The 72,089-nt window shown below is 39.7% G+C and overlaps 1 protein-coding gene across 1 annotated transcript; it reads left to right on the top strand.

Moving 5' to 3' along the window:
• Positions 1–27,346: 27,346 nt before the first annotated feature.
• LOC136882106 (uncharacterized) lies at positions 27,347–51,391 on the top strand. The gene is made up of 5 exons (XM_067154631.2): positions 27,347–27,428; positions 34,874–34,946; positions 36,019–36,210; positions 48,479–48,617; positions 51,303–51,391. Exons 1-4 carry the CDS (start codon positions 27,387–27,389, stop codon positions 48,496–48,498), a joined length of 327 nt encoding a protein of 108 aa, XP_067010732.2. The 5' UTR covers positions 27,347–27,386; the 3' UTR covers positions 48,499–48,617; positions 51,303–51,391.
• Positions 51,392–72,089: the final 20,698 nt, after the last annotated feature.

The raw sequence follows: 72,089 nt of genomic DNA, 5'->3' as shown, positions 1-72,089 counted from the left end.
CATGCATCCCCAAAATTTCATTTGTTTATGTCCAGTAGTTTTGGCTCGGCGATGATGAGTCAGTCAGTCAGTCAGTCAGTCATTCAGGACATGTTATTTTATATACAGAGTGTTTCCGTAAGTGTGTGCCAAAATTCAACAGGACATAGAGCATGCTCCACTGAACTATTTGAGGTAAGGAACCTGGTTTCGGTGAAGCCGGTTTAAGGAGGTATGGAAGTAAACTTGTTTACCGCTTTGTCTCTCATCGCTGTTTTCCAGCTTATTTACAGCTAACATGCGTACAAGTTTACACGTACTGTACTATTTATTTGCATGTACATTCCTTATTTCCTGCAAGGAAACAAGGAGGACGAGCCTGATTACTAGGAAGTCATGATGCAGGTTTTGGTTATTTTACCTGTCTATAAGGTGGCTTTGTTGTATCGTATTTTCATTGTCCCATGACAGAACGTGCTATGAATAACCGACAGACCCGTGCATTACTCAATGCTATTCAGAGAAGTAGAGTACAATACGATGGAGCGGTACCGGTACAGTTTCGCAGCACTCGCTGACACGCACCTTGTGTATGAGGAAGTACGTTGTAATGCTCTCGCTGCTGAAAGGCTATACAGGGAACGATTTCCTAACAGGCATCATCCGTCACGACGGCTGTTTATTTCTCTCGATCGACGAATGCAGGAGACTGGTTCATTGGAAAGAAGAAACGAGGGATCTGGCAACTTGAGGACCACTAGCTGGAGGTGCTGGAACGTGCTGCAGCGGACCCCACTACAAGTACTGCACGAACAACAATTACACCCATATCATCCACAACGCGTCCACGCAATGCTTGTGACTGAATTTGCACCAATCGTCGCATTGTGTCAGTGGTTGCTCCAACAATGGATTGAGCCACCAGATTTCCTCCAAATTGTGCTGTTTATTGACGAGGCCTCATTTGATCGTGATGGTATTTCGAACAGCAGCAATAGCCATGTGTGGGCTGCGTAAAATCCTCACGCTGTGGTAGAGTCTCACCATCAAGTACGTTTTGCTGTGAATATCTGGGCCGGCATTGTAGGCGACAATCTCATTGGGCCATATCTTCTACCTGGCCGTCAGAATGGCCACCTGTACTTGAAGTTCTTGAAGAGTTGTACCTGAGTTGTCTGTTGGCTGTTCGTGCGAGGATGGGGATACAACATGACGGCGCACTGCCTCACTTCGGTGCGGACGTCCACAACCATCTCTATGCTGTATTTCTTTGTCACCGGATTGAAAGAGGAGCTCCTATTCCATGGCCTGCGAGGTCACCTGACCTGAATCCCCTTGATTATTTCCTATAGAGATGTCTAAATTCACTTGTGTATGAGACCCCAGTGGATACGGAGACGGAATTACTTGACAGAATTGTAGCTGCTTGTGATGTGATTCGAAATACACCAGGGATATTTGCCAGGGTGCGTCAGAATCTTGTTCGCCGATTCATGCTTGCATTGAAGTTCATAGTCGTCAGTTTGGGCACATTTTGGAAGATACAGTGCAAATGGTACGTTCATTGTGTCAATTATGGTATTTGCAGTTAACTGTAACTAATGTAAACTAAAAAAGTACACAGTAATGTGATTGTATTCCTATTATCTCCTTCTCCATCCCCAGGTTTCCTATCTCAAACTCTTCAGTGGAGCATCATCTAAGTCCTGTTAAACTTTTGCACGCTCTTCGTGTGATTAGATGCCATCCCCGAAGGCTCGGGTTCGATTCCCGGCTCTGCCACGACATTTGAACAGTAGTACGAAGACTGGAACGCGATCCACTCAGTCTCGGGAGGCCAACTGAGTCGAGGGGCTTCGATTCCCATCAGCCAAACTCGAAGTTGTTTTGTGGTTTCCTCCACTTCTTCCCCAGGCAAACGCTGGGACGGTACCTAAATTAAGACCACGGCCTCTTCCTTGCCTATCACTTCCAATCTTCCCATCTCCCATAAGGCCCCAACCCCCTGTGCGGCGGAGGGGGGGGGGGGGTAGAAGGACACCCCTGTCTGTCGTAAGAGGCAACTTAAAGGCCCCCAGACAATCTTAACTTGAGAGCTTGGGTTGGTGACCACGGGGCCCTCAGCTGAGTCGTGGCATTGCGTCCACCTTATTGTGTCATCTATCATCCATCCTATCCGACCTCCCTCGGTCAACTCTTGTTCTTTTCTGACCCCGACGGTATTAGAGAATTCGAGGCCTGGGCAGTCTTTCATTTTCACGCTCTTCGTGACCCTTGTCTTTCTTTGGCCGATGCCTTCATTTTTCGAGGTTTTGGGTCCCTTCCATACTTTTTCTCTGATTATTGTTATATAGAGGATGGTTACCTAGTTGTGCTTCATCTTAAAACAATAATCACCACCACCATCCACCTTAATGCCCCTGTTCAGCCTAGCAGGTGAGGCCGCTTGTGCACGGTACTGGTCCTCCTGCCAAGTTGAATCCCAGACCAAATAACTCACGCTGCAGGACACTGCCCTTGAGGCGGCAGAGGTGGGATCCCTCTCTGAATCCGGGAGGAAATTAACTCTGCAGGATAAACGGATATACAAGATCTGCAAGCAGAGTTACTAGAACAAGACAAATGGATGGAAAAAAAACTTTCTCACAATCAAATTAGCGAAGACAGTTCAACTAACCTTTAGAAAGCAGGGAAAAACTGGGTGAGGGATATTCTCGCTCTGAATGGTGAGCCCTAATCCAGAATTGTACGCTGAACACAACTATCCTGGTCGCACTGTTCCCAATTAAAATGCGGGCTCGGCAAATAATGTCGAACAATTCCACGTTATTTTTCGCTAGCAAAAAGACTGAATGTCCTTTACGGCTGATAGGGATGAAGGACGCCCCTAAGTTTCCTGGCTCAAGTTTCGGTCTTTCCGCATTCATACAGTGAAGAATGTCTAAACCACACGGAATATCCCTGTTATGGTCTACAGATACAGTTGCCACCTCACAACCCGATGGTCCGAGTTCATTAGCTGACCGTTTCCTATCTCGTCCATCTTAGATCCATTCGGGATACTGAAATGAAAAATGAAATGGGGGTATGGCTTTTGAAGCCGGGAGTGTCCGCAGACAAGTTCAGTAGGACCTGCGCGTCGTGATGAGGATGAAATGATGATGACGACGACACATACAACCAGTCCCCGTGCCCGCGGAATGAACCAATTATGGTTAAAGTTCCCGATTCTACCGGGAAACGAACTCGGGAACCCCTGTAACCAAAGGCCGGCTCGCTAACCATTTAGCCAAGAAGCCGCACGCATGTACTGAAAAGGGTTAGGAAGAAAATTTACATATTTTTTTCCGATTCATTAGCATAATTTCCTTCGGTTTCCGCGTCAGACAGATTCCGCTATATGCAGGCAAACATACCTGAATATTAAACAATTCACGGGACCGGAAAAATTTTCCGATATTGACAGTTTGCCGGTTCACAAAGGTTCCGCTAAAGGTAGGTTTTACTGTACTTTGATACACCAATGGCAGCTTTTAAGGAACGTGCTTTCATGGCTTCTAAGTTGCGAAGATCGGTAATAATAATAATAATTTCGTGTGGCTATTTCTAGCCGAGTGCAGCCCTTGTAAGGCAGACCCTCCGATGAGGGTGGGCGGCATCTGCCATTTATAGGTAACTGCGTGTTATTGTGGTGGAGGATAGTGTTATGTGTGGTGTGTGAGTTGCAGGGATGTTGGGGACAGCACGAACACCCAGCCCCCGGGCCACTGGAATTAACCAATTAAGGTTAAAATCCCCGACTCGGCCGGGAATCGAACCCGGGACCCTCTGAACCGAAGGCCAGTACGCTGACCATTCAGCCAACGAGTCGGACGCGAAGATCGGTGATGGTCAGTTTTTTCCACGTTATCTCAATTCCATACGTGAGGTTAGGACATATTTTGGCATTGAAAAGTGATATGGCTGTTTTCAGGGAGAGTCTGCAAAACGCTCTAGTATCAAATGTGGCCTTAGTAGCTGCTGCTCTTGATTTTGTGTGTAGCCTGAAGGATGTCACTGGAGTCTGTAGTGTCACGCCCAGACATTTGAACGAATTTACTCATTTCAATAGTTCGTTTCGTACTAAGATGCGATCTTCCAACAATATACGCCCGACGTTATGATGATTATTTGGGGATATTAGGTCGTGTAATATTAAATACCAGCTGACGCGTTTCGATCGTGCGACCAGGATCGTCTTTAGAGCAACAACGTCGTAATAAATACTCTCCCCATGGAGTTTAGTAATCTTAATACGCAGACTTTCACGACCACTAAGTGACATTATGATAACTATTTGGGGATATTAGGTCGTGTAATATTAAATACCAGCTGACGCGTTTCGATCCTGCGACCAGGATCGTCGTGAAAGTCTACGTATTAAGATTACTAAACTCTATGGGGAGAGTATTTATTACGACGTTGTTGCACTGAAGACGATCCTGGTCGCAGGATCGAAACGCGTCAGCTGGTATTTAATATTACACGACCTAATATCCCCAAATAATTATCATAATGTCGTTTAGTGGTCGTGAAAGTCTATGTACTAAGAATTTACGCCCGCCTTTCCGGAATGTCATTTGCACAGTTTTACCTATGTTGATAATTTATTTGTTTTCCTCTGTTTTAAATAATATATATTAAAGGTGAAATTCCGAATTGAATCATTACCCTTCACATCCCATTCATAAACATATATTCACTCCAACGAGCGAGAATAACATAGAGAGGCGGAAGCGCTGCCTGGCTGAAGCTAATTGAACGAACATCTGCCATGTTTTCAGTGGATACAGAAGCAAGGGAACTTGGCTCTCGAAGCTCTCGAATGACGAAAAATGTTGACAATACGCATTACGGAATCACTGGTACAAAATTCTAAACCGTTAGCCGGAAGCGTGGAGCATTAAATACTCATAGATTGCGAATAGCACCACTTCATTCTATTTGGGACGCGAAGCCAAGATCACGATCAGCTGATTGTAGTGTAGTTCGAAAAGGATATAAGGAAAATCGTCAATCAGTGACATTCGAACAGACCACGAAATCGGAACAAGAGCGTTAGCCTGCTTGGCTGTTGTGGTTATGTGGTTATGGGTATGAAAATTAGCCTTTCGAAGACTAAATTGATGTCAGTAGGTAAGAAATTCAACAGAATTGAATGTCAGCTTGGTGATACAAGGCTAGAACAGGTCGATAATTTCAAGTATTTAGGTTGTGTGTTCTCCCAGGATGGTAATATAGTAAGTGAGATTGAATCAAGGTGTCGTAAAGCTAATGCAGTGAGCTCGCAGCTGCGATCAACAGTATTCTGTAAGAAGGAAGTCAGCTCCCAGACGAAACTATCTTTACATCGGTCTGTTTTCAAACCAACATTGCTTTACGGGAGCGAAAGTTGGGTGGACTCAGGATATCTTATTCATAAGTTAGAATTAACCGACATGAAAGTAGCAAGAATGATTGCTGGTACAAACAGGTGGGAACAATGGCAGGAGGGTACTTGGAATGAGGAGATAAAGGCTAATTTAGGAATGAACTCGATGGATGAAGCTGTACGCATAAACCAGCTCGGTTTCTAACGATTTAAAGATACGAGGTATAGAACTAAATGAGGCACAACACTAGCTGCAAATCGAGGATTGTGGCGACGTTTAGTAAATTCACAGAGGCTTGCAGACTGAACGCTGAAAGGCATAACAGTCTACAATGATAATGCATATATATATATATGTATTTATTTTTCACACTTCCTTTATCGATGTCTCTACTTTTACTGTTAAAGTCACCTGATTTTTTCATTGTAAGTATCAGAGTTTGTAGATCCACCATTGGATATATTATTCACTGTACAATTCCTGTGTATGAGCCTTTGGCCCGTTGGAATTAATTATTGCAATATCTATCTATTTATCTATCTATCTATCTATCTATCTATCTATCTATCTATCTATCTATCTATCTATCTATCTATCTTAATCTTCATTATTGGGCCCCAGAATACCTTCCACTGGGCTCGAACACAACATGTGCAACTCCAGTGGGGGGTTTATGTATAGTGCTGTATTTTGGGAGACTACATCATTGGGCCTGTGTTAATAGTCCCTAGGCTCACCGGTAGGCGTTATCTGGAATTTTTGGATACCGAATTATCTCTAAAAGAACTCCTAGAACATATACAGTACTACAGCTAGTAGGTCTACTGCAACATTTGTTCCAGCATGATGGTGCATCACGTCATTACTTTCGAGCCGTTAGGGAACATCTTGATGCACGATATCCTGAAGGGTGGATAGGTCGTGGTGGACCATGGCAGTGGCCTATATCGAATCGAAAGTGTACGAAACTGAGCCAGAAAATGCTGAACAATTACAACAACAAATTCCTGAGGCCCGTGCTGCAGTGACACCTGAAATGTTGAGACGTGTCCATGCAGATACTGCGAGATTTGTTCAGCACTGCCTCCACCATCAGGGACATGTTTTTGAGCGTATTTATTATGAGTAATTGTAGAAGGAAACGCTCTGGTAGATCCAAGTGTGACATTTTAATTTTCTGAGCTTTGGCGCTATAATAATATGCATTAGTTTTTGTTTCATACTAACAACTCTTTTATAGAGTGGAATGTCTGCATGTGTAGACATCAGTAATTTATTACATTTTATTTTCTGCATCTTTGGCGTATTTACAAATGCACCCTGTTGTAAAACTTGTGCAGTAAAATGACTGCTATTTGATTCACATCCGAAATACAGTACGCTGTCAATCCTTCGAAAACAAGTGATTAGGCACCCCATACATCACTAGTGCATGTAGGGCATTTGTACGTAGAAAGTACGGCGCTCGCGGGCCGCCTGGTACAGATTGTAATTGAGTAATATTTTTCTCAGGTAATTGTAATTGAGCCCTATTACTTTTATTTTGTACTTTTCCCATCATTGATCATATATTCTCGCGCCGAGCTCGCTTTGTTTTGACAACTCAAAACATGGCTGCCCTTTATGAACTTGCCTCCGCAAGAGGCGCTGATGTCAGGCATACAGCTCCTCTGTGATATTCTAGCTCGTTGGTCGTGGGCCTTGTATTGCAATGATTATTTTCTGTCTTTTATGTAGTTGTTAATTTATACCACCGTTTCTTCTTTGCCAACAGGTTTAACAAGTGAATGTTAAAGAAGCTGCTGTCATATACAGTATATATATATTGATATTAGTAATGATATAAATACCTGGAGGTATAAAATGGGACTGACAGCAGCTCAGTTATTTTTGATTGGCCTCCTCACGGCTACAATGGCTATAAATTTGCTTGCATTAAAGAAGCAGAACAGAACCCGAGCGTTATCAAATGATGGTGAGGTGCGTTATTTCCATCACCCGTTTTTACAAACATGGTTTTTGTTTCTCGGGGAATCAGCGTGTTTGCCACTGTTCAAATTTCTTATGTTCTATTATAGCCGAAAGGAAGAAGGTTTGGAGGATAAGAAACACTTTACGAGAGGAAATCGTGATTTCAATCTGTTAGTCCTACTTCCACCTGCTTTGTGTGATTTGTGTGCTGCGTCTCTTAAGTTCACTGGCTTGATTTTCACATATGTTTCATCAGTGTTAATACTTGGAGGATCTGTGATTATTTTCACGGGAACTTTCGCAAAAATATTCCTTGATCATCTGCTAATAATTCGTGAATATATCGGAATGGCCTTCGTTATCATCGGCGTTACATTAACAGTCATATCCGACAGCGATTTAATTGAAGACAACGTATTTTTAACAGTAAATAACGTGACTCGGTCAACAGACATCGAGAAGGAAATTGGATATATTATTCTTGGTGATATATTGGTCATCGTAGGAAACATGATATCTGCAATACAATATATTTGGGAAGGACACTTCGTATTTGGGAAGGATATTCCGCCATTGCAGCATGTAGGTTGGGATGGTGTGTTTGGTTTGACGGGGGTAACTCTTCTGATGGTACCTTTTCACTTCATATCAATGGAAAAGCCTCTCAGCAATAATGCAAAAGGGACTATTGAAGATATTCCTGATGCTTTGACACAAATGAGTAATGAAAAAACAATTATTGTGGCTATGGTTTTCTTCACAATAAGCGTAGCAGTCTCCAGTGTTGCTGGTGTTATTTCTGTCGAAGAGCTCACTCTCACTACTCAAATGGTACTAACCTCTTTGAAAACATTCGTCATTTGGATGGTAACTTTAGCTATGATGTGGGAAGAATTCCGTTGGCTTCAGATAATAGGATTCATTTTTCTTGTAATTGGGCATTTTCTCTATTACGACGTCGTCATAATGCAACTTTACACCAGTATAGTTAATCAAATAAGAGGGGAAAATATCACACGAGAACCATCTCAAATACCACCATCTGGATCAACCATGACTGGGTGGATTACATAGCTCCCCTGAGGGAAAATATCAAATTTACTGGACTCCTTTCTCACGTTTCAACAATTTATTCATGATCAAACTAAAGCACGTTCTCAGCCAGGAATTGAGAGATGTCCTACAGAAAATAATTCTGCAGCGTGCAGAAGTTTGATACAGAACTGAATATAAATTAATTATATATGTTCGTGAACTGAAAAAAGAATACAGAAGAACAAATAATATGCCTTTGAAGAGACAAGTTTTGTGTTTATTACCATGATTCAGGATTAGTAATACAATGAATAAAATGTGTAACATCTGGACTACGTTCTTTTATAATAGAGTAAGTTTAAGAACAGTATTTTTGCCTCACGTACTGTATTTATTTACTAGCAGTAGAGCCCGGCTCTGTTCGGGTACTTTATTTCAGTGTTTATTTTTAGGATTTGTGCTGCCTGTCTGAAGTGAATTTTTGTAGATTTCTTTATTGAGATGTTTGCTGATAGTATACTACAGGGCCTCTCAAACGCCCAAAATCTCACTCGTACAAACCGAAGCGCAGAGGTTTTGTGCGCCGTGCATCGGTCAGACATGGCTCGCTTCGGACCAGCGTTTCGTCTTAGGGCGACTCGGCTAAGCTCGGCTTAACTCGGCTCGGATGCTGGAGTGCTGCAGAGAAAGACAGGAAGGGGGAGACAGGCGGAGTGAGAGAGACAGGCATAGGGAAAGAGAGAGGCAGCGCTATCTCTCAAAATCGAGGAGTGGGAGTCTGCACTCTGGGTCAACCTAGTGAAGTCGTTTTTCGCACCTTGCACCACGCAATGCACCGGTGCATGCACCCTGAAAGACCCTGGTTTACGAACCCTTTTGTAGATTTAGAGATATTGTTATGTGCAAAATTTTAAGTTTTAATTTGAGATTATTTAGTTTCGCGTTGAACTGCTTGTGGCACACCAGATTGTCTGGGATGTAGCTGATCCTTTCAAGCGACAAGAGCGCATGCGCGGATTAGAAACAGTTGGAAATGGTTCCCGATTCTCTCCTGCGCGAATGAACTTTGGAGCGTGGGCTGGCGACCACGGGGCCCTCAGCTGAGTCCTGGCATTGCTTCCACTTACTTGTGCCAGGCTCCTCACTTTTATCTTTCCTATCTGACCTCCCTTGGTCAACTATTGTTCTTTTCCGACCCCGACGCTATTAATTTTGCGAGGGCTAGGGAGTCTTTCATTTTCACGCCCTTCGTGGCCCTTCTCTTCCTTTGGCCGATACCTTCATTTTTCGAAGTGTCGGACCCCTTCCATTTTTTCACCCTGAATAGTGTTATATAGAGGACGGTTGCCCAGTTGTACTTCCTCTTAAAACAATAATCACCACCACCACCACTCTCCTGCGCGAACGGTCACCTTAGTAGTAAATATTGTCGTTAGATGTCAGCACCATTCCCAAAGAATTTCTATTGAATTTGATTGATTGATTGATTGATTGATTGATTGATTGATTGATTGATTGATTGATTGATTGATTGATTGATTGATTGATTGATTGATTGAGAAGTAGAGGGAGACCAAGACGACGATGGTTAGACTTAGTTTCTAGTGATTTAAAGATAAGAGGTGAAGAACTATACGAGACCGCAGAACTAGTTACAAATAGAGGATTATGACTTGCAGACTGAGTGCTGAAAGGCATAACAGTCTATAATGATGATGTATGTATGAAACTAAGTTTAGTTACAACTGACTACTGCTGGTGTGATAACGTGTCCGTCTTCCTCAAGAAGCAGGAAGAGGATGCGGAGATCCAAACAAGGAAAACGGACAGCTGTTCATTGTGCTTGTTGTAATGGCTGCTCTTCTGGCGCATCTTCTACTGTAAGTAATTTAAGTGTAAATTTGTCTCACCCTTAATTACAACATATACAGACATATACGTACAGAATGTGCTGGACAACAGGATACACATAACTAGAGCCATGACTTTTTCGTACTATTAATTTATGATCGATTTCAAGAAAAGGAAAATTTTTCGCGTTATTTCGCGAAATAGGGATGACCCCATCGCTTTAATCCTTTCCTAAATTAATTCATAAAAATTTTACTTCGTGAGATTTGTGAATTATTTATGTGAAATGTACATAAATAAAGAGAAGCAGTATTGATAATCATTCATTATTCTTTATGTAGTATTGGTTAGAACTATAAATTAACTATAATATAATCTATATATATAAAATAACCTGTCCTGACTAATTGACTGAGTCATCATTCCCGAGCCAAAACTACTGGACATGAAAAAAAGAAAAGTTTGGGGACACATCTATATTACAGTGTAGGCGCTCACTAAGGGGGGGATTTTTGGATGTTCCACCGCTAAGGGGGTGTGAATTATTTAAATGAGTATATCTCAAATACTTAACAGTTTACAGACGTGTAGACTGGTATTTGGATCCTCCTTTAAATATAAAGAAACACGTATTTATTTTGTCTTCGGAAAATCTACTAAGAACTGAATAAGGGGTTGCATTCTTTTTATGAGGCTATGTATATCTCAAAACTGAAGATATCACAGGCGTGAAAATTGGTACATGGAATTTCCTTTAAAAATAAAGAAACATATTTTTTTATTTCCGGAAAATCGACTTAACGGGGGGGGGGGGGGGGGGGGTGAAAAAGTGAAAAAGGGGTGAATTTTTAAAATGAGTATATTTCAAAAACTTAACGTGTTTCAGAAGTAAAAATTGGTATTTTGAATCTCTTTTAAAAATAAAGGAGCACTTTTGTTTGGGAAAATCTGGTAAAGGCGAGAAAATGGTTGAACCCTTTTTATGGGGATACTTATATCTCAAAAACTGAAGATGTTACACACGTGAAAATTGGTACCGGTACGTGGAATCTCCTGTAAAAATAAAGAAACATGTTGTTTTCCTATTGTAAAGGACTGTTTCTCATATGGACAGTTCTATGTTGCATGTTCCAGAGTTAGCTCAGCCAGTAGCCTGCTCATGTTAGCCCTAAAAGGCAATGTCACAAACGTGGTTTACAGAAAAAAGGTACTGGGGTAAATGAAACTAAATTTTTCGGTGAGTTTTTACACTTTAAGTATTTTCAAATAATGTCTTAATGCAGTACTAAGGAACGATAACTTTTATCAAATTACGAAATCCACGCGAGCGAAGCCGCGGATAACAACTAGTAGTCTATATAATATAGCCCTTATCAGCCTACAGGGTCATGCCATTAAGGGCTTTTATAGAATATTAATACAAAGAGATACTTGTGTCGAAATGAGAAATCCTTATTCTGTCTTCTGTTTCCCTTCACACACGTGATATTGGAATGCAATAATTTCAAGATCGTTATTTTCCATGAATTTCGCTGCATTTTAGCATTTTTTTAAAAAAATTAAGTCAATTTCGCTTTAAACTGGTCTTGTTGCTTTAATTCGCTGTAATTCGCGAAAACGATATCACTAATTTCTTAACCAAGAATCATACGATTCGCGTTTATCGAAAAACATACCCCTACACATAACCTACGACCCTTTAAAGATATTTCTGTTTTGCTTTTACATCCTTAAACAGTATTAAGGGTAGGACACGTAGCTAGACAAGACTACAAGAGGTGGACCTCTAGGAATGTTCACTGGAGACCATGGGAACACAAGAGAGGCATTGGAAGAACCCAGACCTCGATGACATAAAGCTGTTGGCTGGAACACGCTGGTTCTAAGTGGCTCAAGACCGAAGACGATGGAAGCATATGGAAGAGGCCTATATCCAGCAGTGGATTGAAAAAGGCTAGAAAAGAAGAAGAAATAATTAAGGGAGCTTGGCTTGGCTTAAGGTGAAGAGATGTCCTGCTTTCCGCAGGATACTCCTGTCTTTTAGCCTCCCATCCTCCGAAATCAGAAAGAAATGTTGGGGATGGAAGGATCATAATATATGGCTTAAATAATAGCAGTACCCGGTGGGAGTATGTTGTTCTCCAGTAAGTAAATAACCCCCTCCCCAAGGGGAATGGAAGTTTTAAACCTTTTTGTTTGAATGCTGTTGTTATAACAAGAATGATAAACATTGGGAAGTTATTTCGTTTGTACACTCCTTAAGTGAATATTTTCCTATTGGCTACCCAAGGTCGTACCCAGGATTATTTTCGGAGGGGATTAGGAATTTTTTTGGGAGGCGGGGCAGTCTTCCGAAAACAAAAACTATAGTAACAAATACTGTACGTTTTACTTTCAAATAGATTTTACAGGAAGAAAAGTTTGAACTAGTTTTAGAACAGTGCCTTTTGCAACTCACAGGGGGAAGTAGAAAGGTAAATTCAGAGCGATCTGGTGGGCAGAACACGCTTTAACAGGTGCGTGCAGTGTGACACAAAGATTTCTGTCATTTGTTTAAAAACGGTTGTAACAAAATATTTCACTGCAGTGGTTTGATTCATTTAAAAAAAATATATTCTAACGGCTCCTTAACAAGAACATGTTTTTATGTTTATTGAAATTGATTTTTATGTCCGACTCTTTGGCTGAATTGTCAGTATTGAGGCCTTTGGTTCAGGGGGCCTCGTGTTCGATTCCCGCCTGGGTCGGGGATTTTCATTCTTCTGACCCGGGGATTGGGTATTTGTGTTTGTCCCAATATTTTCCTCTTCATATACAGACAGCACACTACACTACCAACCACCACAGAAACACGCAATAGTGATTACATCCCTCCATATAGGGTTGGCGTCAGGAAGGGCATCCGGCCGTAAACGAGGGCCAAATCGTCATGTGCGACACAGTTTGTACCCGCGACCCCACAGATGTGGGAAAATCGGTAGGAAAAAAGATTGAAATTCATTTTTATGATGTAAAATGTATTGAGACAATGTAAAAACAAGCAATCCGTATATCTCACCAAAATTTTCCATTCTTTTTTTCAGTAAACTTGTTGACTATATTTATGAAGTAACATTTAAAGACGACGGAAATTTTAGAGGTTAAATTCAATTGTTTATTTTGCAAATGCTTGTTTTTATAATATTTCTAAAATACTGTAAGCTCTTTTAAAACTCGTATATGCTGTTTAAATTTCTCAAGTTCACTTGTTTTTCGGAGGGGGTTTGAACACCCTCCCCCCCCCCCCCAACCTCCTCCCTGGATACGGCCTTATGGCTACCTATCAAAAACACACCCTCTCCAAGAAGTACAGGAGTGGTGTAAGCACCAGCTACTTACAGTGATGACAAGGGACGAGGGCTTCAAGTTAGTTATATTTTTGCCAGGGTTTCAGATGGTCTTGCCGGAGTAAAACATGAACAGTAGGCTGCAAGGGCTGAGTTGCCACCACTAAGTCGCTTTATTGCTCAAGGTCTGGCAGTCTTTTTATTACAGTACGGTATTTCTATATTATATGTATTATTGCTGATGTTTTTATGAAAATATGCACAGTAAAATACATTAATTTCAGTAATATAATATGTGTTCTAGATTTTCTCATTTTATAATGAAAGAATCCCCCCCCCCCGGCGGACAATTTTGAATAAAATCGTCGGTGGGGGGAAATTCCTTCACCTCCCACGATTTCGCACCCTGCTCCAGTCTGCATAAAGTATCGAATATTAAAATGCTAAAAGTCCTGCGAAATATAATTTTAAATTCTGTCTTGTGTACTTTCTATGAAATTGAATAAATAAAGTGTTAAAACCAGATCAAAACTGCGAGTTACTTTCGATCATTTCTATTCTCTACGGTGAAAGTGGAATCTGAAACGTTTTTTGGTTCCTGATTCCACTAAAATATCCAATTTAGAAGCCATGGCAGAGAAGAGATGGTGTTGGTAATTACTGTTTTAAGAAGAAATGCAACTGGGCAACCACCCTTTATTAACACTGAAAAATGAAATGGCGTATGGCTTTTAGTGCCGAGAGTGTCCGAGGAAAGTTCGGCTTTTCAGGTGCAGGTCTTTTGATTTGGATCCCGTAGGCGAAGGTATCGGCCAGAGAAGGGCAAGGGCCACGAAGGGCGTGAAAATGAAAGACTCCCTAGGCCTCGATACCTAATACCGTCGGGGTCGGAAAAGAACAAGAGTTTGCTAGGGAAGGTCGGGTAGGATAGATGAAAGTGAGGAGCCTGGCACAAGTAAGTGGAAGCAACGCCAGGACTCAGATAAGGGCACCATGGTCGCCAACGCACTTGAGAGGCCCTGGGGCTGCTTTTAGTCGCCTCTTACGACAGGCAGGCGATACCGTGGGTGTTATTCTACCATCCCCACCCACAGGAGGTGACAATATGGTGTGATCCGAAAGCGACCATGGCTATACCGAAAATTGAAGGCAAATGTGTTCTCCATTCTGATAATATGTTAATCACACAGTGTAATCGGAATTACTACTGTGCTGAATTCTCTGGCTTCCTTCTTGGACAACGACAGTTGTTGAAAGCGATATATTCAAGTCAGAACAGCGCATTATTTTATGTCAGTAGTTTCGAAACAGGTACTAAGCCTCCGTGACTCAGGCGGCAGCGCGTCGGCCTCTCATCGCTGGGTTCCTTGGTTCAAATCCCAGTCACTCCATGTGAGATTTCTGCTGGACAGGTTTTTCTGCGAGTACTCCAGTTTTCCCTGGCATCTTACATTCCAGCAACACTCTCTAATATAATTTCATTTCATCTGTCGGTCATTTATCATTGCCCCAGAGGAGTGCGATAGGCTTCGGCAGCCCGGTCATTGACTGGAAAATAGGTTGTAGGTTTTCATTTCAGTTTCCAAACAGGTTCCCCTCTGTGGGTGGGGCTGGTAGAAAAACATCCATGGTGAAGAGGCGATTAAAAGTGGCACCAGGGGCTCTTAACTTGGGCGACCACGTGGGCCTTAGGTGAGTCTTGCCATTGCTTCCACTTACTTGTGCCAGGCTCCTCACTTTCATCTATCCTATCGACCTCCCTCAGTCAACTGTTGTTCTTTTCCGACCCCGACGGTATTACGTATGGAGGCCTAAGGATTCTTTCTTTTTCACTCCCTTCGTGGCCCTTGTATTTCTTTGGCCCATAACCTCATTTTTCGAAGTGCGGATCCCTTCCATTTTTCCCTCTGAATAGTGTTATATAGAGGATGATTGCCTATTTGTACTTCCTCTCAAAACCATAATCACCACAACAACCACCACCCAACTGTCCTTCAAGGTGTCCCGGTTGGACGCAAGTGCAGGAAATAGCTCATGAATAGGCGTTGCGACGGGAATGAATTATGTAGTGTATTCCCGTCGGTGAGTAACATATCAGTGTATTCGTTACCAGACATCACCAGTGTACATTAGAAATAAGAATTGTGTCACTTCCAGTGCACAATCGAGTGAATGAATAAGCTTTGTATCGTAATCTTTAAATGTGGTTCCACCGAGCTCGATAGCTGCAGTCGCTTAAGTATTCAGTGTTCAGGAGATAGTGGGTTCGAACCCCACTTTCGGCAGCGCTGAAGATGGTTTTCCGTGGTTTCCCATTCACACCACCTGTACCTTAATTAAGGCCACGGCCGCTTACTACCCACTCCTAGCCCCTTCCTGTCCCACCATCGCCATAAGACCTGTCTGTGTCGGTGCGACGTAAAATAACTTGTGAAAATAAAATGTGATTCCGGGCAGCATTTGGACGTAACATAACATCGTGTTTTTGTTCCGAAGGAATATCCTCTGCCATACACGTGAACTAAAATATCTGCCTAGGATTCGAACCATCGCTCTACATAGTATTTTCAGATCTCAAAATAACCGGTAAAATGATTTGGCGTATGGCTTTTTTTGCCGGGAGTGTCCGAGGACAAGTTCGGCTCGCTAGATGCAGGTCTTTTTATTTGACACCTGTAGGCGACCTGCGCGTTGTGATGAAGATGAAATGATGATGAAGACGACACATACACCCAGCCCTCGTGCCAGCGAAGTTAACCAATTAAGGTTATAATTCCTGACCCTGCCGGGAATCGAACCCGGGACCGCGTGAACAAAGACCAGCACGCTAACCATTTAGCCATGGAGCCGGACGATATAACCGGCGACAGCCACAAACACACCGACCTCTTTGCACTCAGGAAGTGCATGCCCCCTCCATTCCATCTCGACATTTAATTTCCGTGTCATATCTCTGACTTATGAGAGCCTCCGTGGCTCAGGCGGCAGCGCGCCAGCCTCTCACCGCTGAATACCGTGGTTCAAACCCCGGCCACTCCATGTGGGATTTGTGATGGAGGCGGGACGGGTTTTTCTCCGGTACTCCGGTTTTCCCTGTCTTCTTTCATTCCAACACTCTCCAATATCATTTCATTTCATCTGTCAGTCATTAATCCGACTCGTTGGCTGAACGGTCAGCGTACTGGCCTTCGGTTCAGAGGGTCCCGGGTTCGATTCCCGGCCGGGCACGGTGGCTGGGTGTATGTGTTGTCTTCATCATCATTTCATCCTCATCACGACGCGCAGGTTGCCTATGGGTGTCAAATAGAAAGACCTGCACCTGGCGAGCCGAACCCGTCCTGGGATATCCCGGCACTAAAAGCCATTCGACATTTCATTCCATTGCCCCAGAGGAGTGCGACAGACCTCGGGCAGCCGGCACAATTCATATCCTCGCCGCAAGCTGGGGCTTCATTCATCCCATCCCTGACCCGGTCATTGGCTGAAAAACAGGTTGTAGGTTTTCATCTCTGACTCATGGTATTCCCGCTATGGATGGGGGCGGTCTCCCCTGCCTGTCGTAAGAGGCGACTAAAGGGGCCCCATGGACTCTTAACTTGGGCGACCACGGGGACCTTACCTGAGTCTTGACATTACTTCCACTTAGTTGTACCAGGGTTCTAACTTTCATCTATCCTATCTGGTCTCCCTTGGTCAACTCTTGATCTTTTCCGACCCCGACGGTATTAGAGCATTCGTGACCTAGGGAGGCTTTCATTTTCACGCCCTTCGTGGCCCTTGTCTTTCTTTGGCAAATACCTTTACATTTTTCCAACTGTCGGGTCCCTTCCATTCTTTCTCTCTGATTAGTGTTACAGTGCATAGAGGATGGTTGCCCAATTGTACTTCCCCTTAATAATCACCAGCATCACCACCACTTGCTAAATAAAATGCATTTTTGACATGCTTATTTTATTTTCATTAACTATTGACTAAGAAAAGTTTTGTTAATTATGTAAGTAATTAATTAATTATTTAATCTTCCAGGTTGGTGCTGTTGGTTGCTGCACATTCCGTTCAATCAAATGATGGTGAGTAAAAATAGACTTCTTGTTCATTTGAGTGCTTTACGTTCCTGCCACAATTCGGCGAATGCGAAGATAGCCACAAAGACATAAAGAGAGCTCCTCAATAGGCGGAGGAATATTTTGAACAGCATAGACGTTAGGGTATGTTTAAGAAGAGCTGGCGTTACTTTGCCTTTAAAAAAAAAAAAAAAAAAAAAATGTAAACAAAAGAGCGAATGAAAATAAGCTATGCAGATTTATTTAAAACTAGCTGATGTACCCGTGCTTCGCTACGGGATTCTCAGAAAGACTGACTTGGTGGCTCTCCTAACCGAATTCAACATAGGTCATTACAAAAACGTCAGTAGGAATGTAGCGATTGAAAGCAATGTTATCATATAAAATACTCGATCAAATGAAAAACCGCACACTTTCTCACTTTCAACGAACAGTACTACGGTGCCGATCTAACAGTCAAAAGTTCCAGAGCTGGAACAACCAGGTCGCAGACTGCCATGGACACTCCTCTGTCATTAATCATTATTCCATTAAATATGTACACTACTCATTCCAATCAGTGCCTCAGAGTAGGGATTGAATAGCTCGAATGCTATGATGAACCAGTGTGTTACGTACCTGCAGTATCAGAAAATGTATGAATCAGAGGAGTGGCATGCTAAAGAAGAAAGTTTTCCAACTCCCTAGCTATTTCCCGCCAATGTTCAGTCAGGCTGTTATACTCGGTACGCAGTAGTAATCCCATCTATCGGAGTTGAGCGGCACGAAGAACATCGCAACAAACAATGGTTAATGTACTGTAAAGTTATTGTTGATCAGTGTTATGCGCTTTGGATATTGTAGGTCTTCTGAAATACCACTCTTATCATAGCCGGCACAGGAAAACTGAATGAAACATAAATGATTGGAAATTGTATCGTCTATAACTTTTGTCATGTAGTACCGTACTTTTCGATAGCACCAGTAACATAGGTACCGGTATTTAAAAATTAAATTTCAGGCGCCTTCCCCTAAACTACCATTTCATCTCGGGAAAATAAAATTATTTACAGCTTAGACTAGAGTTTCTTATTCCCCGACTCTTTATAGCGCTTTTCATTAAATTCTGTTAACCCATTTTCTCGTGGCTCGGCGTTGATATGGACTTAGCAACAAAAATACAAATTCATTAATATCTGTGTTATCAGAGCCGGTACGGTAAAAATGTATAAGACATAATGATTGGAAATTGAATTCTATATAACTTAAGTTATATATAACTTAAGTTATATAGTATTTATCGATAGGACTGCTAATAATATAAATATTCGATAATTAAATTTAAGGCCTTCCCGTAAACTACCATTTCACTCAGCGTGAATAAAATGATTTATAGCCTAGATTGTAGCGGCTCATCCCCCGACTTTACATACCGATTTTCATTAAATTCTCTTCAGCCGTTTTCTCGTGATGCGTGTACAGACAGACAGACAGACAGACAGACAGACAGACAGACAGACAGACAGACAGACAGACAGACAGACAGACATTACGGAAAAGTAAAAAGTACATTTTCTTGTTACTATGGACATGGCGATACAGAAATACCATTCTTTTAAAATCCTGGGCAATGTACAGACAAAACTCTTATTTTATATAGATAGATAAATTCGGTTTCATGTGTTAACTTCATTTTATTGGTATAATAGTTTTTATGTAGAATGTGTTCAGTAGTGGCGATTGGGAATAAGATGTTGGGGATTGGGAGGGGGACAAAAATGTACAGGCAACAAAGTAGCCGGGTTTGTGGGATATAGCGGCCGGGAGGGGGGGGGGAGGGGGAGTGTTGAAGGGCGTATATACATAAAAACTTAAAAAAAGAAGCTACAAAGTGGTCATTTTTTATGATCTCTGAGCGAATTTCGACAGAAAGTTAAAGGTTGACATTTTACCAACATAAGAAGGACAAGCCCACGTACATGGCATTCGTAGATTTAGAAAAAGCATTCGATAATGTTTATTGGACCAAGCTATTTATGATTCTGAAGATGATAGGGATCAGATACCGAGAACGAAGAATTATCTACAATCTGTATAAAAATCAGTCTGCACTGATAAGAATCGAGGGCTTTGAAAAAGAAGCAGCAATCCAGAAAGGAGTGAGGCAAGGCTGCAGTTTGTCCCCTCTCCTTTTCAGTGTTTACATAGAACAGGCAGTAAAGGAAATCAAAGAGAAATTTGGAAAGGGAATCACAGTACAAGGAGAGGAAATCAAAACATTGAGATTTGCCGATGATATTGTTATTTTATCTGAGACTGCAGAAGATCTCGAGAAGTTGCTGAATGGTATGGATGAAGTCTTGGGTAAGGAGTACAAAATGAAAATAAATAAGTCCAAAACAAAAGTAATGGAGTGCAGTCGAACGAAGGCAGGTGATGTAGGAAATATTAGATTAGGAAACGAAGTCTTAAAGGAAGTAGATGAATATTGTTACTTGGGTAGTAAAATAACCAACGATGGCAGAAGTAAGGAGGACATAAAATGCAGACTAGCACAAGCAAGGAAGAGCTTTCTTAAGAAAAGAAATTTGCTCACTTCAAACACTGATATCGGAATTAGAAAGATGTTTTTGAAGACTTTTGTGTGGAGCGTGGCATTGTATGGAAGTGAAACATGGACGATAACTAGCTCAGAAAGAAAGAGAATAGAAGCTTTTGAAATGTGGTGTTACAGAAGAATGCTGAAGGTGAGATGGATAGATCGAATCACGAATGAAGAGATACTGAATCGAATTGGTGAGAGGAGATCGATTTGGCTAAATTTGACGAGAAGAAGAGATAGAATGATAGGACACATCTTAAGACACCCAGGACTTGTTCAGTTGGTTTTTGAAGGAAGTGTAGGTGGCAAGAACGGTAGGGGTAGACCAAGGTATGAATATGACAAACAGATTAGAGCAGATGTAAGATGCAATAGTTACGTAGAAATGAAAAGGTTAGCACAGGATAGGGTGGCATGGAGAGCTGCATCAAACCAGTCTATGGACTGATGACTCAACAACAACAACAACAACAAGTGTGGTAATAATGTTTTTTTTTTTTTTTTTTTTTTTTTTTTTGAGATTTTGATTCAATGCTATACAATAAAACTTTCACCAAAAGAACCATCATCATCATTAGTCTTTGTGCTCATTACTGAGCGTCGTGACCTCATAACTCCATCATTTCCGTGTTGCAGCCTTGACAAGATATCTCCATCCCGAACGGTTTTCACATCTCGTTAATATGATCTGAAGTGGTAGCCCAGTGATCTTCTACACCTGATGGCTTATGACTGGTTCAAATCATTTTTAGGGGATAGAAGACAGATTGTTGAAATATCATATACCGGTACTGATTTGAGCAAAAATGTAATTAAGAATGTGTATTCCTGTGCCAGAAACATAGATCATGGTGTTCCACAGGGGTCAGTTTTAGGACCATTATTATTTTTAGTATTTATTAATGATATCGTCCAAATTGTTGATGATATTCAAGGAGTGCAATTAACTTTGTTTGCAGATGATATTACTGTTTTTGTAGCTGATGAAAGTTCTGAAGTGTTGGAATTGAAGGCAGGCAATATAGTGAGTAATATCCTGAGCTGGCTTGAAGATAATAAATTAATTTTAAGTAAACAGAAAACTTCTGTGATTAGATTTCACCATAAGATTAATTTCAATATGGAAGTTAGTCCAATATCATTTGGAGAGACCATAATTGAGTACTCATCATCAACAAAGTTTCTTGGCTTGTGGATGGATGAATCATTAACCTGGGATAAACATACAGAGTTTATAGGGAAAAAGCTTAGTAGAATTTATTTCATGATAATATCTTTGAAAAATAGTTTTAATTTAAAGGCTTGCCAAATTATGTATTTTGCATATGTCCATCCCATACTAACCTATGGAATCATTTACTGGGGGAATTCACGATATAGCGAAGTCATCTTTAAGTTACAAAAGAAAATAATTAGAGGAATGGCCGGTGTCGGCAGGAGGACAAGCTGCAAGAAATACTTTAAACTTTATTTTATTTTACCATTGCCTAGCCTTTATATCTTCCATACACTTGTATATATGAAGGAGAATGTAAACAGCTACACCATAAACTCTGATGTACATAGGTATAATACTAGAAATAAACACAGTCTGCACATAGAACCACACAAAACTAAGCTATATGAATCAAGTTTGAGTTATGCAGGAGTACATTTATTTAATAAATTACCAGACTACATTAAGCAGATAAAACCATGTTCAAAATTTAAGAAAGAATTATTCAAATTTGTTTCTAACCATTGTTTTTATTCTATTGAAGAATACTTAGCTCTTGAAAATTAACTTATGTATCACTTTTTTTTAAAATCTGTGCCTCTTTACCACATTGTATATTTCTCTTTATTTATCATGGCATGTATATTACTGTTTTATCCTTTGTTACTGTAAATATGATTATTGACGTGTCCCATATCACTGTATGATCAGTTGGACGAAATAAAATACAATACAATACAATCTATCCATCCGCTTGCTGTACTTCCTCGTGGTCTACTGCCTTCAATTATCCTTATCCAAGTTCTCTCCGTCTCGTCTTAAAATGTGGCCAAGGAACTGGAGGTAACGCTCGCTCACACGGGAAGATAGGCGTTTCATGATGCGGAGTTCGTCCAGAATGGAAACATTAGTTCTTCTTTCTGTCCAGGGTACACGTAGCATTCTCCGCCAACACCGCATCTCAAAGGCATCAATGCGCTTTTTGTTTTTAGCATTCACGGTCCAGGTCTCACAGCCGTACAAAAAGACGGAGAACACTAGTGATTCTACTAAGCGCATCTTCGTGGCTTTTGATATTGCCCGGTTCTGCCAGATCTTAGTAAGTTTAACCACTGCAGCACGACCTAAGACAATACGTCTTTTTACCTCTTTATCACAGCTTCCCGTGTCATTGATGACAGACCTCATTAAACCATATTAAACAGGTATTACAACATGTGACAATAAAATTCGGTGAATGAAGTCAGAGCGGTCGATCCGGCAGCACTGGTGACACACAACGCTGCACCTGTGTAGCAGCAGGTTTTTGACCACCTGCTCCCAACGTTGTTCAATTGAGCATCGTGTGTGTGTCGTGTAAGACCTTTTTAACACAGTGCGTGTTTTGTGAGTTGGTTCTGAACTACGAACAGAAACATGAACGACAGTTTTGTTTTAAGCTTGTCAGTACACCGAAACAAACGCATGCGATGCGGGTACGTGTTTATGAACATCAAACACTGTCCTTGAAGTGTGTGCGAGTGGTTTGCCCGTTTTCGAGGAGGTCGGGAAAGTGTTTCTGACAACCCCCGTAGCGGAAGATCGGCGACCGCCATCAGTGACGAAAACATTGAGAAGGTGAGGACATTAATCACGAACGATCGGCGATTAACTGTGCACATGATAGCGGATGAACTGCAGATTAACCGTAAATCTGTGCGACAAATCGTTAACCAGAAGTTAGGGAAGAGGAAAACGTGTTCTCGTCTTGTGCCACATCACTTGACTGACGATCAGAAGCAGGCACGTTTAGAGGCTTCACAGGATTTTGTCGAAACGGCGGATGCGTCACCAAATTTCTTGAACTATATTGTCACTGAGGATGAAACCTGGTGTCTCAGGTACGACCCTGAAACGAAACGGCAAAGCATGGAATGGCGTTCTCCGGGATCCCCTCGTCGGCAAAAGATCCTACGATTCAAACTCGCTTAGAAAGGAAAGAGATTTGACGATATTCCTGACATCCAACGAAACGTAACGAGGCTTTTGAACACCATTCCAAAGGAAGCGTTATTGCAAAGTTTCCAGGACATATATAGCCGATCTCAGCAGTGCATAGTTATGGGAGGGGACTATTTCGAAAGACAGTAAAGTCACTGTCATGCATTGTTCATCTGTGTTGATAGTACAGGACTATTCACCGAAATTTGTCACAGGTTGTACAATATTAAAGAGAGGTTCGGCGTGATTATAAAATTAAAAATAATTTAGTATTTGACTACACTCTAAGAAACAGACACTAAAGAGACTATAATACCAATATAAATGGTCCGTTATTGGACATTATAAATTTTCCAGCTAACTCATTCCTGGCTGCCAGCGTTTCGCCCTCGTGTGCTAGGTTGGGCTCCTCAGTTGGTACCTAGCACACATATAAAGACACTGGCTAGTGCATACCGTGGAGGCCACTGCGTAGGCTACTTGGGGCCACGGGCAGTGCCAATGCACTATGAGAGACTTTGTCTCTTTACCAAAAATTGATGCCTGCTTGGCTATCAGATGATATAGATGTTGATTCCCATAGGGAATCTGAAATATTTATCCCAAATGAATAAATTTATAATACCAATATAAATGGTCCGTTATTGGACATTATAAATTTTCCAGCTAACTCATTCCTGGTTGCCAGCGTTTCGCCCTCGTATGCTAGGTTGGCCTAATCAGTTGGTACCTAGCACACCTACCAGTAGAGAGCACAAGTTCTGCATAGTTTTTTTTTCAACAGTGATAAGTATGTAGCGTTTAAAATAGTGAATAGCTTGTTTGCACTGCAGAAGAATCAACGAGCGCAGTTCCTTTATAAATGGGGTAGGCCCTCACTTTCAATTTCTTATATTATTAGCTTGCATTAGAATCAAGGCAAGCATGCCTAACTGTACTGATACTGCCAATAAAAATGTAATGACTAGAGCCTGGGTTATATGTAATTACATATTCAGTTCCCATATATGTAGCTACAAGAACAGCTAAAATGTCAGCAAATTACACCAAATACAGTAGAGACAATACGCGACACTTCCGGATTTAGCCTTGTTAAAATGGGAACAAGTCACAAGTGGTGCTCCTAGTGGCTTGACCTGAAAATTCGCGCTAAATTCAAATATCAATGGAAATGTATATACGGAAATGGATAAATAAATTACGTCTAGAAAGAAAGTGTTACTACGATATTAACTTCAAAGTTACTAAAGCAATTCTGGATAAATGAATGAAGAATTAGTTAACAGGTTATTATTTAAAGACTGAAATTAGACATATAATCAAGATGTGAAATGGACTGTTGTGAAAGGGCTTAATCTTTCATTTATGCATTACTTTTTTAGCTTTAGAATTCCTGCCTGAATGTTCACAGCTAGATTTTTCTTTTTTCTCATTTAAAAGCATTGTATCATCATATTAAAACACTTGTCAACAAAAATATTGGCACATTCCTTGCACATATGATTCAATGAATTTACATATAAGAGCTGGATAATTTTCCTTTTAACTTGAAGCCTACTAACAGAAAGAAAATCTATAAATTTAGCCTCAAAAACATTCAAACTTTCCCTATAAGCAATACTTGCCATAATGCCATTACATTAGGGTAAAGCAAATTTGCATCATCATATTGTTTCAACAAAATTTGTACATTTCTTCAATCAGCCATATTTTCTTCAGTGCTTGACAACACATTATGGCATTCCAAATGGGGTAACTTGGAACACAACCAGCCACACTCATATGCATATTTATTTTCCTTAATTAAATCAAACCCACAGATCACACCTACAACAACACATCGGTATTGAAGGTTAACTGCTGCACTATACAATAAAATATGCGTATTATATTTTAAGCCAGTTAAAATATGGGTCAAGCAGGTCAGAAGATTATGAAGTACTGGAAGAATATATATGCAAACACAATATTACCTACATTTTCTTGTCATGACGGAAATGGAAGAAAGACCACGCATTCTTCTCTACTTCATAGTTACTCCAGCCAAACACAGCACATACCTTTCCCCTCATGTGAGAGGAGATATCAAGGAATGACACACACTACTGTTTAATTATGTCAACTCACTGAAAACGCATAAATAAGACCTAAAACTTCACACAGAAATACACGTGCTCTTATGACAGAATCAGTAGTTCTCAGGTTAATCCGCTACAGAGAGCTCTTATAGCTGTCCCTCAATATCTCGCTGAGTGTCGCATATTGTCTCTACTGTATTTGATTACACTAAAGGGACCATTATTCTATGAGTTTAAATTTACATATATTTTTTACATATTTTGATGCATAATAAATATTTTGATAAATATTACATATTGTAAACTTTTTGAAGGATATAGCACATTTGAAAGGAAAACAATTCTTTCTTTCACTAATTTTACATCATTTTAATTTTTTAAATTAAACACTTGAAAATAGTTCAAAAAACCTGTACGCCTGTACTATCTAAAAATAATTTAATAATTTAAGGTGAGGTATTCTGTCAAAGAATCGCATCCCTTAGCTATGTTGACGGTGCAATCTTGGCTGTCTCGAGCTGTGTCTATCAATCTTTCCTTGCAGAAACTTTGTCACATTGTTCTCCTCACAGATTTAGTGACTCTTCTCTTGTGATCCCTTCTCCACTCCTCGATTTAATGTAATATGTCAAAAGCACCTTTTATTGCCCAAGCTTCACTTCCATAAAAGTCTACACTACATACAAAAGTTGTCAGAAGCATGTTTCTAATAAGCATATTTGTGTTTGACGAGATCAAATTTCTTCTCTCTTGATCAGGACCTTTCTTGCTTGAGCAAGTCCACAATAGAATATTTCTTTGCCAGGCAATTTGAAATACGCGCCAGTGACTTCATGTGAAGTTGAATGGTCTTTTTCAACATATAAGAACATCCTAAGAGACAGAAGGCTTTTCAGGTGCAGGTCTTTTGATTTGACATCCGTAGGCGACCTGCGCGTTTGATGAGGATTAAATGATGATGAATAAGACACATACACCCAGCCTCCGGGCCAGCGGAATTATGTAACGAATTATGGTTAAAATTCCCGACCCCACCGGGAATTGAACCTGGACCCTTGTGACCAAAGGGCAGTACCATTATCATTTAGCCATGGAGCCCGACTGTATTAGTACTAATCAGAGGGAAAATATTCTTTCTGTAATGTGTTCATTGGTTCAATACCCTAAGGTGATTTTTTTTTTTTTTTTTTTGAAAAATGTCCACACCTAATGTAATTATAGGAGCTATTTGCTTAACGTCGCACCGACACATATAGGTCTTATGGCGACGATGGGACAGGAAATGGCTAGGAGTGGGAAGGAAGCGGCCATGGCCTTAATTAAGGTACAGCCCCAAAATTTGCCTGGTGTGAAAATGGGAAACCACGGAAAAACATCTTCAGGGCTGCTGACAGTGGGGGTTCGAACCCACTATCTCCCGAAAACTGGATACTGACCGCACTTAAGCGACTGCGCATTGACCTACATTAGCGCTCGTAGTGGTAGAAAAAAACAAACTACTAATCTAATCGACCAGATAGCAATGATTAAGAAAAGGATTGCAACTTTAGGAATATCGTAAATAAAGGATATATTGTCATACTTTATTATATTTACCAAAAATTCGTAGCTCATATCCCTAGGATGTTTTCAACATTGAGTTGCTTGCCTGAATGGCTAGAACTGAGGATTTTTAACAATGTTTTCTTTCTCTTTTCCAGAGTGTCTTGTCCGCAACGTTAAAATTTACGAGCATGGCTCGAATTGGATGTCTATCTCCTGGTCTCCTCCTGATACTTCTAAGAAAATAGTATCCTATTCTGTCAAGTATCGTCCTACAAATGAACCAGAGTATAAAACTATACACGACGCGCCTAAAGAGTGTTCATGTCAGCGCGATAAGCTGTGTTTAACGATGAAAGATCTCACAGAGCCTCAGAACCAATTCCTAGTCGAGGTGAGTTGACTTCTTCTTCTATTATTATTATTCTGTCGTCTCCTCACAGAAGGGTATGGAGTATTTTTATCCTATTTTGTGCTCCCCGTATGAAAGCGGACAGCAAAAATAAATACATACATCTTCATGATATGCTGTTATGCCTTTCAGTGTTCAGTCTGCAAACCTCTGTGAAGTTACTAAATGCCTCCACATTCCTCTATTTGTAACGAGCTTTGTGGCCTTGTTCAGTTCCATACTTGTTATCTTTAAATCATTAGAAACTGAGTCGAACCATCGTTGTCTTGGTCTCCCTCTACTTCTGTTACCCTTAAATGACCGAGTCCATTATTCTCCCAGGTAACCTATCCTCCTCCATTCGCCTCACATGACCTCACCACCGAAGCCGGTTTATGCGTAGACCCACAGCCTCATAACCTTTATCTCCTCATTCCGAGTACCCTCCTGCCTTTGTTCCCAACTGTTTGTATCAGCAATCGTTCTCGCTACTTTTATGTCTGTTACTTCTAACTTATGAATAAGATATATTCACTCCCATACAGCAACGTTTGCCTGAGAACAGCCTTCTCCATTCCATAAATACGTGTCAACAAGCAGCTAGGCCGTCCATTTCTACCGAGGGCTATTACTGACATGGTATAACATAATTATAAAGGATACACATTCTGGCATTGTATGTAGCAGTAAGCACAAGAATGTGTAGGCTAAGTACAGAAACTAACGGCTACTGTAGGCGTACATCGTTATCACTCATAATTTATCAGACCGCACATTCAGTATCCATTTGACCAGTGCTTCTGTTTACCAACATTCCGTACAATGTTATAGAGCAGAGGTGCTCAGCTGGGGGGCCTTTGATACTAGCCACTGGCGTGACGTAAATGCAGGCAGTTTGCGTAGCAAGCATACGTCACAGTGAGCTGAGAGAGCGAACACAACTTGCAGGAAAGCGAGGGAGCATTGACGTTCAATTATGATTATGAAGCTCTCCTCCACTACTCAGCGAAATGCTGATTAGGATACATTATTTAAATTAAAACTATAATCCTGGCCTTTTCAAGATATTCCGGTTTGATTTAAACTGCGCTCGATATAAACAGTCAGTTTTATTTTCTTATATGTATTCATTCAAAGAAGGAAGTGACCGTGGCCTTAATTAAGATACAGTTCCAGCATTTGCCTGGTGTGAAAGTGGGGAAACCATCTTCAGGTCTGCTGACAGTGGGGTTCGAACCCACTATCTCCTGAATACTAGATACTGGCCACACTTAAGCAACTACAACTATCGGTTGTACAGGTTTTAAGCATACAAGCTACAATTTACAATTCCTTGAATGGGAATGAGAGTACTTTCATTTTTAAAAGTAAAATTCCTGTTATTCATTAAGCAAAAGGTTATATAATTACATAATACAACAACAATTTTTAACAGTGCTGTAATGTTGTTTCCCTGTTGGCTGAATTTCTGAAAATATTTAAAATTTATGGTAGCATCAGGCCTCTTTATAGATCTTCAGAAAGCATTTGACACAGTTGACCATAACATTTAGCTACTGAAGTTGGAAGCAGCAGGGGTTAGAGGTTTGGCACTTAACTGGTTTACAGATTATCTCCGAGACAGGGTACAGTTCATTAGTTGTATGGGAGCAGAAAGCACGTTGCAGACTATAACTGGTGTGCCTCAAGGTTCTGTTCTAGGACCAATATTATTTCTTGTATTTGTCAACGATATTGGTTACTTGCCGCTGTTTGGCAAATTGTCATTATTTGCTGATTACACAAATATTTTCTACACAGGGAATTGTATATATAATCTTGAAGAAAAGATGCAACATGGCACATCTTTAATTCAGACCTGGCTTACTACCAACCGACTAAGAATTAGTCATAATAAAACTAACTATATCATATTTCACAAACCATTATGTACATTTCCTCTGGACATCAACTTAAGTTTTTATGACCAAGTGATACCTTGAGTTCAATCAACCAAATTTCTAGGACTTAGCATAGATGAGTTGCTAACTTGGGAGAATCACATCACAATGCTGTGTGATAGAATAACTCCTGTTATTGGTGTACTCAGCCAATTAAAATACAAAGTTTCTCATGGACTGTTGAAGAGTATTTATCATGCACTAATTGATAGCCACCTGAATAACATGATTTATATCTGGGCATGTTGCAGTAAAGAACAATTTGAAAAGATCAGTATCTTACAGAAAAGAGCACTGAAAATACTCTTCAACTTACCCACCTTAACAATAACCATACAGGTCTACCAGTATTGTAATGTGCTGTCACTAGATGGTCTTCGAAAAAAGCTTCAGCTATTATGTTGTATAAATTGAAAAATGGACAAGCTCATTTGAACACACTTTGCAACTTGAATTCTGATATACATTCACACAGTACAAGAGGATCTACTAAAATTCACTGTAAATCATCAAAGTCTACTAAGCATGGCACTAATTCTTCATGGCATTTCTCTGTAAAGTTTTTCAATAGCCTTCCTGAGCATATTCGAGAAGCCGCTAAATTATTCATCTTTAAAACTAAGCTTGTTAATTTTCTAAAAGTAAAAATGCCAAGCCTATAGAGTACTGATTTAGTATATTATATCACTGCTGTTCATATTTGGTTTCTATCACTATGATACCTTCATTCATTGATTCAACTTCACTGATCGGCCAACTAGGGACCACGATAAGCCTCACTTTACATTCTAGCATTTGTTCATTTTTCGCTTGATCCACATCGTCTTCATTAGCTCACTGTGTTTAGCACAATGTTCTTCTGTCCATTTAGCTCCAGTTGCCCGTTTTTTGCCCTGGAAAGTCCCAAAAGTCTTGATGGCTGCTCTGAAAAGATTATGGTCTTGTGCATCTTCTGCTTTTAGGCCCAGTTCTGTAAGATCTTTCTTGACATTAACGTACCATGGCATTGCCGTTTTTGGTTTTGAGTCAAATATACTGAGGATAACTTTCGTCCATTGAGAGTCAATCATCCGTCGTATATGACCGTAGAAGCAAACTCTGTCTTTACGCATTGTGTCCATGATCTTCTCTATCTTTGAGTACACTTCTTGCCTGGATTTTCTAATGTAGATGCCATTTTTGTAGTTTGGGCCAAGTATGGTGTGTAGAATCTTTCTTTCTTTCCTCTCTAAATCCACAAGCAAACATTTCTCGTACAGGATAAGGCATTCAGGTGCATACAGTGATACTGGTTTGATGACAGTGTTGTAGTGACGAATTTTTGTGTTCAGGGAAAAGTACTTTTTGTTGTATATGTTGCGGGTGGTTTGGAAAGTGACTTCCATTTTCTTGATTCTTGCTGCTATGGCCTCTTTGCCAAGTCCATTTTACTGAATCCATTCCCTAGGGTATTTAAATTTACTAACACGGTTTATCATTCCATATTTGGTGTTTAGTTGTGCCGTATCGTCTTTGTTATTTGACATTACTTCTGTCTTTTGAAAGGAAATTTGTAAACGTGTTTGTTCTGCTACTTCCTTCAACACATTGATCTGTTCTGTTGCGCTTTCAAATTTTTTTGTCATAAGGGCTATATCCAAGTTTAAAATACAACATCAACAACAATGTACTGGTAAATGTATCTACCAGGCAGATGTACAGAATGCCTTCAAGTAAACAACCTCATTGATTTTATTCCCGGTAAGCAAGAATGGATTGTTGGTGAGTTTATCAGATGAACCCAAACAACCACAAGCCACAGCTTATGCACCTTAACTCCATATCACTGTATATTAGAACTGATTCTAAACCACCTCTTAAGATGTAATAGTGAAAACTGTAATTAATTACATACATTATAAAAATATTTGAGGTTATATTCCTAACTCTTCATAGTATCCAGTCAAAATACACAAACTGCAATGAACATAAAGAACTTATTTCTTACAATGAAAATTCAAAATGACGTGGATTCTGACCTCTTTCATTATTTTCTGCCTCCTTTTCAAACTTGGGTATCGCAGCAGTTAGTGAATTTCAAGATAAACTCAAATATTATAACTAAGTGGTCCGCCTATTCAATACAATTTATAATTTATTATATTTAGTACCGGTACATGTTTCATCCCCTAAGGGACATCATCAGCTAATAATAAATTAACATTAATATATCAGAAATACAAAATAGATATTATTAAAATTGGAAAGACACATTAAAATATTGATGTATGGTTACAACATTTAAAATAAGATCTTCGAAATTTTGTTCAAATTGTAAGTCATATGCAGTGTTGCCAACTTATATTTTCAATATCCGCTAAATACTACTAAAAATATGCTAAAATTCCGCCAAGAAATCTGATCTCAAATAATGAGCAATTAAAATGAGCAATGATGATGATGATGATAATAATAATAATAATAATAATAATAATAATAATAATAATAATAATAATAATAATAATAATAATAATAATAATAATAATAATAATAATAATAATAATAATAATAATAATAATAACACAAGTAAATGTCTGCACTCACCTGATCTGTGAGTTTCACTGGGATTAGCCCCCTGCCTCGAAGCCGGCGAGGTAAAACTTGTAGGCGTTTTACTGCCAGGTGCAAACTAGGTGAATCCCCTCCCTCACACAGAACAGGTCAGTTCATTTTAAACAGTCTCCCTTCATAGCATAAAATAAATGCTACTCTCTCGCAGTTTCATTACCTGTCATCATTCGTCAACTAAGATATAAGTAACCTTTCCTCACGCATTACAAATTTATGATACCATGACCTCATAACATCAAATCCAAATAACATGTTTTCCTCATGTGACTGCTAGCTCCTGACAAGAAATACGGAATACTAAATTCTGCCAAAAAATCCGCTGTCCACTAAATGATATATTTCTCCGCCAACAGTCTTCTAATTCCGCCAAATTTAGCGGAAAATCCGCTAAGTTGGCAACACTTGTCATATGATATTTTAAATGTCGTAACCATACACCAGTATTTTAATGTGTCTTTCCAATTTTAATAATATCTATTTTGTATTTCTGATATATTAATGTTAATTTATTATTAGCTGATGATGTCCCTTAGGGGACGAGACATGTACTAAATATAATAAATTATATATTGTATTGAATAGGTGGACCACTTAGTTATAATATTTAAGTTTATCTTGAATATTCACTAATTGATTATATAGTCAATACAGGATTAGTATTACTTGAAATGAAGCTGTTAAAGGTTATCACTTGTAATATCGCAGCAGTGATGGAGAGTGATCGGGAGAATGTTGCCCAACCTTCACGGTCTGCGACATAGCTACGTCACTGTAGTTAAATAGCACACGTAGTGCTCATCGCCTGCCAGCCCACCCACTTACAGTGCTGGGCCCAGCGTGAGCACCTCTGTTATAGAGTATTCGCGTCATAATTAGGTACTTCAGGATACAATGGTGCAATGGTGTACGGCTTTTAGTGCCGGGAGTGTCCGAGGACAAGTTCAGCTCGCCAGATGCAGGTCTTTTGATTTGACTCCCGTAGGCGACCTGCGTGTCGTAATAAGGATGAAATGATGATGAAGACGACACATACACCCAGCCCCCGTGCCAGCGAAATTAACCAATTAAGGTTAAAATTCCCGACCCTGCCGGGAATCGAACCCAGGACCCCTGTGACCAAAGGCCAGGACGCTAACCATTTAGCCATGGAGCCGGACCAATGGTGCAATATGTAATCGAGTCCAATTGTATGTGACAACTTTAAGACAATGACCAAAACACGTGGATGTGAGATTATTTTGAAGAGATGCTAAATAGCACTGTCCGCTGTGTTATTTGTACACAAAAGAAGTAGAATACGTCGACAGAAATACTTCTGGGATGTTTCGGCAATTGAAAACACATCATAATATCACTGAAGGGGTATCATCACAGAGAACACTCCTGGCCCACTCTTTATCACCCTGTCGACAACAATTGCGAGGTATTCAGGTAGATGTACATCCTATCTACAGTTGCACAATTCACAAATTATGCAGGGTTGTTGAGCTAAGATGTCCACCTCTAATAACTCATGAACTGTTTAAGACACTGACATTTTGTTTTCACTTTTGCTAATGGTATTAATCCTCTCAGTGCCGCACATATTTTTTAGGTACAAGCCAAGAGTGCCACCCACTTTTTGTCCGATTTGCAACTCTCTAGAAAAAATTCATCACTCTCTCTTTTTTCTATTATATAAAAGGAATGTTCCTTTGAATTAATGGCACTTTATACCTAAAATAATTTATAGTAAAATTAAAATAAATCATGAATTTAAAATTTAAAATACAATTAATTAATATCCACATTTTTAGGCAAATATGTAGTTCTAAAAATCAGTATGTCACACTAACTGATGGTATTTCTTGTAGCACAGACCCTTAACAGTTGTTTTGGATAAAAGTATGTTATTTGGAGTGATAATATGTCATAAAAATCAAAATATAAGCTATAGGTTCAGCACATGAGGAGGGGCATGTTTTGGTCTAGGTAACTCAAGGAAAAGGTGAGGTGCTTGGTATGGTAAATCACTATCACAGCTAACTTTACTGAATGATGACAAGGTGTGATATTGTTATTACCAATATTACCGTGGAAATCTTCGTTACTTTCTGAGTAATCTCTAACCTCGGCAATTGGTAGTGTTCCACTTACAAAATCGTTTTTAGAATCATTCTCACTGACTATAATCTCACTAGAAGTGTTTTCAACACTATTATGAAGTCCAGTTCACTTTCTGACTCGACATAATCATCGTCATTCCCTAAACTACGTATGTAATCAGCCAGACCATCACTGTTTGTAAATACGTTGTCCCGTAAGTTCACCATCACTGTTGACATGTGCACAAGATGTGCAGACACGGCCTTGACATTTTAAAATCTTCATCACATGAAAACAAATAATTTTATGCATCTCCTGGTGGTAAATTTGGAGACTAAACACCTTCCTTGATAAGAATATACTGATATGTGCTACCATCTAACGGAAAAGGAAGAACTACGACGGTTTTTATACAAGTCTGCATGAGGGTTGAAATATCATTCCTGGCACTTTTGGTGAGTTCACAGAAGAATGAAAAAATATCCCTTGGTGCTCAAAGAGTTAAGGGATTCACAGTTGAACATGCAGTACTTTTCCAGGAGTTTGACAAAATTCATCAGCACACACGTTTCAATAACGGTTGATGATGAGCTTACGCACGTAGTTACTGAGACATCACACAGATCGCAGCATAGAAGAATCAATCTGGAGGTTCTCGCGAGAGTCTTGACATCTGTGACGTCAGTCTCGAGATTCTCGAATGAGAGCATTGTCCATCACTAACTAACAGTAGCTGTTCAGCTGTAGTAGATAGATCAGTGGGATCATTGGACGTTTGTTAACTAGTCTAATTGAGATGAATTCTAATTTCAGGTCAGGGCTGTGCCCGAGAACCAGAACGAGGTGTGTGTGGAACAAAGCAGAACCGTGGATAAAACGGAACTAGGTGAGTTTGTAATTTCAACTTATCAGTGGCCAGGCTGCTAGTTTCTGATTTGATTGTAGCCAAGGTCATGTATATTTTTTGAAGATGGTAGCAGCGTAGCACACTATAGAACAGCATTCCAGGTGCAGCAGCGCATCAGAAAATGTGCCGGCATACAAGAGTTGCACGGGTTAGTCTAACTCTTTCTGTCACTTCCTTGCTTACCTGGCATTTATTCACCACTTGCGATAGGGTGAAACATTCAACTATGAATGATTTTTGAAAAAGTGGTCAATATTCAAAGAGGGGCAGAAGATAATGTATCTATTCATCCCATTTAGCAGAAACACTGTATATACGAGGGGCGTACTATATTGTTTTACACTTTATTTTTTGTACGTCCGGGTATTGTTCACATTTCACTTTTGAAGGTTGTGATGTGTAACTAGGGTCTTGTTCCACCGTTTGGTAGCACTACACACACAGGGGCCAAAGAATGCTCTCGTCATAGCCATTTCGTAACAACACTGTCAGTGTAGGAGCAGACAACATGGAAAGCAACTGTTAGGCACAGCGCAATACAACTTGGTTTCTATGGAAAGAAGGCGCTTGGTGGCAATCTGTGGAGAACATGCGCCATCACGGAAAACAGCTTGCAACTGGATGGAAAGTTATAAAACAGGGTGCAAATCTGTAGACAAGGGAATCAGTTCTGGAAGGAATGTGACAGTATCAACACCAGCCAACACTGCCCGGGGTTGAACGGGCCATCCAACAAAACAAATACATCACACTTACGGAAATGGAGGCAGCCACAGGAATTAGCCGAAACACCCTGCAGTGGATCGTGCATGGCTACTTACAGTTGGAGAAGGTGTCATCCACGTGGGTACCTAGACTCTTGTGTGCATTTGTTGAAATTTGTTATATAGGTATCACATTACTGAGTGTGTGAAAAGAAACAGATCCCTGGGGGACTATAGCGAAGAATTAACAATTATAGTTTCCCAATTAAGGTTTTTGTACTCTCTTTGCACAATTGTGTGCTGTATCTACTGAATTAATTAAAATCTTGGTGTGCTTACATTTGCAGTGGTAGCACCAGAAGGTCTCAAAGTTAATGTCCTCTCTGCCACATTGATCAACATGAGTTTCAACATCCCAACAGAACCTTATGGCAGTATAAGATCGAACATAGCACAAGTCACTTCAGTTTCCTCTTACCTCAGGGACAACTCCAGTTGGCATGATTTCAAAAAAGAACATCTCCTTGAAAGTCATGGATGTAAGTTCAATATGCAGGTAAGCTTTTTCATTTAATAACATCTTTTTTATAATTCCAATAGAAATGGTCCATTATTGGAAATTATCTAATGGCTTAGTGGGCACCAATATGTGTAAATGAGACAAAGTCTCTCGTAGAGTCTCCATGGCTCAGGCGGCAGTGCACTGGCCTCTCACCGCTGGGTTCCATGGTTCAAATCCCAGTCAATCCATGTGAGATTTGTGCTGGACAAAGCAGAGGTGGAACAGGTTTTCCTCTGGGTAGACCAGTTTTCACTGTCATATTCCATTCCAGCAACACTCTCCAATATCATTTCACTTCTTCTGTCATTCATTAATCATTGCCCCCAAGGAGTGCGACAGGCATCGGCAGCTGGCACAATTCCTATCCTCGCCACAAGATGGGAGCTTCATTCATTCCATTTCTGACCCAGTCGAATGACTGGAAACAGGCTGTGGATTTTCATTTTCACAAAGTCTCTCATAGTGCATTGGCACTCCCTGTGGCTCCAAGTAGCCCACACAGTGGCCTCCACAGGGTCAGTATGTGCAGAGTGGGGCTCGGCCCACAAGTGGCCACGGCTGGTCCACGGTCCGACAGCTCTGCACTCCGACCAACCAGCCGAGGAGAGGAGCGGTGGCCACGGCTCTACGCCTCTGTATTCGGGAGATGAGAAAGGGCTGGACCTCATGGCTGGTCCCCACCTTCGGCTGTCCTGATAATGGTTTTCCGTGCTTGTCCGTTCTCCTGCAGTAAGGCAAATGCCGGGGCAGTTCCTAGTATAGGCCATGGCCGCCAACCCCCTCACGTTCTCTGAGCATCTTCTTCACTGTAACAAATCTCCCGGCCTGAGAGATGGCGTCAGTGTCTAAGAGGCCTGCCTCCCGCTTCAGGGGAGAGGAATGAAAAGATTTTAGCAGTAGTAGCCTCCACTATATGGATTAGCCATGCATCTTAGTAGGTGTGCTAATTACGTACTAATGAGCCTAAATTGCCACACTGGGGTGAAATGCTGGCAACCGAGAATGAGTTAGCTGGAAGATTTATAATTTCTAGTAATGGACCATTTATACCGGAATTATGAAAATACTGATTCAGGACAAATATTTCAGGTTCACTACGAGAATCAATATCTATATCATATATCCTTTTGTTATAAATATTTATTTATTTAATTTATTTATCTAGAAAAACTTCCCTGAATTGTAGGTTGCTACAATGGACAGGGCCTGGAGTTTGATGGCCTGTCCCCTTGTGGGTGGAGGTCTTAATATAACACCCATGGTACCCCTGCCTGTTGTAAGTGGAGACTAATAGAGGCCCCAGGGGTTCTTAACTTGGGAGCGTGGGCTGGCGACCACAGAACTTTCAGCAGAGTCCTGGTATTGCTTCCACTTACTTGTGCCAGGCTCCTCACTTTCATCTATCCTACCTGACCTCCCTTGTCCAACTCTTGTCCTTTTCTGATCCTGACGTATTAGGTATTGAGACCTAGGGAGTCTTCCATTTTCAAGTCCTTCATGGACCTTGTATTTCTTTGGCCGACATCTTCATTTTTTGAAGTGTCGGACCCTTTCATTTGTGTTCTCTGATTAGTATTATACAGAGTATGGAATGATCTTTGTGTTATGTTAAGAATGATGGTGCGATTGGATTGGCAGAGGAGATGTTTCTTTTCGAGAAAATGTGTTTACATTTTTACTTCCAGGCGTGCATTACAAATTGACAAACTTGCCATATTTGTAATTCCAGAGAGCCAGCCGCTGCCTGTTACTGTGCCTCAGAGGAGGGAAGGGAAGGGAGGGGAAGTGGGAGACACAGGTATGCTTGGGTCACTTTGCATAGTCTCTTCAACGCCCCAGTAAGCAGTGTACACTTTGTTCTGAACAAACTGACTTCTATGTGAATCCCATAGAAAGAGAAGACGAACATGTACCAAAAATACAGGCAGCTTTCCAGGTTGTTTGTGACACACCACACATCCTGAATAGAGTCCAAAGGTTGTGAACTGTGGATTGAAGTAGGAGGAGGGCATATTGGACATCTACTGTAATCAAACTATTGGGCACATTCTTTCCTTCATTCAGTATTTCATTCCACTTACAATGTTGTGAGTGAAGAAATGCACAATTGTAGGGTGGCAGCATTGCATCTTCAAGCATGTTAAATAATAAAGAACGTTACTGCGACCAACAGACAAGAGGAGAAATAATCTGGTGCATTCCTTGACTGACAAGTGTGTCTCAATTACAGTGTGTTCTTGTACTGTGTGTGCAGTTACAGCTGAAGATGCTTGATACAGTGAGCAAAACATGTCCCAATTAACGTTTGTATTGTAATGTACCTTTAGAGACAGTAAATATTTTATGTATTGAATTGAGTGGATAATAAAAACAAGGACTGTAAATATCCCATACGGTTCCCGTCCCTTGCTTGGAGGCTAGTAGTTTATCAAGTGTCCACTAGAATGCAGCAGTTGTTGGGAAGTTCTTTTTTTTTGCTTTACATCGCACCGACACAGATATGTCTTACGGTGATGATGGGATAGGAAAGGCCTAGGAATTGGAAGGAAGCGGCCATGGCGTTAAGTAAGGTACAGCTCCGGCTTTTGCCTGGTGTGAAAATGGGAAACCACGGAAAACCATCTTCAGGGCTGCCGACAGTGGGGCTCGAACCCACAATCTCCCGATTACTGGATACTGGCCGCACTTAAGTGACTGCAGCTATTGAGCTCGGTATTGGGAAGTTCAAAATGAAACAATAGAAAGGGTAGTTTCCCCTTACCGTGACCTCTATGGAAGCACTCAATGTGCGAAGTTTTGAGTGCGCCAGACATGTCGCGCTGTAAGCTGTGTTACTGTACAACCCTGTCCCCACACCTGCTCAATGAAAGTGATATCTTGGATATTTCATCGGGAGAAGCGGGTTCAGAAATAGATGACAATGATGAAGACTCTGTTTACGAACCAGATCACATATGAAGTGATAGTTCAGGCAAAACTTGTTACATCACTTTTTGATGCAAGTTTTTACCTGCATTATTTTACTCCAAATACAAACGATAGAAATATTACACCTCTCCAAAAACTTGGGCTTATTTTTTCGTTTAGACAAAAGAGATGCAGGCTGATGATTCACCTGTACTGCGGAAAGAAAGTAGATGGTGGTGTAAGGAGTGCAAGGTTGGACTGTGCACAGCCCAGTATTTTCAGGTCTACTATACCAAAACAAACTATTCCTATTTCAAATGTAATTGTGTTTATTTGTGGCTTAAGTAGCCACAATGAATAATTCATTTTTATTGTTTGAATAGCCTTATTGGTATAACTTGAATGTAAAGGTTTTTTTTCCATACATTTTTTTTTTCATAAGATTAGTACAATTAAATAACTTTATATAATGTACTTTCTGATTAATATCTTCATTTTGGATGGCTGACACCTTCATTGATTCAAAAATCAGGTATGTACTATGTTTTGCTCTTGTAATAATGTATTAAAATTCAGGGTCAATGTTAAAATATGGTAGTGTTGAAAGCATTAACCTAAGCATCTTCATAAATCATCAGATTATAAGTTAAAGTAAAATAATAATTTTGTGTGGCTATTTCTAGTCGAGTGCAGCCCTTGTAAGGCAGACCCTCGAAAGAGGGTAGGCGGCATGTGTAGGTAACTGCGTGTTATTGTGGGGGAGGATAGTATTATGTGTGGTGTGTGACTTGCAGGGATGTTGGGGACAGCACAAACACCCAGCCCCCAAGCCATTGGAATTAACCAATGGAGATTAAAATCCCCGACCCGGCCAAGAATCGAAGCCGGGACCCTCTGAACTGAAGGCCAGTATGCTGACCATTCAGCCAATGAGTCAGACATAACTGAAACTTAAAACAATTGGCAAAATGGCCTTCTTATTTTTAAAATCCTTTAAAAGTACAAAAATGTCTCAGATGAGTTGTGCTTAATAATGTTATAAAAATATTGCACCAAACAAGGGTTAAAATTGTAAAGATTGATATGGATCGGTAGGACCATCCTGTATTTACACATAAAAAATATACATATATTAAAAAAAAAAAAAAAAGAGAAAGAACAAATGTGACCCTCAGTTTGGGCTTTCAGAGAAACTTGGTTTCTTGCTGGGAAATACTTGAATATGGACACTATGTGTAACAGGCACCTGAGTTTTTGGATCCGTACCTGATGTAACAGGTAGCCGGGTATTTTCACTTCGGATAACCATTGTAACAGATAGTAAGAGTATTTACTTTTATTTCAAATCATTGAAGTAATTTAAAACAATGAACTTTTAAGGTAAGGTCTCGTATAGATGCCAAGATTACTTAGTACTTGTGTTTACCATAGGTGGATGATCTGTTTCCATCGACCAAATATCGCGTCAGCGTACACTTTGTGAGTCAAACTGGAAAGGAAAGTACTGCCATATTTCATGACGTATGGACACATCCAGTGGAACCACACTTTCACGCAAACCTTTCTCTGGTAGCCATCTCTGCAACGAATGGTACAGCAACATTAATGTTACCACCAGCTGCTGAAAATCTCACCAAAACCAGGTATTTATGTATGTACTGCAATCATTATAACAAGCATTAAATGGATATATTTATATATTTTACTAGCTGATGTACCCGTGCTTCGCTACGGGATTCTCATAAAGACTGTCTTTGTGGTTTTCCTACCTGAAGTCGTCAGAAGGAATGTAGTGATTAAAAGCAGCGTTATATAAAATACTCGATCAAATTAATAATCCGCATATTTTCTCACTTTTAACGAACGGTACTACGGTGCCGATCTCACAGTCCAAAGTTCCAGTGCTGCAATGACCAGACCGCAGACCCCCGTGAACACTTCTCTGCCATTATTCCATTAAATGTGCACACTGCTCATTCCAATCAGTGCCTCAGAGTAGGAATTGAATAGCTTGAATGCTATGATGAACCAGTTTGTTACGTATCAGTAGTATCAGGAATTTATCTAACTCCCCAGCTACTTCCCGCCAATTTTCAGGCAGGCTGTTATACTCGGTACGACCGGGTGAGTTCGCTGTGCAGTTAGGGGTGCATAGCTGTGAGGTTGGATCCGGAAGGTAGTTGGTTCGAACTCCACTGTCGACAACCCTGAAGATGGTTTTCCGTGGTCTCCAATTTTCACACCAGGAAAATGCTGGGGCTGTAACGTAATTAACGTAGGGGCTGCTTCCTTGCCACTCCTAGCCCTTTCATATCCCATCGTTGCCATGAGTCCTATCTGTGTCAGCGCGATGTAGAGAAAATTTAAAAAAGAAACTCTGTATACAGCAGTAATCCCATGTATCGGAGATGAATGGCAACAGAGACACAAAGCAAATCACAACAAACAATGGTCAATGTAATGTTATTGTTGATCAATGTTATGAGCTTTCTGTATTGTAGGCCTCCACATTCAGTTTTCTTTCGACTCTGTAATATAAGATCGTCTTATAAAATTAATTATAGCATAGACTGTAGTTCCTTATTCCCCGACTTTACATACCGATTTTCATTAAATTCTGTTTACCCATTGATATAATCTTAGCAACAAAAATTCATATTGATGAATATCTCCGTTATCATAGCCGGTACGGTCAAAATATATAAGACATAAATGATCGAAAATTTAATACTATGTAACTTTATTTATATAGTAATTGTCAATAAGACCAATAATAACACAAATATTCAAGAATTAAATTTTGAGTCTTCCCCTAAACTACCATTTCACTCAGCGTGAATAAAGTTATTTATGGCCTAGATTGTAGCGACTTATTCGCCGATTTTTCATTTTTCATTTTTCATACCTATTTTAATTAAGATAGGACCACTAATAACATAAATACTTGCGAATCAAATTTTAGGCCTTCCCCTAAACTACCATTTCTTTCAGAGAGATATTTATAGTTAATATTGTACCGACTTATTTTAGAACTTTACATACCGGTTTTCATTAAGATAGGACCACTAATAACATAACTATTTGAAAATTAAATTTTAGGCTTTCCCCTAAACTACCATTTCTCTCAGCGTGAAAAAGATTATTTATGGCCTAGATTGTAGCAACTTATTCCCGGACTTTACATACCGATTTTCATTAAATTCTCTTCAGCCGTTTTCTCGTGATGTGTGTACAGACAGACAGACAGAAATTATGGAAAATTAAAAAATGCATTTCCTTGTTACTATGGGTATGACTGATACAGAAATACTATCCTTTTTAAATTTTGAGCAATGTACAGACAAAACTCTTATTTTATATATATAGATTACATAATAACACTTCCTCAATTTAGAGGTTGCCTAAAACACAAAGCATACTTATACCAACTGATATTGTGTAACAGAGAAAAATACATAGAATGTTAAAGCAAATCACCGAAGGTGGTTTCTTAAAATACCTATTGATGATTTCAAGGCAGAATGTCCAATATCGATACTCAAGGATTTTGGCAAGTGGAATGCCTTGCAAAACTCAACAAATTTTCTAGGTATCGTGCCCCTATTCCCTATTAGCAAGCCCAAAACTTCAATATCTTTTAGCCCGTATTCCTCCTTGTATAAAAGAACTGTGGGCTCGTATGTTTTCTTCTTCTCACGATTGTCATCAGATTGACTCGCAGAGTTATAATAATTATAATTTCGTGTGGCTGTTTCTAACCGAGTGCAGCCCTTCTAAGGCAGACCCTCCGATGTGAGTGGGCGGCATCTGCCATGTGTAGGTAATTGCGTGTTGTTGTGGTGGTGGATAGTGTTATGTGTGGTGTGTGAGTTGCAGGGATGCTGGAGACAGCACAAACGCCCAGCCTCTGGACCCTTGGAATTAACCAATGAAGGTTAAAATCCCCGACCTGGCCAGGAATCGAACGTGGGACTCTCTGAACCGAAGGCCAGTACGCTGACCATTCAGCCAAAGAGTCGGACATGGAGTTAAATAAAGTTAATAAAGTTACTAAAATTTTGTTCTCAATTTGAATAAATTGTTCAATCAATTGGTCATCAATGATCTGCATTTAGGGCTGTCCCCCAAGTAGCAGATTCCCTATCAAAGAACTTGGAAATTTGTTGAGCATTACCCTTGATAATTTATTCCAATCCCTCACTCCTCATCCTATAAATGAATATTTTCCCCAATTTGTCCTCTTGAATTCCAACTCTATCTTCATCTTATGATCTTTCCTACTTTTAATAGCTCCGCTCAAGCTTATTTGTCTACCTCTGTCATTCCACACCATTGCTCCACTGACAGCTCGAAACATACCTCGTCTCCTTACTCCCAAGTCTTCTCAGCCCAAAGTTTGCAACATTTTCATAACACTACTCCTTTGTCAGAAATCACCCAGAACAAATCGTGCTGCTTTCCTTCGAATCTTTTCCAGTTCTCGTATCAAGTAGTCCTGGTGAGGGTCCCATAAAATGGAACTATACTTTACCTGCGATCTTACTTCCTTGTATAGGTACCTAGGCACTTACAGTGTTCCCCATGAGGCACTATCACTTCCATCAACACAATTTTTTTTTTTTTTTGCTAGGGGCTTTACGTCGCACCGACACAGATAGGTCTTATGGCGACGATGGGATAGGAAAGGACTAGGAGTTGGAAGGAAGCGGCCATGGCCTTAATTAAGGTACAGCCCCAGCATTTGCCTGGTGTGAAAATGGGAAACCACGGAAAACCATTTTCAGGGCTGCCGATAGTGGGATTCGAACCTACTATCTCCCGGATGTAAGCTCACAGCCGCGCACGGCCAACTCGCCCGGTAACACAATAATTAAACCTTAGAGGACTCTTCCTCTTCGTGAAACTTACAGCTTGACTGTTCATCCCATTTACATTCATACCATTGTCTGCTGTCCATCTCCCCCCTGCAGTCCCTCACAATCCTGTAACTCATTTACTATTCTATACAGTATAACATCATCCACAAATAGCTTTGTCTGTGAGTCCAGTTCTTTACTTGTATCAATTACGTATATACGATGATGATGATGATGATGATGATGCTTGTTGTTTAAAGGGGCCTAATATCTAAGGTCATCAGCCCCTTTATGTATATAAGGAAAGGTCCAATAATACTTCCCTGTAGAACCAAACCAAACCCCATGGCACTACAGCCCTTGAAGGGCCTTGGCCTTCCAAGCGACCACTGCTCAGCCCGAAGGCCTGCAGATTACGAGATGTCATGTGGTCAGCACGACAAATCCTCTCGGCCATTATTCTTGGCTTTCCTGACCGGGGCCGCTATCTCACCATCAGATAGCTCCTCAATTCTAACCACATAGGCTGAGTGGACCTCGAACCAGCCCTCAGGTCCAGGTAAAAATCCCTGACCTGGCCGGGAATCAAACCCGGGGCCTCCGGGCAGGCACGCTACCCTTACACCGTGGAGCCAGCACTTCCCTGTAGGCCCCCTCTTAATCATTATAGGATCAGATAACGCTTCACCTACTCTAATTATCTGAGTTCTATTTTCTAGAAATTTAGCCACCCATTCAGTCATACTTTTGTCTAGTCCAACAGCCCTCATATTTTTTTCAGTAATCTACCATGATCTACCCTATCAAAAGCCATGGATAGAAATACAATCCATTTGATCTCCTCCTTGTAATTGGAGATTGTTTAAACTGACAAACCTTACAAAAGAATTGAGTTAAATTATGATCTGACTAGTGCATAAGCCTCTCTTTGGCAGTCAAAATTACTATGTAAAATGTAATTAGAAATTTGAAATGAACATGTTAATATATATTAGGGATAAATGTTAACATTTCCCATATTACATACATGTCAGTTGTATAGAAATGTAACAGGTATTATGAAATTTCCTCATGAACCATATTGAATGTAGTTGTAGACGGGAGTTGCACTTTGACTTTTATGGATCTGTGAACTCTTGAGAAAGCTACGGTACATTATAGTTATCTATGGGTAAACAGTAGAGTGGAGAGGTGCATTCCAAATCTATGCCAAGTTTGTCCCTGTGCCTTTGACAGAGAAGGCTAAATTTAGAGGAAACTGCCTCAGTTTATGAACAAATGGTATGTCAGAATTTCCAAACCTATTGGAATAAAACATATTCTTCCTGATGCTGAGCCCATCAGAATTTCTGCATGAAGAATATTTTTGTCTAGCTTTACCACAGTCAAACTCGTTCCAGTTCACAAACCAGCATTTAGATTGTGAAGAATAAAGTATTAGAACGCATCTAACATTTATGTTAGTCTTGTGAGGTGGCATTCCTGAAGGAAGGAGAGAATTAAAAAGACTAAATATATTGCTTCATAAACATCATAGGCATCATCGAAAACTATAAAAAAGTAGTTAGTGGGATTTTGAAAAACAATAACATTATTATTAAACATCATTGCATTCTGCACAGTCAGTTCTAATGTACTTTTTTTTTCTTCACCCTTTGTCACCTTTCAGAATATTTGGAACCTGTTGGTTGATGATGATAATTTGCCCTGCTACTATCAGAAAATAAGTTGTATTCTCATTTGGATCTAAAAGAAAACAATTAAATATTCTTTTGAATTTGGTTTTTGTGAAATCTCAATACAATTTTGGTCTTGTTCTCCATTGCTGAGCTTTAGAAGCCATTCGCCATAGCTGGGCTCTTCAGTATTTACAATCCTTTTTGGTTTGAAAATCTTACTGTTGGACCATAGAACAGAGTGATTTAAAATTGACTCAACAGGGGTCGGGAACAATGGAGATATAAAATCCTTCTGCTGCTGACATTGGAAGTCGTTGGAAGTGATTCAGAACTTCTGCAGCTAACTTGACTGTCATTTTCAATTTCCTGCCGTTTGTATGTAGATTTCTGAGATCTTTCGTAAGTCCACAGCTTCATTCTTGTTGCAACTCCTTTTAGCATTTCAATAAGTCCAAATAATAATGCGGAATTCTTTATTTGCTTTCATTGTCATAATTGGTCAAAAATAGACAGCAATCAGTCTATAATGTAGTCCAAATAATATGGCGGTCAGACGTGTCCTTTCGCTTCAATTCTGGCTGCACATTGGTGAGGTGCTCTATCGTATCTTATTTCACACTCATTGGCTGGCATGGACGGTTTTATGGAAAAATAGTGTGTATTGTTTTTAGTGTATTTTCAAACATTTCATAAAGGACATGGGTTCATCCATTTTAAATTATTAGACAGTAATAATGATGTACCTTAATTAGTTATGAGACGCTATAGCTGAAGAAGTCTTAAATTAGACGAAACATGTACCAAAGAATGTATAATATATTTTAATATTGAATGTGTTCTCACTTGTAAAGTGAAGTGTAGTGATTGGGTAGATCCGTGGTAGAGTGTCGGCCTCTGAATCCCAAGATAGCGGGTTCAAACCCGGCAGAGGTAGTCGGATTTTTGAAGGGCGGAAAAAAGTCCATTTGACACTCCATGTCGTACGATGTCGGCATGTAAAAGATCTCTGGTGATACATTTGGTATTTACCCGAAAAAATTAATTAAATCTCAGCCATAGACGCCCAAGAGAGATCCGGTTTACTCTGTCTACCATCTAGCGAACCTAAAGTAAAACGGAACGTCGAAATTGACGAGCAGACAGCCAGATGGCGTCAAATTGAAATGTCTGCACACGGTAGCTGAGGACATATGATTATTATTATTTTTTATTATTAAACCTAATACTAGTTCTTAATTAAGTGGTATATTACACGTGATAACATTCATTTTTGGGTCCGTATTGAAAGTATTTGCTCTAGAGCCCTCAACATAAGTTAACATCTCAGCGGTCAAAGGGAATTTCGTCACACACTTGGCTACCCACCGATTGACAACAATGTTCTCTTTCAACTAGTACGCTCACCTCAATATGTCCAACAACAAAGAGCCACACCTATCAGAAACTCTTCCCACAAATACTACGTTAAAGAAGATGGCCTAATGACGTCTACACAAACTTCAATATAGCCTATGGAACCAGCATTCCAACTAATATTGTCTTAAAAAGAACCAGGCTACATGAATATTCTTCAAAATTTATAAGCATATAAATGAAAATCAATACTTATTAACTTCAAGAACCAACGACCATTACCAATGCTCAACTTTCCTTAAGTTTTAACAACACGCCATTTGACAATTAAATGGAATGTGCTTTCTGATTTTTATCTTTACTGTAATATCTTTTAATGTCAAGAACCAACCACCTATGTTATAATCCTCAAATAATTGTCATGTTTTTAGACTCAAATATTAACACAAATAATAGTATACTACATTTTACATTGTAATAGTTGTTTAACGATCTCTAATCCATTTTACAAGACATAGTTTTTAACAGTAATCATAAATCATTCCCAATCAGGTGCCTGATCTATTCCTAAGGTAAAAAATGGCTGATGATGCCTACTATTGATATTACATAAAATCAGCTTCATGGTCCATATCGCACTTCAATAGATTCACAACTAAGTATTTATTTATTTTCCACCTAGTCGATACAATGATTGCTTAAGGCAATTTAATGGTTAAAAGTGGTACATGTTTCGTATATTATCAACATCTTCAGCCACATAACACTGTTTAGATGAAAAATACATAAATTGACAAAGTAATGCTTTAGAGGAAGTGTCCTTAAAATTAACATAAGATTGACAACTTTGAAACAAACAAGAACTCAAGAGAAAATATGTAAATTATTTCTACAATTGAAAGCAGTTGTCAAGGAAACACTTGTACAATATTCCATAGAGAATATGTCCTAATGAATATTATTTTCTTAATAATTCATGAAAAAAGGTCAATTTATAAAATTAAAAATGATACAATTTATAAGTAATTGTCGAAATGAAGAAATCCAGATATCACAATGTGGCTCTTATTACTAATGCAGATGAAAATATTACTAATTCCTAGTTGTCAATTCTTATTAAGCCTGCTTTCCTTTGGAACAGTAACTCCTGTCATTCTTTCACAGTCTTGTGTCTGGTGTAATATTCCATTAAGGGCCCCACACATGCTCAGATTTCTGGGATACTTGCACTTGAGGAGGCGGAGGAGCGGGGGATATAGGTGTGTCAAGAACCTCCTTGCCGTCACGTATAGCTTCAACTGAGGAGGAATAAGTTGTAGGGCTATCTGTAGGTGGAGAAATTCCAATTCTTTTTTTGTGATCTTTCTCAAGCATTTTCAAATATACTAGAATTTGATAATATAATGGATTTTTATATTCTACAGCCTCATTAAGGTACTCTCTGTTGCAGTGCTTATTTTATCGTTGTGACTCAGGAAGGCTGTCCATCCCAGGAACGTCCCCCTGAACCTGCCTTCCAAGATAGTTCCTTGTTGGAGAAAATTCCTAGGAACCACTCTCAGATTAGCTGGATTGCTGCTGAATTACAAGTAAGTAGACTTGATTATAGAAGTACCAGAACAGAATAGTATATGGTAAACAATATATTTTTTGATGTAGTGGAAGCCATTTCTTTTAAGTCTCAACTTAATTCTCCTATGCATAAAGGAGTTTATTTATTTTGTTTATTTATTTATCAATTAGCCTTCATTGAACCACTCTAGTCAATTAAGCAAAGGATTTTTTTAAATTTTCTATCATCCCAATATTTCTTCATTTTGAAAGATGCTTTCTTCCATTCTTCAATTGAAAACACCCTTCCATTAAGGGCCCCACACATGCTCAGATTTCTGGGATACTTATATGCACAGACTTGCCTCCTGGAGGTAAGTCGGAAGTATGTGGTTGCCCACACACACTTGGACTAAATTATTTACCGAGGTAGTTGGATATGTGCTCAGCTGTTTTTTGTTTAAGGTAATGTGCTTTGGCTGGTTGAAAAAGTAATATGGATTGAAATCAATTAAGTAGTCAATACAGAAGGTGAGTTGTTACTTGGATTTAATGTAGCACTCTACATGAAGAAGACATGCAAGAAAAGATTGCATTTTCATCTTCCTAGGTTACCACGTTTATATTTTCTGCCACAATTCTGAGAGAGCACTTTCGTCACAAAGTCTCTGGCCGAATTCAAGCAGCGCCAGAATGTCAGACTTGCCTGCAGACTTCTTGTCAGCAGACTTAAGAGCCATGTACACAGAGACATGTCCGAAGAAACTGGTTTGTGCAGACTTACCTTCAACGAAGTCTGCACATGTATGGGGCCCTTTAGACCTTTTATTGTTCTTGGTCTGTAGCCTGGTGTGTGTGAATCTTGATGTATCTTATTTTGTCTGTTATGTTTTTTAAGAGCATCTATTGTTCTTTGGAGCTTGTTGATATCATCCTTAATTTTTGTAATACATTTAATCCCAATAAATTGTCAGAATTTGTAGGTGTCAATCTCAAACAAGCTTTCTATTCCTTTCAATCATCTAGCATTTGCTTATGACAAAGTAAAGATGAAGAACCTTGAGGAACCCCATATTGCAACTATTCCCGTATCCAAAGGCTTTGTTTTCTTCTTAACTTCTCTTTAATTGTGTTCTCCAGGTCATGACATATAAATTATTCCAACCTCTAACACCTGTAAGCCTCTGTGGATCAGACGGTAGCGTGCTGACCTCTCACTGCTGGTTTCCGTAGTTCAAATCCCGGTCTCTTCATGTGAGATTTGTGCTGGACAAAGTGGAGGCAGGACAGGATTTCTCCAGGTACTACAATTTTCCCTGTCATCCTTTCATTCCAGCAACACTCTCCAATATCATTTCATTTCATCTGTCAGTCAATAACCATTGCTGCAGAGGAGTGCGACAGGCTTCAGCAACCTGCACAATTACAATTTCTATGCTCACCGCTTGATGGCGGCTTCATTCATTCCATTCCTGACCCCATCAAATGACTGGAAACAGGCTGTGGAATTTTCATTTTCATTTCTAATACCTCTTCTTATGCCTGCCCTAAGTTGTCCTCTTGAATTACAACTGACTTTATCTTCATATACAGTAAAACCTCATTAGTGCATTCCTCATTAACATGTTTACCTGCTTGGCACATCATAAATTCAAAGTCCTGATTCTCATCACATTAAATCTATATAAAAATAGCTCGCTTATTGCGCACAAATTTTCGCTATTACTGCTTGGTACGATCACATTTTTCCTAGCCCTGAAAATGTTATTTGTCATCCCTTGTGAAAGAAATGTGATTTCCAACTCGGATAAGAGCTGTCGCCACAGTTGCATGATTACAGAAAAAGGCCTTAAATTCCTGAACTTAAAATCTATCAGCAAGTGGACTGGCGTCCGCATTTTAAAGCACGCAGAGGTTGCGAATGTTGAACTCACATCTTCGAGTTTCGTCTCGACCACGGTCAAAGTTTTGTCAGATTCAAAATGGCAGCCAGTGTCATTCCTCATAGTCTCACATGGTTGAGTGTAACCTCCAATTCATTGTCTAAGAAAATAATGTTTAATGTTTTATAAAGAGTGTGAACTGCAATAATACTTTGATACTTTTATTGGCCCCCCTGTGTTTTCATATTTATTGTTTGGTGTTTTTCACACCTTTCACACCTTTCAGTGCACTTGTTTATTTTATAAGCCCCAGCAGAAAAGGTTTTCATATTTGTTCTCTTGTGTTTTTACAACTTTTATTACTTTCCTCCCATCTTTAGAAATAATAGATATAGTTTTCACTGTACCCATGGATACATGACGTAAAATGCCCTCATGTTGGAAAAAACTGTATCTAGTGTTTCCATAACCCTGCTGGATAGTTTTTATTCATATATTCAGTACGGTAGTATATTTTCTCGCTTAATACGTTCCTTTTTTTTTTTCTTTTTTTTTTTTTCCTGCAGAAACGTCTTAATGAGATTTTATTGTATATGATCTTTTAAAAACTCCATTCAGGCTCATTTGTCTACTAATGTCATTAGGTTACAAGGAGAAAGTGACTGCATGAGTTTGCCCTGTGACTAATTTGATCTATTGCGCTAAATCTCGCGATTAACCTGCAAACTGGTTAATTCAGAGATGGATCATCGAGAGTTGACAGTACATAATTTTCAAGATTCTGTCTAGCTCTAAACTATTCTGTTTCTTATTTCAAATGGAGATTCTGATATGTTTTAGCTCGAGTCAACTGAAAGGAATTTCACTCTTGGAACCAACGAGATCACTTCTGGAGAGTTTGGAAATAACTACACCAACAACTATCTTGCTCCTGGATGTGAATACTCGGTATCGTTGACAGCCATCAACATACAAGTGAACACTGTAAAGAATACAACCATTTACCTGATGGAAAGGATTTATATGGAGAAGAAGGAAACTGAGGAAACTGTATGGACATACTACTGGCTCATTGCTTTGCTCATTCTGCCTGTTGTGATTGTTATCTATTGGATCTTTAGAAGGTAAGCCAGATAAACCACTTGAATTAATTAGTTACTAGTTTCTACACAGAGCTTTGCCTATCTCATAGTTTATAATTTTCATGATCAGTGTTGATTTCCTAATTTCAGTAAAAAAGGACTTTTATTAGGAATCCACCTAATTAACACTACATAACACTGCACACAATATCTTATCCTATCTCATAAGAAGAAAAGACATTCGATAATGTTGAGATAATGTTTGAGATTCTGAAGGTGATCAGGATCAGATACCGAGAAAGGAGAATTATCTACAGTCTATACAAAAATCGGTCTGCAGTGATAAGAATTGAGGGCTTTGGAAAAGAGGCGGCAATCCGGAAAGGAGTGAGGCAAGGATGCAGTTCCCCCCCCCCCCTGCTTTTCAGTGTTTACATAGAACAGGCGATAAAGGAAATCAAAGGCGAATTTGGAAAGGAAATCAAAGTCCAAGAAGAGGAAATCAGAACCCTGAGATTTGCCAATGATATTTTATCAGACTCTGCAAACTATCTGGAGAAATTGCTGAATGGTATGGACAGAGTCTTGGGGAAAGAATAAAAGATGAAAATAGATAAGTCCAAAACAATAGTAATGGAGTGCGGTCGAACAATGTCAGGTGATACAGGAAATATGAGATTAGGAAATGAAGTCTTAAAGGAAGTAGATGAATGTTGTTATATGGGTAGTAAAATAATTAATGATGGTAGAAGTAAGGAGGAGATAAAATGCAGACTGGCACAAGCAAGGAAGGCCTTTTTAAGAAAATAAATTTGCTCACTACGAACATTGATATAGGAATTAAAAAGATGTTTTTGAAGACTTTCTTCTGGAGCGTGGCATTGTATGGTGGTGAAACATGGACGGTATCTATCTCAGAAAGAAAGGGGATAGAAGCTTTTGAAATGTGGGGTTACAGAAAAATGCTGAAGGTGAGATGGGTAGATCAAATCACAAATGAAGAGATACTGAATCGATTTGGCTAAATCTAACCAGAAGAAAAGATAGAATGATAGGCACATCTTAAGACACGCAGGATTTGTACACTTGGTTTTTGAGGGAAGTGTAGGTGTTAAGAACGGAAGGGGTAGACAAAGGTATAAAAATGACAAGCAGATTAATGAAAAGGTAGCACAGCATAGGGTGGCATGGAGAGCTGTATCACTCCAGTCTATGGACTAATGACTCAGATGATAACAACAAGAAATAGTACCAGTTATCTTCAGCTATATATGTAAAGTAACTTAATAACTAAACAAAAACCGGGCGAGTTGGCCGTGCGCGTAGAGGCGCGTGGCTGTGAGCTTGCATCCGGGAGATAGTAGGTTCGAATCCTACTATCGGCAGCCCTGAAAATGGTTTTCCGTGGTTTCCCATTTTCACACCAGGCAAATGCTGGGGCTGTACCTTAATTAAGGCCACGGCCGCTTCCTTCCAACTCCTAGGCCTTTCCTATCCCATCGTCGCCATAAGACCTATCTGTGTCGGTGCGACGTAAAGCCCCTAGCAAAAAAAAAAACTAAACAAAACACACATAAGCAATAATATGACATACACAATCTAAAAAATTGTTTGTGAACATTCTTTACAGTGTCATTTTTGGTATAGTCTCTGTTGATCTAGATTAAGAAAAACATCCACCTTGTGCTATAGTTGAAGCTTCTAGAAATTTGCCCTATGGATTATGAATACTCTTAAAAAAATCTAAAAAGCTCTGATAGTCTTTATAGACAAGTAATCTTACAGGTTTTTTTTTTAAAAAAAATTTGAGTCAATAAAAAGGTACGGCACATTCATGACTTAAAATAAACACAAACAAACTTGTTTACAATTACGTTGTTGGTGAATTACCAAATGATATATCACATTAAAAAAAGCTATTGTTGACACCAGTTGGTGTGTTTAATAAACATATCTGTATATATCTGTTTCAGATATTTCCGCAGGTTTCATTCCAGTGGAAGTCAAAGTTTGAAAGATCTTGTACCTCCCCATAAATTGAATGGTGAGTATATGCATGTTTCTTTTCCTCCACACCATTGTCACTTTCACCCCAGATCACCACACCATCTGCAATAAGTATCTGTCTATGATAGAACCACATTTCAAAGGCACGGAGTTACTTGTGATTGATTTTGAATACTGTCCATATGTCTGATTCTTACAGTAATACTGAAAACATAGGAGCATTGAGCTGCTAGAGATTTGTTCACTTAGTGATGCTGTGATCTCTCTTAAATTTTTCTTTCCTTACAACACCCATCCTTGTCATCTCACTTCTTCAGCATATCTCAGGCATAGCGTAAGTAAAATCACTTCTCAGTGCGCCTGTACACTTGTCATTGTCTGCGGCAGGTACCACAAAACTGTGGTGTGGCAGTTGCTAGCTAATGTGTGCACCAAGGTTCAGTATATTTTTAACATTCAGGGATCTGTGAATGTTCATGTGACATTCCTTTGATTGACAATAATGCTTCGACATCCACGTTGAATAAAACAAAGCCAATCCGAAGGTCATTATTGTATTGTTTATGTATTTCGAATAGCTCAATCTATTATAAATGCAAGTTCACCTCGCAAAAACATCCAGACTTTTCAGTAATAATAATAATGATGATGAATAAATTTTATCTCTATTAACAAAAACAAAAAAAACAAAACCCCAGGCACTTAACGCCCTTTGAAAGGGCCTTGGCCTGCCCAGCGACCGCTGCTCAGCCCGAAGGCCTGCAGATTATGAGGGGTCTTGTGGTCAGCGCGACGCATCCTCTCGGCTGTTATTCTGGGCTTTTGAGACCGGGGCCACCATCTCACAGTCAGATAGCTCCTCAATTCTAATCATGTAGGCTAAGTGGATCTCGAACCATCCCTCAGGTCGAGAGAAAAATCCCTGATCTGGCCGGGAGTCGAACCCGGGGCCTCAGGGCGAGAGGCAGGCACTCTACCCCTACACCACAGGGCGGGCTTAACTCTACTACTCTCTTCACAAAAGCTAGATTTGATAAGATATCACTCACTTTCACAACACTAGGTACAGTGCTTTGGCAGCATAATGATTGAGTATTTTGTGTAGTTTGCTCTTTTGTTGTTAGTCAGCATAGCATTTTAATGATTTTCTGTATTATGTGAGTACATTCTTATTGCTGTGATGGAGAAATACCTAGTTGTTTTGTAATGGGTTCTACTCTGGGTTACAATGGCAATAATGAGACATTTCTTTGTTCCACTCAAAATGAGTTATTTGGATTTGAAGTGGACAAATGTTCTTCCCCAGAAGGGCAGAAATCTCTCTCCAGAGTCCTGTGTGATCATCATTTTGGAAAAAAAAAAAGTGTTTTCCTATTGTGTAAAAAACTGCTTGTACTTGTCGACCTGTCCCTTCTCATTGCTGAGACATTACTTTGTTCATTTAATATTTTTTCTCTGTATCTAGAGCTGAATTTATTATCTTGGATTGTGTTTATGTGTGTTTTTTAATTTTCAAAATCTTCCTCCACTTGAAAGCTGCCTAAGACAAAGAATACACTAAAAACAGCTTCATTAAAAAATTGTCTGGCTCCATGGCTAAATAGTTAGCATGCTGGCCTTTGGTCACAGGGGTCCTGGGCTCGATTCCTGGCAGAGTAGGGAATTTTAACCATCACTGGTTAATTTCGCTGGCACGGGGGCTGGTTGTATCTGTTCTCTTTGTCATTATTTCATCCTCATCATGACGTGCAGGTCACCTACGGGCGTCAAATCTCGGCACTAAAAGCCATATGCCATTTCATTAAAAAAATTAAGAAATAAAAAGTAAATTATGAGTCCAAGATCTCAGTCTGGTGAATACAGGAAGTGTCGGAGTATCGGAGGGCTTTTAGCCCCCAGTTTATGAACTCCTTGGTACTGATGTTGAAGGTCTTCATCAGCTCTATCATCCTCTTAGGGACTGTCCCTCTCATACCGATCACGAGACCCCTCACTTCTACATTGTCCAGCTCATATTTACTAATATAATACAGCACTGTAGGCAGGTTGATATACTTCTTTTCTCTGTCTACTTCATCTGGTTGGGCAGACTGCATTTCAAATCTTGCATTGGTAAGGAAATTACCTAGGGTTCTGCATAAAATAGGCCACATACTTTTATAGAAATTGCTCGCAAATATAACTTCATTTGCATAGCATCTTTCATTGCAGAGTGCACCGGCCTCTCACCACTGGGTTCCTTGGTTCAAATCCTGGTCACTCCATGGGAGATTTGTGCTGGACAAAGCGGAGGCAGGACAGGTTTTTCTCCGGGTACTCTGGTTTTACAAGTAACTATTCTCATTTTGGTTCCGTATTGAAGGTGACGTATGTCTCAAGTATTATTACAATATTATAAGTCCACCTGTTCAATACAATACAATATGATCCACTATTTCATATGGTCAAATATTTTTTATACATAATACATAAAAGTCGAAGGTACATGTTTCACCCTCCTTACGGGCATCATCAGCCTATATCAATCTTAAAATAATACATATACTTATAAATTATAGGTTAAAATGTTGAAAAATGGTTTCGTAAAACATTATACAATAACATCTAAAACAACGATAATGCACCAAAGTATGTTAAAAGAGAGTGAAATTAACAGTTTTGAAGATTAAAACGTGATTAAACATGAAATTTTGAGAGTCTAAAACTAAAATGGATCCATATTTTTATAATATCATAAAGACTGTGAAGGCCTTGAGTATAAATACAATCATCAAAGGGGGATGTTTCTTCAATTCCCATGTTGAATCCAAGGTGGTAAAATCACTTTCAGTTACTTAAAACGGAAGTGTGAATGTAATAAACAAGTTTAAAATGTATATGATTGGGAGATCTGAGAGTCGAGAAGAAAATGGAACTTCTGTAGAGGCGTTGCTTGTGATAAAACGTATGTCAAAGCTAGCGGAGTTCGGAAATTATGGTAGTCAAATGGATCTAAAAGATAGTCAAGTTGATATATAATTCCGTTTGAAACATTTGTTGGATTGATTGGAAGATTGATATAGGCTGATGATGCCCGTAAGGAGGGTGAAACATGTACCTTCGACTTTTATGTATTATGTATAAAAAATATTTGACCATATGAAATAGTGGATCATATTGTATTGTATTGAACAGGTGGACTTATAATATTGTAATAATACTTGAGACATACTCTGGTTTTCCCTGTCATATTTCATTCCAGCAACACTCTCCAATATCATTTCATTTCATTTCATCTGTCATTCATTAATCATTTGCCCCAGAGGAGTGCGACAAGCTTCGGCAGCCGGCACAATTCCTATCCTCACCACTAGATGGGGGCTTCATTCATTCCATTCCTGACCTGGTCAAATGACTGGAAACAGGCTGTGGATTTTTCAGTTTTCATTTTTTACATTGCAGAGTGCAATACTGTGATTGGCTGGTCTGCAGAAAAAATACTGAAGCAGGAGAAGTGAGCACACTTCCTATTCTATATGCCATGTCTCATGAGTAGAGCTTTCAGAGCTTGATATTGGTTATCATAAGTACACAAACTTTTCTTTATCTTCAGAGAGACTGTGGTCATTCCATTGGTGAATTTCAATGTTTCAGATAAAACTGAAGATGTTGGTTTGGATAAAATGAATGCACCAGCACTGCCAGTTCAGACTCTCCAGAAGGATGGATATGGTCACAAAGTAGTCCTCGCTGACCTGAGGAATTATGTGTTGGCAGCACTGGCTTCTGGGGAACTTAAACACCAGCATGAAGTGAGTACCATACTACCTACATGTTCAAAGTTGTATATACACAATACTGCCATAAGTTCTGTCAGTACTTTCGATGCATATAACTGCTAAATAAAACTAGGCAAACCCATTAATATAAATATATTTTGAAAAAACACAGAAAATGCTACAGAATGCTTACTCAAAATGATCACCATGAGGGGCGACACAGCAGCAAAGATATTGAGGCCACTCATCAATAGCTACACAAATTGTCTAGTGGAATATTTTTGACAGCTGACGTGATAGACTTTTTCAACATCTCAGTATTGCAGTACCGTTTTTGACATGCTATCGCCTCGAGCTTCTCCCACAAAGAATAATCCGATGGATTGAGGTCCGGACTTCCACTAGGTCAGTCAGCAGTGGCAATGAACCGTGGGACACTGGTTGTCAACCACTGCTGTGTCCTTTTTGCTTTGTGTGTAGGAAATCCACAATTTCCCTTCAAACGGCTTTGAATTGATATGTTGTATCATCTTTTCCTGGTCACTCCATGGGAGATTTGTGCTGGACAAAGTGAAGACAGGACAGGTTTTTCTCCGGGTACTCTGGTTTTCCCTGTCATATTTCATTCCAGCAACACTCTCCAATATCATTTTATTTCATCTGTCATTCATTAAAGAGCTGCAGAAGTCTTTATTCCACCTTCGCAGAAATGCACCTCCGATGTTCCGGCCAGGAAACTGCCCATCATACCATGACAGAAGCAAGGTGATGTCCACGCTGCACACATGGAACTTTCTCTCTTGATTCTTAGCTTGTTGAATGACTCTTCCACAGTGAATACTTTTTCATAGGATGTCGCGATACTAGCTCTCCCCACACGTCGTTAACTGGGATCGAACCTGGAGTATCTGCTATAATTTTTCAGTTAGTAAATGCTATGTGTATCTTTTGTATGCACCAACATGTAAATCATCCTTCAAAATACACGACATAGTTCACGTAGATATATTATTAATTTCATGAGACAAAATTGTTTGCTTACACAAAGGATTGTGTTGAATCCTTGCACGAACAGCATTGAAACTTCTTTTCTGCATGCACACCTAGGACGGTCCAATCTGATGTGACCAGCAGTTCCATCCATTTGTTTAAACCATGCTGTTGTCCGAAACACAAAACCGTTCATTGGTACTGAGAGGGTTCATAACAGAAAAAATTTCCTTACCTCGCTTTCCACAATAAAATAATGCCAACGCAGTGATACAATTCTTATACACACTCCCCACTCCATCTTTCATTGCTGCCTGCTGCTGGCACACTGAAAGCCGATTACTAGTGGAGTCATGAAGGTGACCTTGTGGACGATCACATACAGCGTTGCCATGCTCCTTCATTCACAATTACCATACTACAACACATTTAGATTTTACTGATAGAACTTATGGCAGTACTGTAAATTGTAAATCTATGATGTAACAAGTCCAAGAGAATATTGGTGATTAGTATGTCATCGAAGAAGAGAACATTCTAAGTTCTCGAAACATGTACGGCCATTAGTAACACAATGGATTGTTAATAGTATCGACAAGGTAGAAAACGTATTTAAAGGTGCTGAAATAAATTGATGTGTGATAAATTTTGAGTCAATATGGACCTAAGATAATTAACTTTTGTGATTAAAAATAATTAATATCTAATTGTATTATATTGTACAGAATGATTTATACATTATATCCACAGAATTGTCCAGCAGGTAATACTAAAGGATGTCGCTATGGTCAGCTACCTGCAAACAAAAATAAGAATCGCTATGGCAACTTGGCAGCATGTAAGTTAACAGTTGTTATTATTATTACGTGATAAGTAGAATTAGAAGGAAGACTTATAAACTCAGAGGACAGAAGTCATTGGATGATTACTGAACATTACTTAACTTAGCGAAGTGCAGGAACTTTGCTAGTTCGCATTCAACTTCTGGAGGTTTTTCTAATGTTGCACCAACACAGGTAGATCCTGTGGCGACGATAGAATAGGAAAGGGCTAGGAGTGGGAATGAAGCGACTGTGGCCTTAATTAAGGTACATCTCCAGCATTTGCCTGGTGTGAAAATGGTAAACCATGGAAAACCATCTTCAGGGCTGCCAACAGTAGGGTTTGAACCTGAATGCAAGCTCACAGTTGCGTGATCCTAACTACACGGCTAACTCGCTCGGTACTTCTGGAGTGATTCGGGCCAAGCCATTTCAACAGCTACGTGGTATTTGTAGCTGATGGATGGACACAAACCAAGGTTGCTAATTTGGTGCTTTTGGTACTATACCTGGTAATTCTGAATGTCATCTGGTCCTCAACATTATATTTTAACACCATGTCTGTCAGCTCCTGCAGTAATGCAGACGGTCCAGTAGAAGAATCTCAGTTGAAGTGAGAGATGCTATAAAATTTTTGTCCAAGTTGACATCGTACAGGTATACAAGTCCAGAGAACCTCTTTGCCGATATAGTGGAGATACCAGTTTTCATACTTATAATAATATTGTTTTTACATCCCACTAACTAATTTAACACCGGATGAGTTGGCCATGCGGTTAAGGGCGTGTAGCTCTGAGCTTGCATCTGGGAGATAGTGAGTTCAAATTCAACTGTCAGCAGCCCTGAAGGTGGTTTTCCACGGTTTCAGTTTTCACTCCTGGCAAACGCTGGGGCTATACCTTAATTAAGGCCATGGTCGCTTCCTTCCCACTCCTAGCCCTTTCCTATCCTGTCATCTCCATAAGAACTGTGTTGGTGCAACCTAAAGCAAGTTCTAAAAAACGTTCTATATTTAGCCGATCAAATCAGTGATCTGCATTTAGTGCTGGCGCCCATGTGGCAGATTCCCTATCGCTTGTTTACCTAGCCTTTTGTTAAATGTTTGGAATTTTTCAAACATTTTCCTTGATATGCTTAAAAAATACTCTTTTAAAAATATCTATGAGGTAGAATTGTCCTATAGCAAAATCAAGTGTATATGTGTTTTTCTGTTTGTTTTAGGACTTCTAATCAGTGTTTTCATGCACTATCTTTTTCTGATTTTAGTGGACATAAGTGCATTTTTTTTTTTTTTTTTTTTTTTTTTTTTTAGGAATCATTAGTGTATGACAACTCTTTACTGCCTGTTCAAGTCTATTTTTAATCTGTGCTGGAAATAAGAGGCTGATGTCTCAAAGAGATGAAACATACCGCTTAGTCGAACATCTCGTTTCTGTTGCGTGTCCTCCGCGCTCCTAGCTCTGCGCCAGCCAGCACCGCGCACGCCGCAGCTTGGATTATTCGAGACTCTACGAGACGACTCCAGTGCGCTTGCTTGTGACGTCAGTCTGCACTATAAAATGAGCACCTTGCAGCCACTTAGTAGGACTCCCCAGTGTCCAGCACCAGATTACACTGAACGTCAAACACGGAGGTTATCCCTCTTAAACATGTGTCTCGGCCAGGTGGACTGAATTCTGGTTGTATGAGGTTTCACCTCGGGCCACTGCCTCAGTTCCAGTTCCTGCAGCCACGTCGAGCCCCGATGCCAGTATTCTACACATCCTCAGTCCTCACTCAGGCCCCGACACCTACATTAGATTCTCTAATTGTGAATATTCTTGTCATTTCATGACAAGCCAATAGAAATAACTGCATTATGTTAGTAGGAACTTTCATGGCAAGTTACGCTTATAAAACCGATAGTTTTCGACTATCATGAACTCTACCTTTTTACAAACTATCTCACCAAGATAGCCTCAAGTGTACATAAAGTTAATGTGTATAAAGTGTACATTTCTACAGACTCTCAGTCTACTATCAAGAGTAATTACTTGTGAATTTACTCAGCTTCAAGAAAAGTTTAAGTTAAATTCATATATATATTGTATAAAGTCATATTGAAGCAATAAATGTGTGTTGTGTCCCCGTATACCTTATCTTGTATACAACAGTTTCCTCAGCCCAGAGTTTGCGACATTATACTGGAACCAATCTGCAATCATGAAAATAGATCAAGACCAATCTGAGCAAGTGAGAATACGCCGAGGGGTCAGGCAAGGATGTATAATATCACCGATACTCTTCAACCTGTATTCTGAGCACGTATTCAAAGAAGCCCTATTTGATGTGGAGGAAGGAATTTCAGTGAATGGTGTCAAACTCAACAATTTGCGCTACGCAGATGACACAATTGTCTTTGCAGATATGATGGAAGGGCTACAGAAGTTGATGAACAAAATTTCTGAAACAAGCGAGAAGTGTTTTCAATTCAATGAGCTCAACCTTCAAGAATCACGACCTTACCATGGATACCAAAATGCGGCTCCTTAGGTGCTATGTGTTTTCAGTTCTCTTTTACGGTGTGGAAACATGGACCCTTACAAAAGCCACCACTGCTAGACTGGAAGCATTTGAACTCTGGCTATACAGAAGAATTTTGAGAATATCATGGACTCAGAAGATTACAAACATTGAGGTTCTACGCCGAGCTAACAAGAGACCAGCGCTGATCAACACCATCAAGTGCCGTAAACTACAATATTTTGGACACATCATGAGGAATCAGAAAAAGTATGAGCTGCTTCAACTTATCCTGCAAGGGAAAATAGAAGGAAAAAGATCTCCTGGGCGAAGAAGAATTTCCTGGCTTGACAACCTTAAAACCTGGTTCAACAAAACATCTGCAGAACTGTTCCGAATTTCAATGGATAAAGCCCAAATAGCCATGTTGATCGCCAATGTCCGAGGCGGACAGGCACGCTAAGAAGAAGAATCCTTTGTTGGAAATCGCCCAGTAAAAATTGTGTTGCTTTCGTTTGGATCTTTTTCATTTCTTATATCAAGTATCCCTGATGTGGGTCCCATACTCTAATTGGTGTCTTACCTGTATGCCCTCCACTTTACATCCTTACTACAACCCCTAAATACTCTCATAACCATGTAAACTTTGTTAATATGATTACCCCAATGAAGATCATTGCTTAAATGTCAAAACACTGATTTTGTTAGTGGTAACAGTATAATTTATTTTATTGATAATTTACATTTTATTCCTATGAGTGTTGTGTGGACGTGGCCCAATGCACTGCTTTGCCTGGGGGTCTTTAATGCTGTTAAGGAGGCCCTGGTCTGGGGTAGGTAGGCATACCACTGTAGAAATCACTTCGTCGCCGGGACTATTGTTATAGAAGGGGCAGTCAAATGAAAACCAAACACCCGCAACAATGTGAATATGGAGTGTTGAGCGGCAGTGAATAACTCAGCTCCCTAAGGGGACCAACAGCTTCGGACGGATGAGTCCCTTTAGGTGGGGTGATGGTCCCCAGAGTGGAGGAAATGCCACCTGAAACCATAAAGCAGCATCTGTTCTCCATGTTAGGAGCAGCTGCCTCCTATTGCTGGGCAGCAGCAGTGTAGGTGAATGTCTAAGGCAGATGAACATCTAGGTGTCAACGGCAAGGACATTATGACTGCATAGGAGAAGGCAATGGTAAACCACTTCTATGGAAAGAACTAAAGGAGGCAGTGTGGAACAGGACAACTTGGGGAGTGCTAAATCATAGAATCACCGAAGGTCGGTTTCGACTGAACGGATGACATAATCATCATCAATTTCCAAAAGCATTAATACATTTATCCCTTGGGGAGACAAGACGATCGATTCCAGTTTTTCAGAAAGAGGTGGGTCACTGACAGTTCCAAAACTGAACCCACTCTTGCACTTCCTTGTCCGAATAAAACTGACTTCCACGAATGTCTTTCTTTTTCTAATTTCTTCCTCTGTGATTCATCAGTTTCCTGGATAAGGCCATCAATCCGCCCTATCACACCAGGAGTAATGGCTCGATGGGCCTGTCCTGGGCGCTCATCGTCTTGCAGTGATGTTCGCCCTTCTTGGAATCTCCTATGCCATTTGTGCACACTCGTCATGGACATGCGGTGTTCGCCGTACACAGAAGACATGCGACAATGAGTTTCGTGTACTCCAGCAGCCTCAGCCAGTAGAAAACCAACCACACTTCTCTGCTCTTATTTGCTTGCCTCCATTTCTACAGCTGTACGAACACACTAGACCAGTCCGCGCACCAACAAAGACATAACCCAACAACTGCACCTGTAAGTTGTCACTATGCAGTTCTCCTACCACAATGATGGCAGTATCAATATGTAACAACGGTGTTTCATTTGACTGCCCCTTATTATTTATTTTAATGTTTTAGCCAACTTTAGTCAGGTTTATGAAGGTTTTTTGTCTTTTGTCTCCCAATATTGTTTCATCATTTCTGAATGTAATTTTCTTTCTGTTTCTGGAATCACTCCTCCTATTCTCTGCTTGTTGATTTTTGTCTGTAGTCTAGTGTGTTTATCTTTCAATATCTTGAGTGTATGTGTTTTGCCCCTTATATATTACATTATTTTCCAAAAATTACTGCCTCTAGGCATACTGCTCGAGCAGTGTCAGTAATAAAATCATAAGACTAATTTCATGGTTCATCTGATGTCAAGTTTTACAGACGTCGAGTTTCTTGGACTTAACACACACACACTCTCTCTCTCTCTCTCTCTCTCTGCATGCATGTATTGTTGTTGAAAATACATTTTACAGTCCCTGATATAGACAAAATATTGCTAAATAATAAATCTTATTAATGTCTATAATAATTACAGTATTAAATGCTGAGTTATTACCTTACAGATGATGACACAAGAGTGGTTTTGAGAAGTCTCCAGGTTAATCCATCTACAGCCTACTCTTATAATAAACCTAAGGAGAATACCACATCGGATTATATAAATGCTAATTATATTGATGTAAGTTGTACTTCAGTAATTAAAGATCTACCTTCTATGTTCTATACAGAGTGTCCTTGAAAAACATTCCAGTGTTTGCAGAGGAAGCAACACGCAACAAATGAAGGGAAAAAGGTCCTGTAAGTATTGGTCGCAAACCCAATATCTTCGGGGTTATGGTACGCTACCACTACTATCAATGATCACAAGGTTCCAATAATTTATGGAGGGTTGAATGCAACAAAAGACAGAAATTCATTCCTACATAAACATTGGTCATAAACCTACTAGCGTGTTACTTTAGGGCAGTACCTTGGCCTGCCCATTCACCTGACCTTAACCCTTTCGATTTTTGGCTTTGGGGACATGTAAAGACCATGGTCTAGGGTATATGCAATCCGCATTAATGACGTGGATACATTACAAAAACATGTGTTCAATGCCTGTGATGCAATTTGACAACTGCCAAGGGTGGTCCAACGAATGCGTGATTCCAGGCATCGTAGGGTGGAAAGTTGCACTGCGATGGATGGTGGTCAGGTCGAGCACATGTTGTGAAAAGTAGATCAAAGACACGTGATCATTGATGGTAGTGATAGCGGACCATAACTCCGAACATATAGTGTTTGCGACCAATGTTTATAGGACCTCGTTTCCTTCATTTGTTGCATGCTGCCTCCCCTGTAAATATTAGAACCTTTTTCAAGGACACTCTGCAGACATAAAATAAGATTTTGTCTTTATATTAGTCATCATCATCATCATCATTAGTTTTCCACTCCAGTTGCCCAGGTGTGGTTTACGAGCACTCTCCACTTCTGTCTGTCCATGTACCACTCTTCTCTCAAGACGACGTTCCAGCTGACTCCTCTTGTTCCTATGTCTTCTTTCACTTGGTCCAGCCATCTCTTTCTAGGTCTTCCTACCGGTCGTTTTCCGGCCACAACTGTGTGTAGCCATTGTTTTGCTGTCCTTCTATCATCCATTCATTTGACATGACCAAACCATTTCAAATGGGCCCTTGTCACTTTTTCATTCAGGGATGGGTACACACCAGCTTCCTCCCTTATTCTTTCATTCCTTACCCTGTCCCTTTTTGTCTTCTGTACCATAGTTCGTAAGAACTTAATTTCTGCGGCTTGTAGTTTGCTATCAACTTGTTGGGTTGTTGTGCAGGTTTCTAGGCCATATGTTATTATGGGGGTGAAGTATGATTGGAATAGAATCTGCTGTGATCTTAAGGGAACTTGTTCCTTCTAGAGGAGGTTCTGAACTTGATGATAAAATTGAGCTGATTTTTGAATGTGGTTGTTAATCTCATGCTGTATTCTGTTATCACTTGAAATGATGCATCCAAGATATTTAGACTGGTCTACTGTTTCCAGCTATGTACCTTCCAGCATTATTTTTCCTTTCTTCTTCTGCCTGTTGACAGACATAGTAAGAGTTTTTGATTTATTTATTGTTAATCCATGTATATTAGTAATAAACAATAAATTATATTTTTTGATATATCAGGCTTGTCTGTAATAAACATAAATGACAGTTTTCTTTTTTCATTATGTATGTTTAAATGTATATTGCCTGATAGAACATATCCAAACACCTTTCTGTACACATAAACTAGAACATAAATGTCGCTAAGATGGGCGCTGCTGCTATAAAAGTCATCTGTTGTGAAGTGTTAAACAGATACCTGAACAAGGGAGCTTGGTAACTTGAAACGTGGAATGGTTGTTGGTTGGTACAACAGTAAGCAATCCCGCAGGGCTATTTCCATCCTTTTCAAGTCACCCACTCAACTGTCTGGGAGGTGATTGTGAAGTGGAAACAGGAAGATACCTAGTGAGTTAGCCATGTAATTAGGGTCATGTATCTTTAAGCTTGCATTAAGGTGATGATGGGTTTGAATGCCACTGTTGGCAGCCCTGAGGATGGTTTTCCATGGTGTACCACTTCTGCACCAGGCAAATGTTGGGAGTGTACCTTAATTAAAGCCACAGCCGCTACCATCCCTTCCTCGCATCGCTGGAAACCTTTGATTATTTTAACCATGATGGTTCAATTTTGTCCGTATTGACTTATATTCAGTTTCTATGAAACACTTTTCCGCCTTGTCAGTACTTCACATTTTATTATAATTATCTCCTGTGCATGTTTCGAGAGCTCAACTGCTCCCTTCCTCAGCAATGAGAAACATCAAACAAAAATCCTTGGACTTAACACATTTGTACGATACAGTCACCAACAAAACAAATTATACATAAATCTTGAAAGCATTCAAATATCTCTTTTGTGTCTAAACTGTTCACTTATACTCACTATGTCATTTAGTAAAAACTTAAAAATAAAAAAAATAAAAAATTGTTCAAATCATAAAATGAATAAAACCTATTAAGTTAGTCACTATATACTAAAATTTGAAATGCTGTCTGCTCTGTTCTTGAAAACTTCTCTCAGGGCCTATGACCTAGATGTTAGGCCCCTCTAAATAACAAGCATCATCATCATCATCATCATCAGCATGAAAACTTCTCCTTGCCTTAAATCCTTATTTACACTGCTTAAGTTGTAAGACATTTCATATAAATCTGAATTTCTCCTCTTAACCTCATCCGACCATGCTAGCCATTCTTAACCGTCAAGTTGTTCAGTTTCAGCTGATACCAAATTTGTCAAAATTAAAACAAAATTACACTTGTCTGAACCAAACAAACGAACATGTCTTTGCTCCTGTGCTTGCTGCCATTGACCTTACGATGACCATCACTGGTGAATGAACGACTAGAGACACATGATATCTGTACCATGTGGCAGTCAGATGGGAGGGTTTCTGTGTAATGAATGCCGGCAGAATGATACATGTCAGACTGTAGAGTGACCACAGAGAAATTTGGCAGAGGTGGTTTTCATGCTCCTCTTGTAATACTACAGTGATCTTCAAAGGTGGAGGGATATAAGGACATTTTGTTTAACTGCATATTATGTACGATAAAAGACCAGTTTAAAGATTATAACTGGTCTCTCTCATAAAACAGGGTCTTTTTTGTGAGTGGCTTGTGGACAATAAACAGGGGCGTAGCCAAGATGGGGTTACTGGGGGTTAGAACCATCTCCTCCCCATGGAAATTTTCATCATCATCATCATCATCATCATCATCATCATCATCATCATCATCATCATCTCTTTACCCTCCAGGGTCAGCTTTTCCCTCGGACACAGTGAGGGATCCCACCTCTACCGCCTCAAGGGCAGTGTCCTGGAGCTTCAGACTCCTGGTCGGGGATACAACTGGGGAGAATGACCAGTACCTCGCCCAGGCGGCCTCACCTGCTATGCTGAACAGGGGCCTTGTGGAGGGATGGGAAGATTGGAAGGGATAGGCAAGGAAGAGGGAAGGAAGCGGCCGTGGTCTTATGTTAGGTACCATCCCGGCATTCGCCTGGAGGAGAAGTGGGAAACCACGGAAAACCACTTCCAGGATGGCTGAGGTGGGAATCGAACCCACCTCTACTCAGTTGACCTCCTGAGGCTGAGTAGACCCCGTTCCAGCCCTCATACCACTTTTCAAATTTCGTGGCAGAGCCGGGAATCTAACCCGGGCCTCCGGGGGTGGCAGCTAATCACGCTAACCACTACACCACAGAGGCGGACCCCATGGAAATTTTACAAAAATAAAATAAACAGAAACGGACAATAAACTAAATAAACATTCACAGAAACATAATTGTAAAACCAACAGATTTCTTGAATCTATTTTCTAAGTTGGATTTTAGATTGTAAACCAAACATACCATTCACTGTGAAACTGTTGACCTTGATTGTATTGTTCTTATTCTGTATTTTAAAGTAAGATTTTGTATTATCTGCAATCTGAATATCAACATAATTCAGATGTCCTTATAATGACAACTCATGCATGCGTGCACCACACATACACAGCCACCTTCATTGTGTTCTATCATAATTCTGTAACTACAACACTCCCCCCCCCAACCATTTGCCCACGTTGGCTATGCTAATGAATCAATAAGGTTCCAGAAATAGAATGGCTAGCCCATAGCCCCTGTTGAACACCTCTGAGGTGAACTTATAGAATGGCAACTTCACTCCAGATCCCAATGACCCAAATCACTAACTACGCTTGCTTTAGTGCTACACAAAGATTGGTCTGTCATTTCCCTGGAGATGTTTCGACACCTGCTACAGATTTAAACGTGAGGAACTTCATCTTATTTGCCCGTATTGAACTGAGATCACAATTAAAATAAAAATCTTTAAGGTTCCACCTTGTTCAATACAAATACACTGTTGTTACGTGACTTTTTCCAACATATATTTTATTGCAGTACTAGTTTCGGCGCTCTATTAAGGCACCAAATTATAGCCATCACAGAATTTTAAGGACAACTCATGAGATTTTACAATTTTGACTCACAAGGGTCATCTTGCTTGTAAATTAGAGTTTTAAACTTACCATTAGATAGAAATTAAGGAGTTAAGTATATCAGTATGTTGTTTTGTATTGTTGTATCTTCAAGTTTCTCTACTTATTGCGCAGCACAAGTTCTCATTCAATTATACTGATTTGCGTCGTATATTTTTTATATACGTACTTATCTTCCCGCAACCGAGACAAATATTGGACCTTCAAGACATTCTCCACTCTACTTTGGCGTTCGAGACCGCAGCGCATGACCTTGAATGTGCCGCGCTGATCACCGAGAACTGGCGGTTTGCTTCTACAAATCTATTCGTCTGCGACTTCAAGTTTATTTATAATCTTCATATATTATTTGATAGTGTTGTGACTTTGTGCCTGACACAGAGTGTGAAACTGACCCATTTCTCCAATATTCATAAACATTGTGTGATTTCGCCTACTTGTTTTTACGGCTGACGATGACCTGGACTAGGGTCGAAACCGGTCCCATTTAAATAAGAATGTAATTACTACATTTCTTTCTTTTATGTATTGAATTGGTTGAACTTCAATTATTTAATTTTTAATGTTAATAATTTCAATACGGAACAATGAAATTTTTATCTTTAAATCCTCTTCATGTGTCTGAGTCATTTTAATAATCTTCCTTCAATCCATTCTTCTCTGTGTTCTTATTTCTTGATTTTAGGGTTTCTTACTGCAGATATGCTAACTTTCAAAAGTAAAAAAATCAGGAGATTTTCACAGCATATCCTGACATGTTATATGAAATTAATTTCATTTTTATTGGTCCGTATTGATGATTGACTACTTTCAACAGGATGGGCAGGTCCAGCTATTCAATACCATATGTTATACTGTTATAATTGCTTATTATACATCAAGGCTAGTTTCAACCTTTCCTTTAGGTCATCTTCAGCCTAGATATATCATTTGGGGAAGACATAACATCCATACACATTTAACTTAATCTAATATGTCACATATAGTATGTCTAAAACTATTTACATTCATTAACTTTAAAGTCCATGTAATCTGATGTATTTGCACACACATCTTAAAATTCATTGAGTTAATATTGTATCTGTATAAAACACTATGTTTATATCCTTAAAATTTTTTAAGGATATGAACACTAATCATTCCAATTGACAAAGTTACCAAAACACTTTAAAATATTTCTGAAACTAATGTGATATTATGTACTTAATATATTGTATTGAAAATGTGGAACCTCTTCAATTTATTTCTTATATTCCCCAGCATTCCTGCAGCCACGGTGGGGATTGAGCTCCCCCACCACCCCCTAACAATGACCTCCTAAACTGAGCGACATTGTCTGTTTCAGGGTTACAAGCATCCCCATATGTACATAGCCACTCAGGGACCCACTCGTAACACGGTATCAGACTTCTGGCACATGGTGTGGCAGGAGAAAGTTCAAATCATCTGTATGCTGACCAACCTTATTGAGAGTGATAAGGTAAGTAATATCTATTATCTTGACACGAAAACCGAGCAATCTCTTGCATTGAAGAATCAGCGTATAACTCTGTGTGACTTGTCCCTTGCTATAGTCTTAATTTATCCATATTAATAAATGGAGATGAAATTGTAGTGACAATAATGATCATATCCAAGTATCCTCAAATATTGGAAGTGTTCCAGAATATCACTGACTGTAATGCCACCCTTAAATCAATAAAAGTAAACTTCCACCTATTTGATACTATATATTTGCTTTCATCATCATCATCATCATCTGTTTACCCTCCAGGTTCGGTTTTTCCCTCGGACTCGGCGAGGGATCCCACCTCTACCGCCTCAAGGGCAGTGTCCTGGAGCTTCAGACTCTTGGTCGGGGAATACAACTGGGGAGAATGACCAGTACCTCACCCAGGCGGCCTCACCTGCTATGCTGAACAGGGGCCTTGTGGAGGGATGGGAAGATCGGATGGATAGGCAAGGAAGAGGGAAGGAAGCAGCTGTGGCCTTAAGTTAGGTACCATCCCGGCATTCGCCTGGAGGAGAAGTGGGAAACCACGGAAAACGACTTCGAGGATGGCTGAGGTGGGAATTGAACCCACCTCTACTCAGTTGACCTCTCGAGGCTGAGTGGACCCCGTTCCAGCCCTCGTACCAGTTTTCAAATTTCGTGGCAGAGCCGGGAATCGAACCCAGACCTCCGGGGGTGGCAGCTAATCACGCTAACCACTACACCACAGAGGCGGACATATATTTGCTTTAAGAAAATAAATTATTAGTAGAACATGTTTCATTCCTTAGAAACATCTTCAGCTACATAACATTCCTTAGGTGACATTATAGAGAATTATCTTTTTTTTAAATCTTAAAATAGTACCTTTCTAATGCTTAAAACAAAAATATTTTAAAAAGATAAAAAATAAGTAAAACAGGTGGTGCAGTGAAGTGGGAAAGGAAGCTGGATCAGTTTATGTTCTTACCCAATTTAAAACAAATTTCCTCCTCACTTAAATAGATGCTAAAAATCATTAGTATATAGCACTTTTGTTCGTGTTTACTAAGATTTAAGATGTGGTGGTTGTCCCTTTCTTCTTCTTCCTTCGTTATGCCCATTCATAGAGCGCGTTTGAACTTGATAGTTGGTTTGATGGTTTGTGCCTTCTTATCCTCCCAAAATCTCTTCATGAATGCACTGTGTTGCATCTTGCGTTCTGTCGACCACTTCCTACCAGTTGTCTTTTTTGCTTTCTCCCTAAATTTATGATTAGCTACTTTGGTTCTAAAAGCTCCACGATTTTCCATGATGTCGTCTGTAATATTTATTTCTTGGAGGTCCGCCTTAGTTTCTTCTAGCCATTTTATTTTGACCTTCTTTGAGTTGATTACTTTGAATAATCTTTTAGTTAGTCTGTCGCTGTTCATTCTGTAGATATGGCCATAGAAATTAAGGCGCCTTTTCCGTACAGCATCAGTAAACCTGTCGGTGAAGGAGTAGAGGTCCGCTGTTTTCCTCTTAATCCACATTCCATTTTCTCTCGTAGGACCATAAATTTTCCTGAGAATTTTCCGCTCCTGCTTTTCAATTTCTGTAATTTTAGAGTGACCACCTAAGCATATGGTTTCTGAGGCATATAAAGCTTCGGGCAATACAACTGTCTTGTAGTGTCGTAATTTTGTATTACGCGATATGACTCTTTTGTTGTAGTAATTCCACGTCAGTCTGTATGCCTTATGTAGTTTGGTGTTTCTTTCTACATTGGCACTACTGTCTAATCCTGATGGTAGTATAATTTCTCCAAGGTATTTGAAGGAGGGCACCTGTGAAATTGTGCCGTTTTCCATCTCTAGCGGAGTTCTTTTGCTATTTTGACGTAGATTTTCCATGTACTTGGTTTTCTCGTAGGATATCTGGAGGCCTGCCTTTGATGCTATATTGTGTAGTCTCTGTATGGCATACCTTGTTTCATCCTTGGTCTTAGTAATGATTGCGAGATCATCAGCAAATGCTAAACATTTCACATTGACCTTGCTTCCCAAATTTCCGATG

Source organism: Anabrus simplex, chromosome 10 (assembly GCF_040414725.1).
Source record: "Anabrus simplex isolate iqAnaSimp1 chromosome 10, ASM4041472v1, whole genome shotgun sequence".
Lineage (NCBI taxonomy): Eukaryota > Metazoa > Arthropoda > Insecta > Orthoptera > Tettigoniidae > Anabrus > Anabrus simplex.
Note: the sequence above shows the minus strand (reverse complement) of the source record. Positions and strands in the feature narration are given on the sequence as shown.

Coding starts and splice junctions, on each gene's coding strand:
- LOC136882106 (XM_067154631.2), top strand. CDS start 27,387: ATGAAAGATCTCACAGAGCCTCAGAACCAATTCCTAGTCGAG. Junction 27,429..34,873: donor AGAACCAATTCCTAGTCGAG/GTGAGTTGACTT, acceptor TTCTAATTTCAG/GTCAGGGCTGTGCCCGAGAA. Junction 36,211..48,478: donor TCTCCTTGAAAGTCATGGAT/GTAAGTTCAATA, acceptor TCTCTGTTGCAG/TGCTTATTTTATCGTTGTGA.